Genomic DNA, 72,089 nt, shown 5'->3' on the forward strand with positions numbered 1-72,089 from the left:
CAAGTTGGTTATTGGTGTCAATAAATTCTAACACTACATTATCATTTTGCACATGATCTCTTAAAAAATGATGTCTAATGTCTATATGCCTACTCCTAGAGTGTTGAATAGAATTCTTAAACAAGTTTATTACACTAGTGTTGTCTCACTTAATTGGAATGTGACTATGCACTTGGGCATAATCCTTAAGTTATTATTTTATCCAAAGAACTTGAGTGCAATAATAACCCGATGCCACATAATCCACTTCAGTAGTGACAAGGCAATTGAGACTTGCTTTTTACTAAATCAAAATATTGAACATTTACCTAGGACATAGCAAGTTCCAAAAGTACTCTTTCTATCTAAGATACTACCTATATAATCAACATTAGAGAAACTAATTATATCAAAAGATGTATCCTTAGGATACCAAAGACCTATATGCAATGTGTCATCCAAATATTTCAAGATTCTCTTAACGACATGCAAATGTGATTCCCTAGGGCTAGATTGGAAACATGCACACAAATAAACACTATACATAATATTGAGTCCAGAAGTCATAAGATAGAGTAAAGATTCAATCATACAACTATAGTTCTTTTCATCGAGTGGCTTACTCTTTTTATCCTTGTCCAATTTTGTTGATGTGTTCATTAGTGTCTTGGTTTTCTTACATCCTTCCATTCTAAACTTCTTAAGAAGCTCTTAATATACTTGGATTGTACGTCATCCTTGCATTGTTTAATTTGCAATCCTAGGAAGAACTTAAGCTCTCCCATCATGCTGATCAAATTCCCTAGTCATGCACTTGAAGAATTCATCACACAAAGATTCATTAGTAGCACCAAATACTATAGCATTAATATAAATTTAAATAATTAATGTATCATGCTTGTGAGTTTTCATAAAAGAGTTGTTCAACCTTCCCTTTTGAAAAGCTATTTTGTAAAACAAAAATACTAAGCCCTTCATACCAAGCACTAAACCATATAGGGCCTTAGTCAATTTAAAAATATGGTTTAGAAATTCATGATATTCAAAACTGGGAGGTCATTCAACATACACCTCTTTTTTAATAAAGCCATTCAAGAATATACTTTTAACATCCATTTAAAAAGTTTTGAAGTTTATATGGCATGCATAGGCTAGTAAAATTCTAATTGCTTCTAATCTTACTATGGGTGCAAACTTTTCATGATAGTCAATGCCTTCCTCTTGGTTATAGCCTTTGGCAACCAATCAAGTTTTGTTCCTAATGATGGAATCTTGCTTATCTAACTTGTTCTCATACACCCATTTGCAAAAAATAATTAGATGATCTTTGGGTCCAGGGACAAGTTTCTAAACTTTGTTTCTTTCAAATTGGTTGAGTTTCTCTTATATAGAAATTACCCAATACTCATTATTAAGATCCTCAGTAATGGTCCCTAGCTCAATTTGAGAAAGAAAAATAAGATGATTATCTATTTAAATTGAGAACCTAGTACTTACTCCCTTTGAAGGATCACCTATGATCAACTCCTTGGGTACCCTCCACTCCTTTAAAAGTTCTTGAATTGCTTCTTCTTGAGGTGGTCGAGAAGGCTCACTATCTTGAGGTTAGTTTTAAGAAGTACCTTCAACTTGATTTTCTACTTCATTGAGGTCAAGCTTCTCAAAATCACCTACAAATGATCAAAAGAACTTGTCCTAAGATCAAGTGTACTAGATTCATCAAATACAACATTAATAGACTCCTCAATAACTATGGATTTCTTATTAAATACTTTATAAGTTTTTGCTAGAGGAGGAATAACCAAGAAAGATACCTTCAGCTATTTTGAATGAGAATTTTCCAAGATTATCCTTAGTATTTAGAATATAGCATTTCCATCTAAATACTCTAAGATATGAGATTTTGAGCTTTCTTCCATTTCATAGCTCATAGGAAGTTTTATTTAAAATTGGTCTTTGAAAACTTTATTGATTATATAACAAGAAATATTAACAGCTTTCACCTAAAAGTATGTAGGTAAATCATACTTATTGAGCATAGTTCTAGCCATCTCAACAAGAGTTCTATTTTATCTCTCTGCACACCATCTTGTTAGGATGTTCTAGGGGATGAAAAATCATCTGAAATTCTATTTTCATCACAATAAGATTCAAATAAACATTTTTAGATTCTTTTCCATGATCACTTTTTATTTTGGAAATACAAAAACTTATTTTATTTTAAACTTTCTTATAAAACTTTGAAATGCTTCAAAAGCATCATTCTTATAAGCTAAGAAACAATATCATTCTTATAAGCTAAGAAACTAATCCAAGTAAATATAGAGTACTCATCCACAAACACAAAATGCATAATATTTTCCTCATAAACTAGCAACTCTATTAGGACCAAACAAATCCATGTGAATTAATTGAAGGGGTCTAGACGTACTCACAATATTTTTGGCTTTGAAGAATACTTTGTGTTGCTTCCCCATTTGGCAAAGTCCATATGTCTTATCCTTTGTAAACTTCACATTTGGAAAACTCAGCTACTAACTCATCCTTCTTGAGACTATGAAGAAGCTCCATGCTTGCATGTCCAAGCCTCATATGCCACAACCATGACTCTTCACTAAGAAACATAAGACACTTAAAGGATTCATTAGCAATCTTGTGTTAGTTAATTATGTAGGTATTGCCAAACCTTTCTCCTCTAAGAATTTTCTAGTCATTCCTTAAGAAGGTGACTTGGCAACCTTTAGAATCAAATGTGACTTTGTTATCTTTGTTACATAATTGACTTATACTTAGGAGGTTATGCTTCAAATCATCAACTAAATATATATTATTAATGAGAGGAGAGTCTATTTTTACTAATGGAGCCAATGACTACTATCTTACCTTTGGCATTATTTTTAAAAGTTATCTTTCCTCCATCAATTTTCTTTAAGTATGAAAAGAAGTTGGCATTTCCGGTCATATGGCTTGAACATTTACTATCCAAATGCCAATCATCCTCTTTCAAACTTGACTTGAAACATACGTACAAAAATAAAATTAAGTGTCTTTTCTTTTAGGTACCCAAATCATTTTGGGTCCTTAAGGGTTAGTCGTGGTAGTCTCTTATAATTGGATATGTGTCTTTCTAACATAGCAAAATATATTAATGTACCCAAACTTCATACAATAGTGGCATTGAATATTAGGCTTAAACTTTCTTTTGTTTATATGCCTCTTTGCTTGAGGTTTAGGTCTCATCACACTTTTTGCCTAATCATGCATATAAGAACATGTTTTAGATAAGTGATGAGAAGCATGTTTTTTATACATGAATGCATGATTGGTTCCTTTAGGCTTAGCCTTTGGAACATGTGGAACTATTTCCTTTCTCTTAGGAATAAGAGTTTTGATGTGTGTCTTGGCCTTCTTTTCAACACCCTCAATTGAAGAAGTTTGTAATGTTGGGGCCTTTACAAATTTAGATATGGGAGGAGATGAGGTATATGATGATGTACAATTAAATCCTAATCCATATTTGACCAAAGGAGGCCTTTGAGACATAATTAATGTATCCAAGGCTTCCTTCCCTTTTGAAATTTTGAAATAGAGCCTCTCAATTCCTCAACCTCTAATTTCAAAGACTCATTTTCTTATAAAAATTCCAACACTTTTTTGGTTGACATTCAAATCGAGGATATTGTACTAAGCAGTTGGGTTTCAGATAGTGATGAGCAGCTAATTGGTAACAGTTGCATCATGGAAATGTGGAAATAAGGGGAGAAGAAGTCGATTATGGCTATCGACATTTGGTACAACACTATGGATGAATATGAGGTCCAAGACAGCAGTGCTAAAGACATATGGGTAGATAGTGACTCTGATAAAGAGACTGGGCCAGAAACTAAAAGTAGTGACAAGGGGGCACAAGAGTTGAAGCAAGTAAATAAAGGTTCAAAAGAATAGGATAAAAATTTATTAGAAGAATTAAAGAAGAATAAGAAGACCGATATTTGGGAACTGCTGATGCACAATATGTGAGGGACCGACTTTTTTCTATGGGTTTCCACTGCTAGTCCGGAGTCTACTCTTTGTACTAGGTCCATTTCAAAATGAGCCATTTAGTTGAGGGCCCTAAGGGATTATAAAATGGTCTTAAGACCATTTTGGAGAATAAGTCGCTAATCGATGAGATCAGGACAGTTTGGGAGTAAGGATGACGGCTTTGCCTAAGTGGTGAAGCCTAGCCTCCACTAGAGCAGACAAACCTTTGCATATCCTAATAAAATTGTCTTAGCCTAAGTTTATCCTATATTTATTTTATTCACCGACTTTTTTTTATCTTATTAGCATGTGAGGTAAGAAAGACAATAACTAACCTAAGCATGGGGTATTTTGGTACCTTGACTAATCCTAGACGGGAGGCACATTGGTAGCTTTACTAGTCCTAATGAGGAGGTACTTTGGTGCCTTAGGTTTTATCTTTTACATGTCTTGGTGCCCACATTATTTGCATTTTTTTTAACCCTAATCTAAGTGTCGGATTCATTTTAGCCTTAGTTACTCTGCTTTAGGGGTTAGAATTAAACCATGATAGAAGCATAATAAAATGAAACAAATAAATGAGTAATTTAATTAAAAATGGACAAGAATGAAATAAGGTAGGAATAAAAGCAACATAATAAAATAAATTAAAATATCTTCTGTTTCATCACAATGGCTGACTTCGCACGAGTACAGGTTGAGCTTATGCAAGGTTAGTCCTCTCAAGACACAGAAAGGGCTCACCATGTCATTTTGAAGCTAACCCACTTGCTAAGAAAGAGAGAGAGTGAAATAGCACGAGCACAGGGTAAGCCCGTTGCGAGATCATACTATGACCTCTAACCATAATCAACACACAAAGTCGTTTAACCCCAAGCGTCTCTATTTTGTTTCAAATGGGGAGTTAGAATTAAACCATGATAGAAGCACAATAAAGTGAAATAATTAAATGAGTAATTTAATTAAAAATGGACAGGAATGAAATAAGGCAGCAATAAAAGCAACATAATAAAATAAATTAAAATATCTTCTGTCTCATCACAAAGGCTGACTTCGCATGAGTACAGGTTGAGCTTGCACGAGGTTAGTCCTCTCAGGACAAAGGAAGGGCTCATAACGTCATTTTGAAGCTAACCCATTTGCTAAGAAAGAAAGAGAGTGAATTAGCGCGAGCACAGGGTAAGCCCGCACGAGATCAGACCATGAGCTCTCGCCACAATCAACATGAAGTCGTTTAACCCTATGAATCTCTATTTGGATTCAAATGGTTATTAGAATCGCGTAAGTAGAGGGTGACCTCATGTGCGCTTAGAGCTCAGTCCTTGGAACACACTAAACATGACTCCAAGGGCTAAACGGTGTTGGTGTAAGGCCTTGGGCTTCCTAGCCTCGCAGCGCAAAAGGTGACCTCATGCAAGCTTAATGGTTCAAGTTCCTATGGCCATTAAATGATATCGTTTTAGTCAAAATGCATAAGCATATAAATGAAATGGCAAGTAATCTGTGGATGAAAGAGGTTGACCTCGCGCGAGTACAAGTTAAACTCACACGAGCTCAACCTACCTAGGAGATGGCAAAACTCTAGAAGTAAAAGAAATTTGATTTAAATAAGATTATAATATATATAAAAAAGGGTGCATGAATAGAAATTAAATAATGATAATGTGTGGAGGTGGAATAAACAGACAATGAAAAATAAACGCATTAAATGAAATAAATAAAAATAAGAATTTAAATACAATGGATGTGAAAAATATATAAAAACAGTTAAGAGTAATTTTTTTGCCCTCAAGTGGCTACCTTTATTTTTTTAGAATAAATTGATCTTCTAAAAATTCAAAAAGAAAATACAACAATGTTGTACGAAGGAAATTACCCAAAAAATTATTTTTTTATGTTTCTTCAAGGAAATCTTCTATTTTCAATAATAAACTTTTTTAAACCACTAAAAACCTCTTTTTCCTAAAGCTTTTAATTTTTTGACACATGATATGCATTGTTTTACACATGTTTATATGCTCAATTACTTCCATTTTTGTATATAATTATCTTGTTTTATGCCAGAATCACCTTTGTTTTGGTTTCTTTCATGTTTCAGGCAATCATCAATGGACATTATCAGTATTTGAGGGAGATACGTCCGAATATGGACTGGAATCCATAAAAATTGAGCAAAGGCTAGCATTTCAAGGTTGAGCACGGCCTTGACTCTAGCCGTGCTAAGCCATTGACATTTGACCCTCAAAAGTGACCTTTCAGCATGGTTTCCGAGGTGACCACGGCCTCCATCATGGCCTGTGGTGGCTCACCACTGGTGAGGGCACGGTTAGGGAGAAGAGGCTGATTTTTTGGGACTCAGAGGTTCAAGATGCCTTGAGCACTACCGGCCGACTAGCACAACTCAGCACTACTGCCGTCTTGACCAAAGACAGTGTGAGCACTGACCAGGCTGACCAACATAGGCTTGAGCATAGCCATATTGAAACATTTATATAGGCAAAATTGAGTTCTTTTGAAGGGGGTTCGATTTTCTAACTTGATTTCACATATACATGCATAAGCCATCTTTTCCTAGACTTTAATACTCGACTTTGGAAGTTTATTTCATCTATGGAAGGAAGGATTACATTGGTTTTAACATCCAATTGAAGATCAAGAGGAGATTTGGAGGCATTCAATAGGCAATTTAGGGTTCATCAATCAGATTTGGGGATTTTGAGCTGTTCATCCAATTCGAAGGAAAATAGTGTATCTATTTCATTTTCTTTATTCTTTCATTGTTATTGAATTCCTAATTGTTTTAGACATGAACATGTGTAGCTAGATCGATTAAACCTATTAGGATTTTCTTACTATGTTGGCTTAGTACAAAATTGTTGGATTGTTTGAGTTCCTTTTTGTATTCTTCTTGCTTTCAATATTAATAAGATATCGCATTATTTATGAGACGTTGTGAATTGTGTTCCTTAGATTGCTTTATGTAATTGAGAAATTCATTAAGTAATTGGAATTTTGAATAGCAAGAACTGGTTAATGATCACTTAGAGATAAGGGTAATTGGCTAGCCGGATTAAGAATTAACAGAGCTTAATATAGGCGGATTAAAGCTTAATGCTAACTTAATAATCAATCGCTAGGAAAAGATTCCAACTTTAGGTTCTTAGGTTTCGGAATTCGGTTATCTCGAGGGGGAGACCGAATTCAGTTAAGAATTTGTCCACAGGTAGTATAATTGGATTCATCAATTTATTATCTTTTGTTTGATTGCCAACTAGTTTAGGTTCCCTTTGAGTTTGCATTTCTTGTCTTGATTGTTTCGTTCATTTATTCATTCTTGCATCTCATTTAGAACTCAGTTTTTAGTTATTAGCAAATTTAGAATTCATCCATCATATATTTTAGGTTAGATAACAAAGAACAAAGTAGTAACTCTAGGTTTTCGCTTTCCCGAGAATACGACCTTGATACTCGCCATTAGTGCTAAACTGCATCGATAGGTTCACTGCCTTAGATTGTAGCTACACAAATAGCATATCAAGTTTTTGGCGCCGTTGCCGGGGAATGTTTGAAAACTAGAGTGAAATTTGCTATTTGTTACTTTAGCCTTATTTATTTATTTATTTTTCTTTTGTACATATTTATTTAGTTTAAGTTTATAATTCAAGTAGTAAATGATAAAGGGGTTCAATGCTAAATTCAAACTCTTTGTATGACGCGTTGGGGAATGGAATCAGGGACCAAAAGAGTGCTAAAAATTGGGATACCCATGCAGCCTTAGAAGCTCGAGCGGAATCGTTTTGCAGGGCAAGCGATCAACTCTCCACTCCTATCCTTTCATCTCAAGTTTTTTATGAAATTTGGTAAGTCGACATCTAAATCTAAAAATGGGTGCTGATAGCTACCCTCAGTTGTCAAGATTTATAAGCACATATATATTTAAATAAATCGAAAAAAATCATAAATATCAAGGATGCTACAAAAATGATATAATGTCGAGTTGTAGAAGCCACGCTTCGTAAGCCCTAGCTAGTGCGTAATTTTTAAGTTTGATTTAGGGGCCATATGCCCATTGAATTTTAGGGATCACACCCATCTGAATTGAAGGACCACGCCTATTTGACTGAAGAACCATGCCTACTTAAAGGACTATGCCTACTTGATTAAAGGACCACACTTGTTTGATTAAAGGATCACACTTTCTTAATTAAAGGACTACACCTTCTTTATTGAAGGACTACACCCATTTTGATTAAGGACTACACCTATTTTAATTGAAGGACTATTCCTATTTGATTGAAGGAATATGCCTGGTTGATTTAGGGACCATGCTTGTTTGATTTGGGGACTACGTCCATTTGATTTAGGGACTATGTCTGTTTGATTTAGGGATTATGTCCATCTGATTTAGGAACCACGCCCGTCTGATTTAGGGACCACATTCCTCTGATTTAGGGAGCACATCTGTCTAATTTAGGGATCACACCCGTTTGATTTAGGGACTATGCTTATCTGATTATGGATCACGTATGTTTTTTGAAAACTATAGATAATGGGCTCTTCCGTCGATGATTGTCTGTAGTTTTGGTTGTCTTCTGCTTTGGGACGAAAAATAATGATTTTCCTACTTCGAGTGTTGAATTGTTATGTGCTTTACTCTCTTGGATAATTGATGATCTTCCACTTCGAAAGGTAAACTTAATAATCTCTATTTCAGAAAGTAAACTTGTGTGTAGATCGAGCATTTTCTTTTGTTCACTTTCTTATTACAAGTTAGTGGCAAATATACAAGTATATAGAATTCACATCAGGCAAAATTAATGAAGGTGCGTGATATACATGTTATATATGGTATATAATACATTTCTAAAAATCATCCTTTAGTTTGGATAGAGGCATTCCGATGCTCATCGATAAAAGATTGACGCTTTGATAAGTAGGTTGTCTACTCTTTGTTCATAGAGAATGGAGCCAAATGGTTAGTAGAACATGATGAAGACAATGATACATATAAGAAATCTGAAAGTCATGGTGATGACATGAAGTGCAGATCTAGAGATAATTCAAGCATGTGAGGACTAAATAATTTTGCTTAGGGGCTGTATTGATACTTGTATATGATAATTGGCTTTGCTACAATTTCATGCAGATAGCAAGCAAATCTCTTTTCTTTTCTTACTTTTATGCATTAACTTTTGGCTAAGCTGCCCTTTTAGGTTTTCAGCTTAGTAGGCTAATATCTTAACTTTTACCTAAGCTGCCTTTTCGAGTTTTTAACTTAGCAGACTCTATTTTTGTCTAAGCCACACTTTTGGATTTTCAACTTGGTATCTTCTTTTCTTTATACTTTTCCTTGTTTTCTCTTTTTGCAGATTTGGTTAATGGAGTACTTACAATCTTTTGTGTCAATGCTTGAAGATGATCTACTGATTCTCAAGACTTTCCCTGAGATAATATTTTTTGAATGAAAGCTAAAAGATTCTAGCTCTGCTACTTCATTGTGTATGATGTCAAGATTGATGGAGACTTGAATGTTATAACTTCATAGGTTTTTCCCATAAGAAACAAACAAAAGCTAAAGAAAAAAAATGATCCTACTTCTATTTAGATCTCATAGATTCCGCTTCTTATTTTGTTTTTCTTTTTAGTAGTGCGTAAGCAATAAAAACTAATGTGCAAGTTTTACAAAAATTATAATCAAATTTTATTCATTTAATAAGAGTACAAACGGAGACATTTTCTATTTCATATAATACTACTCTTGTTATCAACTAGTTCATTCGGATTTTCTAGTCGAATATTTTTTTCTCTCTTCTCACTTTATTTCCTTAACTTTTTCTTGGCTAGCCTCTTCAGGCTCACAAGTCAACATGATTTGTCTTTCTATTTATCTATTTTTTCTTTATTTTTAAATATAATATCTGACATAGTCCAGATTGACTTGTAAACTTATTGCCCCGAAATTTGAACTCCTTTCAGTATATTATCAAGGTTTTTTATTGATAAATACCAAATAAATCATTAAAATTATTTAATATTCGAATTTATATCAATAATAGATTTTTCATTAATTTTAGCGTTTTAAATCAAAAAAATAATGCAAAATAATATCGAATTTCAAGTTTAGGATTAACCGGGACTATGCAAAGCCAATCGACTCTACATAGAGTCGATAGGCTGTATAAAGGCGATTGCTCAAGGGCTAAAAGGTTCTAAATATTTTTTTATGTTTTAGTCCTTGTACTTCTAAAATCTACAATTTCACTCTTAAAACTTAAATTTTCTGCCAATTTAGTCTAAATTGATTTCAGAAAAATAATTTTGGTTTAATTACTCACAACCTTAATTGGGATTCACCCGTCTTCAACTTCTCAAGACTCGAGAAAAGTAGTAACTTTCATAATCGGGTTTCTCGTAATTCCTTAGATATCTAAATTCGAAAAATGGGTGCTGACACCAAGCTTAATAAAATGGACTAGAATTAGGTGGACCTAACCTACTTTATTGTCTATGTGTAAAAAATTATTATGTTGCATCTACAGAAAATAAATTATTAACTAATAAAATAAAAAATAGAAATATACAAATAAGGAAGTTAGTTTCTAAATCCATATTTGAATGTGCTAGTCTCTGTAACTAGTTAGCATGTTCTTAATTAGGTTGAAAAACCTTATTGTGTCATAGTCATTAGGACATTTAAGTGCGTTAAAACTATCACCCACACACACATAGCATATACAATCTTTAACTTAAAGATATTATCATTAGATCATTAATAATAATGTCAAAGTAATTAACATAATTTAAGGGCAAAACCCATCTTTTCCATCTTTGGGTCATTGTACTTCTTTGCTTTATTTTACTTAGTCCTAATGATCGATTGCATTTTAATAAATTCTTATATTTTTATTTTTTTTTTCATTTTTAAGTTCTGCCAAGGAGCTTGCTTATAGACATTGTTAAACATGACAGTAAAATAATTAATTTTAGTTCTTTAACTCCTAAAAGATTTATTTTGTTTTGAGATATTTCTGAATTTTTTTAAATCCTTACATAGTTTGTTAATTTTGTACTTTTTTACTTTATTTTACTTAGTACTAATGATCAATTGTATTTTAATAAATCCTTATACTTTAGTTTTGTCATTTTTAAGTCCTTCTAATAAGGATATGCTTACATCCATTGTTAAACATGATAGTAAAATACTTAATTTTAGTTCATTAGGTCCCTAAAGATTTATTTTGTTTTGAGATATCCCTAAACTTATTATTATTTTTTATTTTTTAAATCCTTACATAAACATCTGTTAATTTTCAAAGCTTCTTTCCGATAGAAAATCTTAAGAATAAATAGTGAACTAGAAAAATAATGTGAAATGAGTCGAGAAATGATAGTAATATAAAAATATTGAAGTTGAGAAACTAAAAAGCAATTTAGCAACTTAATAGAAAATTATTATAAATTAATTTTTCCTGCAGGTGCAGTGCATCTTTGTATGATATATGCAATTCAAAAGATACCTCCTAAACTGATATGCAACAATTTATTTCAAAAGTCTTCAGCATATTTTTTCTGGGTGATATACGTTAGTTTAATAAATTGCTGAGATTTATATTTATTAAGATAAATTAGTTTGCAAAACAAAAATAATGTAACACTATTGATTAGATATTATTAGATTTGGAATGTCACAAATTTTTTAAGTTGCATTGAGATAAAATTAATTTAAAAATAAAAATTATTTAAGGAATAATCTCGTATGACAGTTTATGAAAATTATTTTCCACATCAAATAAAAGAATTAGATAAATAATAAGAATGAGATAAGTCTATGACAATTCTCTTATATAAACTTAAATTCTTTTATATTCAATCTAATGGTATATAACGAATCAAGATAATATTTGAATGCAGAAAATATAACAAAATATTATATCAACTTTTAGGGACCTAATGAATCAAAACTAAAAGTTCAAAGATTCTTTAAGATAATAAAAAATTTCTAGGACTCAATGAACTAAAATTGAAAAGTTTATTATTTCTTATAGTCAATTGCATTAATGACATTTATATGCATGCCCCTAATAAAAACACTTAAAAATTGTAAAAGTAAGAAATACAAAAATTTATTAAAGCGAAATCGATTATTAGGAACTAACTAAAATAAAATAAAAAAATATAATGATCCCTAGATAGATTTTGTCTAATTTAAATACAAAAATATTATAAAATTTAAATAATAATTTAGCTTTTCTTATACTTTAGAAATTCTTTAAAATAAATTATCACCCTTCCATTCAGTTTTACTTATAATAATGGATAGTATTTTAGAGATATAATAAAATATAATATTAAAATTAATAGATTTAATTTTATAATATTTTAAAATAAAAAATATTTCATATAAAAAATGTTTGTTATATTTTTTAATTAAAATAAAATGAAGTCATTATAATATATACTTTCATTAAAATTATATATTTTATAATATAAGGAAATTCTAATTAATAGTAAACTAATTTATTCATTATTAGCTATAAAAATTATTAATATACATTTTACAATTTATAAATAGATTCGACTATAATAAATAAATTTATTATTCTAATATTAAAAATATTTATAATCTTAAATTTAAAAAACATATATTATTTTACTTTTTAAGAGATAATAATAATTATATTCACGTAGAACTAGATATAGATTATGGTCGCAGCGGCCATGCGTCCCACGCACCTGATACTTTCCGCAATCGATCAAAATTACGAAAGAACCTTTGCCCGAGCGTTGGCACGCGCGAGGCGTGTAGGAGTTGCTAGCGATTGAGGAACGGAAAACGCAAACGCTATGTTTGGTGTACGAAATAGAAGAGAACGGAAATTAATTTTCTCCAGTTCCTTTCCTTTCTAGACAAAGGAAATGGATTTTTCTTTTCTTTGTTTCATTTTCTCCCGGCTTCCCTCCAACCAAACAAAGCTGAAGTAAGAGTCAGATTTGAGAGAAATAGGAAACCTAAACAGAGGAAATTGTGAAAATTGGGGTTCTGGTTTCATTGTCCACTCGCTCACATCCGCCGCGTGTGCTTTCTTTACACTCTCTCGGATCGAAAACAAGTTTTTATACTTAAATCTTTTCTTCTCTTCTCCTTCTTCACTGGTACAAAACTGTCCCCCTCTACTTCTCTATCTAATTACTTTTCGTCTTTAATTTCTTAATTTTTTTTTTTGGTTGATATTGCATAATATATGCCTAACTTGAATTTGTGTGATGGTTTTGATGTGACTGCTAATGAGAATCATAACTGAATTTGACACCATCCACTTGAAAAGAAAATATATGTTAAATCATGAGAGTAGTAGCTCTATTGTTTGTAAATATATAAGTTACATTTTAAATGCAATTTTTGTGATGTTAAAGATGTCCAATTCTTAAACTTTCTGAGACTCAATTTTGGGTTAAGCCAATCAGTATATAGCACTGGAGAAGATTATGGAATTTGAGTGTGATATTAGGCATAGACCATGTTTTGATTCATCTATTCAAAAAGTTAGTTCATTTTCAGACCAAATTAAAAGAAAGTTAGTTCTTCTGATTCCTTTTGGTTTCTTTTATGAAGATTATTGCATTTTGTATGAATTGGAAGAAAGAAGTTTCTTAGAATTGGACTCCCAAATAATGATTGGCTTGCTTAAGTGAATGACAAATTTTACTAATCATGTCAAACTCTTTGCGCAGGCGGCGTACAGAGGAATACGATATATAACTGCATTTCACTTGTCCCTACCAAATCACTTGATGCAGGAGATAGCATTGAAACTGCCTATATGTAAATAGAAAAGCGATTTTCATAGAATTGGTAAGACGGTTGTAATGCTTTAGTTTCAATCACTAGGAATTTATGAATGCAGTTCAAATAGACATAAGTTTTTTAATCTCCCGAATGTTGATTGGTCATTTTTTACATATGTGAAAATATATGTGTCCTCTCTATACAGCTATACAGAAGATAATATGAACTAATATGTTTTCCTGTAATGTGTCATGGTGTGTATATTTTGTTTTAGCAAGGTCATCATTTTCTCAACCCAACATCACAAGTTTACTACTTGTTTGGTTGTCTTTCTTTAAAACCTAGGACAGTTGGGAGTTGGATGTTTCATGGAGATTGTCAAGGAAGCATTATCTTTATGACCTCTGGATTTTTCTTCAATCAAGGTCGAATTTGGAACTCGAGCAATAGAACTTAAAAATCAGTTATTTGATTCTACATTGTATGAATATTTAGGATTCTAGATTTATTGTTCTAGTATAAAGGTTTCCTCCTGGAGGGTTTCCAATCATCTCAAATTTTGGAGGCTGATAAATAAAGGCCATGTGCGAGTTTTGCTTTTTCTGGGGCATAGGAATGTTCAGGTGGTTAAATATGTAAGAGGTCATAGGTTGATGATGCTTCTTGAAGCTTTTGTGCATTATTTAGTGTCTGTTTTAGTTTCTCATTTTTCCAATTTCCTAGTCGAAAACTGAAAACCTTGAATCATGCTCATTTGTCCAATCCAATACTTCATTTTGTATGTTTCTTTAAGATTTATTATTAAATGCATCCTCCTTATGTTTAAGAAACACTTTTACACGGAAAAGATGAATTTTTTAAATTTATCCTTTATAATCTAAACACACATTACAATCTAAGACTTACCATTTGAAAATTACTATTATAGAACTATTGAGTCTAACATCTCAAGGTTAAAATAAAACATATATTGTTTATTTCTTGAAAATGTATAAAACATGCAAGTAGTATTTAGTTGCATTGATCTTGAATTTTTGTCTGAAAATAATTTTAACTAGTCTAATATTGTATTTTTGAAGATTTGTTAAGATATATGTATGTTATAGTAATAAAAAGATATAAATTAGTTTTATAAAGAAAATTGGCACTGCTGTAAAATAAAACCCATCATCAAGGTAATGATTTTGAAGCAGAAATCCAACTGTTCTATATCATATGCAAATTATTTTAACACATACATCTATATACAAGACATTGCATGGAAACTAAACATAGAAAATTAATGCTGTGATTTTAACCAATCACTAAGGCACCAAAAGTTTGGAATTGTGTTTTCTATTGAAAGAAAGACTCTAGGTTACAAAGAATAAAAGGAAAAATTATCTGAACTAGTTTTCTAGAGGGATTTACAGATTTGAAGATATTGAAAAATTGAAGTTTAATTTTAGAAAACTTGGAAAATTTTGCTACTAAAGACCGAACTCAATTTCTTGTTTGATTCCTTTTTTTTTTTCTTCTTTTGGAAACAGTCCTCAATGCATTCTACTAATATTGGTTGCACAGGATTTCCACTTGTCATTTTTCCTTTGTATTTGCTTTGATAAAGTACCTGATAATGTTTCTCCTCCCTTTGTCACTTTCTGGACATAAGAAATGGTTCTTGCATTCACTTGCAGCACTTAAGATGCATGCCTAGGGTTAGTCTATTTTGGTGTCTCATGTGACAAGTATAAGATCCATCTATATAAATGTGTGTGTGTGCGTGTCTACAACTTATTTATAGGACAGAGTCTCTTTGTTTGAGCTAATAGACTAAATAAATTACTTGGTTAACTTTCTTGGTTTTCTTCCTTTGATGTGCTATAATAATCTTCATATATAAATTAAAATTTAATATATTTCATAAAATGTCTTTTTCTCTGGTGCACTTACATTATGTGCCTTGTGCCTAGGCATCAGTAGCCCTCGGTGTCAACATTTTTAGCAAACTAGAGGTGGTAGTAAGGTTGTGATATATAATGATTAAGCACAACTCAAAATCATTTCTAAGGAATTTTAGATCCTTTGGATAAAACTGAAGCATTTCAATTGTGATGTCTAATTGTTTTTGGAAATGCATTAGGAGGGCTCTTTCTAAAGATTATTATGAATCAATAAGCAGGTTCTTAATTCCAGTATTGTTAGTTGCTCTTTTTTTCCACATGAAAGTATCTCCACATAAATACTTTTGGCATTGGATAATTGCTAATGTAAATGCTCTGGTAGAGGATCTCAGTTGGGAGTAACTGTTGTCATTTTTCAATGTGTTATGAAGATTAGGGTGATTGTCAATAAGTAATTAGACTGACAGGGTACTAGGACAAAGAGATCAAACCCTCCTACAAGCTTAGAGATAGGGTCTCCCATATCATCTAGGATTGAATCATTAAGTTTTTGTCCCAATAGTTCTTATTTGGGGAAGACAAAGATCACTCTACTAGATGCTTTATGACTCACTATCTAGAGTATAAAGTTGTTTGAGAATTTTTGCAAGGCTTCATTCATAAATTGCAGGTGTTACAATTGAAGAGAGATGCAGAAATCTTTATGAATGTAATTAAAGCAAGCAACAGAATCTGGACCAAAAGTTGCACTCTTCATCTGTTAGTAATTATAGGCTGAAAATATTCATAGGGAAGCTTCTTCAAGCCCATTCTCTTTTCAAGCTCCATTCATTTCTTATTTTTTCCCAAGTGGAAGAGAAGTAGGCATTGATTGGAAAAACACACATATATATGCAGGTCTAAGTGGTTTGTTTTTGGCAGCAAGTCCCTGTTGGATCATGTTTGCACTGTGCTTCCTGCAGTCCTTTGTATTTTTATGCCTTTTATGTTGACTTTGATAAGATTATGTGATTAAATATTCACCAATTTTTTATCTGCCTAAATTTTCTCTTCTCTTTTCTATTAGCATTAATGTTTAGGGGCACACAGTTAACGATTGAGTTAATGCAGTAAGAGTTCACACAAAAAAAATAAAGGGATAGAAATCTGGAAAAACTCTTGAGTGATGTGAATACTCTCTTGACTTTTTGATGCAAAAGTTTGTAGAGTCAACGCCTTTTATTTGACATAATATTAGAATAGAAATGGTGACATTTAAATTGTTGTGAACTGTTTCAATATCATCATATATAATATATATATATACACATATATATTCTTACCAATTTGGTATATGGACTTGACACTCTATACCGTAGAACATGCCTTTTGTTATATGGGTATCCAACTTTGTATCATAGTTTAACTTCTTGTTGAATTTGATAGTTCTGGCACTATATTTCTCATATTAGGATTAAGATTATGTAAAGTTGCTAGAACATCTTACTAGAATTGGAGTTCCAAAGCTGGTATTATCTATCCTAGGATGACTAAAATAAGAATATGACTTGATAATTGCCTTCTCTATAGGATGCGCTACTTGCCTTCTCTCTAGCTTTAATATTATTGTAATATTAACATAAATATATATGTGATGTTTCCCATATAAATCTTTAGGGCCTTAATAATTCAGCTTGAATCGCAAGGACAAGGTAGTTTTGTCTGTCAAACTATGCTTTTCATCCTCCTTGAGGATGCAGTTGTAATCTAAATGAAAACAATCTTTTGAGCCTTAAAAGCTCTTGACAACTTAGAAATTTATGGGTTTGGTTTCTTTCTTTTCTTTTTTCTTTTTCTTTTTGGGTCAAATCTTCAAGTAATCTCTCTCTCTCTCTCTCTCGCATTGTTCTTCTTCCTCTTTACCATTTTGACTTGCTTTCCTGCTGGCATTTAGATAGATTCAACTTAATCATCTTAAATTAATTAGGATATAGATTATTTCAATATCTTTTGATTAGGCCATTTCTCCCGGTTACCTTTACATTGTTCTTATTTGGTGAATCATTATTTGGTACTATTGCCCTTATAGGAGCGCAAAACTTTCAGTGAGCATTGCGAAGGTTGTTTCGCGGATGCTTGATGTTGTTCTATAGGAGTTTGTTCAAAGCTAAAGATGAATTTTAAAAGAAATAAAATGAATAATATCACTAGCTTTAACTCAGCTTAAAGCTCATTATGAGTTTATTGCTGAAATCTGACTATTTTAATAAGTCTTGTTTTAGGACAGGTGAATACATTTTTCTCCTTCTAGTCGTAGATTATTTTTGATGGAGAAAGTAATTGATTCTTTATTACTTGTGCTATTTTACTTGGTATTATCATCAGGACTACAAAGTCTTTGGTGGAATCTATTACATCATTATTCAATTCCAGATTCATCTAATTGTAGTTCCTAATGTGTGAGGAGGCCAATGCATGGATGCATTTATCATCATATATACGTTTGAATTTTGGGCAATTGATATTGGCTGCTTATGATAGAGTTCATTGCTTTTTTAATTATAAAGAACAGTGAGAGTCATGCTTTTCTGTGTTATGCTAGAGTTTGTTGACTTCAGGCCACCTCGTTTCTGATTTGCCCATTATGTTCTCATTTTTATGTTGAATGCTTTTCGATATATATGCTCTTATTTACTTGGATATGTTTGTGTCTCTGCACACACTGCTAAGTTACAAAACTATAGAATGAGCGTTCGCCACTTTCTACTGTGTGACTTAAACAAGGACATGAATAAGAAAAGGAGTAGTGGAAACAATCTTGGAAAGTGCAAGGATAAAGAATGAGTGGTGGCCAATCAGAATGGTAGGCTGGTCAATGCATGGAGGATAGATAATGTGTATGGAATTTTCACCTTTGCTGCTATATGTCTGGAGTGCAAGCTTTTTCTTGACTACATGTTTTTGTCACCATCAGTCTATTTAACACTTAGTTACTTTTAAGTGTGTCTAAATGAAGTTTTCTCTTACCAGTTTTCTCAGGCTTTCTTATAGTGGCGTTCAGTAAAAGGTAAAATTATCACAATGGACATTGATCTTAGGTTGCCTTCTGGTGAACATGATAAAGATAATGAAGAACCAAATGGCATTGACAACATGCTGAATGAAGACAAGCTCCATAATGGAGATATAGGGACTGGAAATATTGTTGATGTTGCTGAAGAGGTTCATACCATGGATGGTGGGGGCATGAGTTCACCAATGGCAGAATTCAAAGAAGAAACAAATCTTGAACCACTTTCTGGTATGGAATTTGAATCACATGGGGCAGCATATTCATTTTATCAAGAATATGCTCGATCTATGGGATTCAACACAGCAATACAAAACAGCCGCCGTTCAAAAACATCAAGGGAATTCATTGATGCGAAGTTTGCTTGTTCTAGGTACGGAACCAAGCGAGAGTATGACAAGTCCTTTAACCGGCCACGTGCCAGACAAAATAAGCAAGACCCTGAAAATGGAACTGGTCGCCGATCATGTTCAAAGACAGACTGCAAAGCAAGCATGCATGTTAAGAGAAGGCCAGATGGAAAGTGGGTTATTCATAGTTTTGTGAAGGAGCACAATCATGAGCTCTTACCTGCCCAAGCTGTGAGTGAACAAACGAGAAAGATGTATGCTGCAATGGCTAGACAGTTTGCTGAATATAAAAATGTTGTTGGCCTCAAGAATGATTCAAAAAATCCATTTGAGAAAGGTCGAAATTTGGCACTAGAAGCTGCAGATGCCAAAATTTTGCTTGAGTTTTTCATACATATGCAGACTTTAAATTCCAACTTCTTTTATGCAATAGAGCTGGGTGAAGATCAACGTCTGAAGAATTTGTTTTGGGTGGATGCCAAAAGTAGGCACGACTATGTTAATTTCTATGATGTTGTCTCTTTCGATGCTACCTATATTAGGAACAAGTATAAGATGCCTCTTGCACTTTTTGTTGGAGTGAACCAACACTATCAATTCATGTTGCTTGGATGTGCCCTGCTATCAGATGAAAGTGCAACAACTTATTCTTGGCTAATGCAGACTTGGCTGAGAGCAATGGGCGGGCAACCCCCCAAAGTTATAGTTACAGAACAAGATAAAATACTAAAATCTGTTATTCCGGAGGTCTTTCCAAATGCTCATCATCATTTCTTTCTGTGGAGCATCTTCGGGAAGGTTTCTGAAAATTTGAGCCAAGTGATTAAACAGCATGAGAATTTTATGGCAAAATTTGAAAAATGTATCTTTAGATCATGGACAGATGATGAGTTTATGAAAAGATGGTTGAAAATTCTTGATAGATTTGATCTCAGAGAGAATGAATTGATGCAATCACTGTATGAAGATCGTGATCTCTGGGTACCAGTCTACATGAGGGATGCTATTTTGGCTGGGATGTCAACTACTTTGCGATCTGAGAGTCTAAACTCCTATTTTGATAAGTATGTCCATAAGAAGACCACTGTGCAAGAGTTTGTGAAACAGTATGAAGCAATTCTACAAGACAGGTATGAAGAGGAAGCAAAAGCAGACTCTGATACGTGGAACAAACAACCTACATTAAAATCTCCCTCGCCTTTGGAAAAGAATGTTTCAGGGGTGTACACACATGCAGTATTCAAGAAATTTCAAGTTGAGGTCTTAGGTGTAGTTGCTTGCCACCCTAAAATGGAAAGCCAAGATGAGACTAGTGATAGTTTTAGAGTTCAAGACTTGGAAAAGCAGCAGGATTTCACTGTTGTGTGGAATCAAATAAGGTCAGAAGTTACTTGTATATGCCGATTATATGAGTACAAGGGTTATCTCTGTAGACATGCTCTCGTTGTTCTTCAGATGTGTCAACAGTCTGCTATTCCAACGCAGTATGTTCTGAAAAGGTGGACGAAAGATGTGAAGAACAGACATTTTTTGGGGGAAGAATCTGAGCAGGTACAATCTAGGGTGCAAAGGTACAATGACTTGTCTCAACGGGCACTGAAACTGAGCGAAGAGGGATCATTGTCTGAAGAGAGTTACAATATTGCATTTCGTGCTCTTGAAGAAGCTTTTGGAAATTGTATCAGTGCAAATAATTCTAGCAAGACTCTTGCAGAGGCTGGTACTCATGGTTTGCTCTGCATTGAAGAGGATAATCAGAGTAGGAGTATGAACAAGACAAATAAGAAAAAAAACCCGACAAAGAAAAGAAAGGTCGGTAGTGGTTGCATGCTTATCCAAAATCTTACCTACATCTGATTTATCTGTGATGACTAATATCTTTGACTGCAGGTGAATGCTGAGCAGGAGGCTACAGCAGTTGGGGCAGAAGACAGCTTGCAACAAATGGTTTGTGTAATTTATAGATTGTTAAGCTACCCAAAAAGAATTGACACTTGCATACATTATATTGATGCAGGAAATTAATTTGTTGCTCTGTTGAAACATGACTTTTTTATTGGTTGTGATGACCTTGTGAAAAAAAGTTATACTAATGCAGAATGATTTTAGAACTACTAATTCTGTATGGGGGAATGCATTTTATCCATTTTGATTAACTAACTGTTGTTTTCTGACAATTGGGATTCTGCTCTGTAGGATAAATTAAGCTCAAGAGCAGTAACCCTAGACAGCTATTATGGAGCACAACAAAGTGTGCCAGGGATGGTATGATGTGCTGTGCATTTAGGTTAGTTGTCTGTTGACAATGCCAAGTGATTTTGCCTAATGATTTTGAGTTTTGTCTTTGCAGGTGCAACTGAACTTAATGGCACCAACACGAGATAATTACTATGGGAATCAACAAGCAATCCAGGGGCTGGTATGTCATACAAATGTTGACATTAACGATTTTTTGCTAATTCAGTGATGAAGAATCAGATGGTTGCTAGTTATGAAAATCGGGTTTCATATTTATAGGGACAGTTGAACTCGATAGCACCAAGCCATGATGGTTACTACAATGCCCAACAAAGCATGCATGGACTGGTATTGTATCTGCTGATAGTGTTCAATAATTTTCTTGGTAAACGTGGGGTTCAAATGATAATATATTTATCCTTGCAGGGGCAAATGGATTTCTTCCGTACACCAACTGGCTTTGCTTACGGCGTTCGTGTAAGTTGGCTACATGTGGTTTTCTGATAGTTGGGAAAAACGAACTAAATTTTAGTTGCAGAAGGTTCTTATGGTTGGTTTTTCTTCTTTACAGCAGGATGACCCCAATGTGAGAACAGCACAGCTGCATGATAATGCATCCAGACATGCATGAAGAGAACCTTTCTCATCACGAAGGTAGGTCATATTTTTAAAATCTTTGGTTGATTCTTATAGGCTAAGGTGCCTGACGAGAGTGTTTTGCATTCTTTGTAGGTGGGGAGGAAAGAACATTTTATTTTTGTTGTGTTAGCAGAGAATTACAGGAGCTGGAATATCTGTAAAGAATGAAATGTATCATGCATTGTCGATGACAGGATTAGATGATGAAAAATCCTCCTTAGTGTCTGTAATATAAAATAGCATAGGACATTTTCACCAGTTGAAACAGATCAAGTGGGGATGAAATTGAAATCCCTTTTGTAAAGCTTGTTGTTGTACCAGAGAGATTGTCTTAGATGAACTGGGTCAGTTGATTTTAGTAAAAAGCTTGTTAATTCTAACTGGAGCTTGACAGGATCGTGTAGATAGTTTCCTGAAATTGTCTCTATAATAGAATAACGTGAATTTCATTAAGAACGTTGCCATGAGGGTTGCAGGGGGGGACTATGCACGAGTGCAATTCAAACACCAAGCTACTTCCGATATTAATAGTGTGTTTGAGATTACTATTGGTTGTTGAAAAGGCACATCCGGCATTTTTTATTTAATATGTTGATTTTTTAAAATTTCATTTTATAAATTGCTTTACTTTCAAATTTTTTTTTTTTAAATTATGAATTTACTCGCTTTTTTCACAAAAGTAATTTTGCAAATTCTTAAAGAATAAATAAATTAAATAAAGTCGGAAAAAACCATATTCTCGACCTGCCAAACAATGATTAAAAAAAAGAGCTTAATGTTGTCCGGATATTTCTGATGGCTGGATGTCACCAGGTCTGATGTTATGTGTACGGGTTTTGAAATGGTTCAAACCGCAAGGTTACAATTTTGATATTGAGAAAGAGTCAATGACGAGACCTCAAAATACTCCTGTCAACTTCCACTGATCCAGGATTGCCAGAGAACACATGGCCAGACACATATAACCTCTTGAGCCCCCTGTACTTATGCTAAATGCACAATTTGGAAGCTTCATGTTTTATTTTGTTCATTTGGATACAATACATTTTTTCTCAATTAAAAAAGAAAAGGAAAAACCAGCCTCTCGGTAATAATAATATGGTATAGTTTATAAGAGGAAGAGAACCATAAGGTTGCTTCTAGTTTCATTATTTTAATATTAGGAGACATGGTTTTATTTAATGCCAATGAAATATCATGTGCTTTTAATTGCTTTAACTGTTAGTAGGTAAAACATATTATTAAATTTCTGAACTTTTCAGTTTTATTCTATTGAATTCTTGATTTTTATTTTATTTTATTGAATCATTATATTTTTATTTTTTATTTTATTAATGATTTCTTATAAATTTTTTTATTCTATTGAACCCTTGTATTTGAATAATAACTATTAAGTCCTAAAAAAATAAAAATAAAAGTATAAGAGTTCAATAAAACAAAATAGAAACTAAAGAGCTTAATAAAATATCGAAAAGTTCAAAGATTTAAAAGTACATTTTACTTTCTTACTAACATTATTGTAAGAATATGTCTATTATGACCTCTAAATGTTGTTAGCTCATCTCACACCATATTTGTTAACATAAAAATATATAAATATTGAAACGGCATGAGTTAAATCATAGCTTCTAATGTGAAAATATGGGAAAAATAAAGTAATTTATTGTACCTTTTTCTACATAGAATAAAATTGCTGAGTGGATATTCCTTTACAATTAATTCACTGCATTAAATAATTTGAAATGCATTAAATTTTAACTATTTATTTATTTTAATATTTTAGTTTTTGATTTAATCTAATAAATATTTAAATTTTATTTTTATAACTTTTATAATTATTTTTGTTTTTAATTTAACTTAATAAATGTCAAAATATGCTTTTTAATAACAATTAAATACCTACGTGAACATATTGAATGTCTTATATTTAAAAGTGTTTAAATGTGAAAAGCAAAAATATTTATCCAATTATAATAAAATTTAATATATTAATAATTAAATGGTGATGTATTTATTAATTTCTAAAGAATTATGAAATACCTTATGGCAATGAAGAGGGAGTGAATTGGTTATTTACAAAACCTAATTTCAATTAAAAAATTTTCCTTTAAAAACTTAAGTATTAAAACCAATATTAGAAGAAGTAATTAACCAAAGCAATTAACTAATTCGATATGAGAATGCAAGCAATAAAATTAACACAAGTAAATATAAAAGAGCTTAGAGAAAAGAATATCAAACTCAAGAGTTATAGTGATTCGACCAACTCCTTGAATACATCCATTCCTCAAGTTTTATTTAAACTTTTTATAGGATAATTATATCAATCGTCACTTACTTTATACTAAATTTTATTTTGGTTATATAATTTTTATTTATTTAATTGAAGTCATTTAATTTTAAGTTGGGTAACAAATTGGTCACTTGTCTAAAATCTGGTAGTTTATTTATCGAAAATAAATAAAATCTTTCAATCTTCTAAATCTACAACATAGAATCTCTAATGCTATAAAATAAATTTTTTAATTTTGAAGCTTTGAAGCAAAGTATTGAATTTCAATTTTTAAAAATCAATCTCAATGGACTAGCGTCATAGACAATTAGGAGAAAATGCTCTCATATACCTTAAGCTACATATTCGTTATTTTACAATTACCATTCATATTTAATTAATTTGATAGTTAGACACTCATTAATATGAAGTCTTTGCACCAAATAGTAACTAATTGCACATTCTCAAATAGATATATAATTAACATAAATGAAATGATAGCTTAAATACAAACAAGTGTAAAAATATTACTAATTTAATAGTTGAACACTTCTATTTTTTATTTTTTTACTTTCTTTCTCTTTATTATTATTATTATTATTATTATTATTATTATTATATTTTTTACTTTGGAAATAATATCTTATTATAAATTAATAAAAAAGTAATCAATATTGATTAATTAAGCTAAAAAAAGAAAATATTATTGTAAAATAATAAATAAGAAAAGGAATAAGAGATGAGAAGACAAGGAAAAAATATTTAGCAGCTAAGATTTATTATAAAAGCCTAGAGGATTTTTAAAGCCTAAAGTTGTGTTTAAATTTAGATTAAGTTAATAGTTTAGTTAAATGGTTTAATAACTAGGACAATGACTTGTCAATTTCTTAAAACACGTGTTAATCCAACACTGAAAGCTTTAGACATGTTATTATTCTAGCGAATTAAATTACTAGATTTTTAGATAAGTGACTAATCTATTACCCAACTTAAAATTAAATGACTGTAATGAAACAAAAAAAGATATATGACCAAATTGAAACTTAGTGTAAAGTTAAGTGATCGTTGTTATAATTATTCCAGATTTTCACTATCAATAATCCTTTTACGAGTGCATGATCAAACTCAAGTATTTCCAAGCTTACACTCAAACTTTCTATAAGTGTTTCAATGGCTAACACTATCCAAGTATTTTTTTTTATGGCTAACACTCTAACCCAAGTATTTTTTCAAGGCTCATACTCTAATCTAAGTATTTTTCAAAGGCCCACATTCCAATCCAATCATAGATTCTTAATATTAGTTACAAGAGTAGTTAATTCCTTATCCAAATACTCAACCTGACTTTTTTGAGCTTTGAGTACTCAATCACTCAACTACCCAAAGATTCAAGCCCTCTCTTGAATCTTAAATATAAAATGAATTTTATGAAGAAATAGAGATTGTTGAGAGATATAACAAATAAGAGGCTCAAGTAAATGCTCTTGCTTGACCTATAACTATTTGAAATGAAGTTTAAATAGTTTTAGGTGAAATAGAGATGTTACACCCTAATTAATACAAATAGCCTTTGGAGGTATGAAATTAGCAATTCAAATTAATTTAATTAAAGAACTCAAAAGATAGATAAACTTTCTTTTTGCTTTTCAACTTGAGAATGTTAACATTTAGACTCCCTTAAGAGATGCACTTTAATTTACGCTCATGCTGTTTCAAACTTGGCTCATGTCCTCCCTTTTTTTAAGCATGATGCAAGAACCTCCTTGAAGTATCTCTATAAAAAATCTATAAGTTTGGTACCCTTTAACTTATTGAGTCTCTGAGGGTTAGCATTCATAAGATAATAAATAATTCTCCATGATGATACCAATAGTCGAATAAATTTAGCATGTATCAAATCAAAGGATTAAGTACATAATCTAAATGGTTATCACACATCAAATTATGCAAAATCTTAAGGTACGCCCATCAACATATAACATATATGTACAATAAATATATTTAACATATGCATATTTAATAAATAATCTCTTACAAACACATCAAACATATAAAATTTATGTATAAGAAAATATATTTAACATATGCATATTCAATAAATAATCTCTCACAAACATATGAAACATATAAAATCAAGACTAAGTTTTAGAAATATCACTTTTGCCTTGATTTTTTTGATTTTATATTGTTGATGTCCATATTGAAGGAGGATTTCTACTTTGCCAATCTATTTTGAGAGACTTCATCTGTTCTTCATTTTTTTTCTCTTATTTTAGATCTTTGTTGATGGCAATCTCCTCATAGGCTCTTCCATCTTTAACCTCCAAATGGAGATGGCCTTCCTACTCCTTTGAGTTTCCATTGCTCACCATTTTCATTCCAATACCTTGGAATTTAATGCCAATTTGTACCTTCCCTTCAAGTCTTTTTTCTTTTTTTGTATCTTGCATTCAATAATAAGAAAATAGTTTTCTAGGTACCCATCTTTCTTTGGGTCCTTGATTATTAGTCTTGGTAACCCAAAACATTTTAATTTTGGATTAGTTCCACTTGAAAGTACCAATCACAAGCAAAATGCCCATTTCTATTACATAATGAGCAATCTCTAATAAATGGTCTAGCATGAAATGAATAAATATATCTTCTAGTTTTTTCAATTAAATGCTTTATGTCCATATGCATTGCAAGAGTAACAATATCTTTGGGTGGTGGTTCCGGGCGGGCACCCAAGTGTCTTTAGCGACTACGGTACTACAAGACTTTCCAACCTAATCGAGAACATGCTAACTAGTCACAGAGACTAGTGTGGAGATGAGAGTCGCCACCCAGGTAATCAGGGCGCTTTTACTAATGAGTGACGTTTCTCAATTCCATAAGAAAGCTTACATCACACATTCAGAGATGGATCCGGAAGCCAACTTCCTCATTTGTGTATATTTGTCTTTAATTTTATTGTTTAATGGGCTATTCCCTGTAAATGCAATAATTATATATATTACAAATCAAACACTACAGCATGTGAGGTCCACCTAAATCTAGCATATTTTATTAAAGCCTAGCCCATACTCAAAGTTATTAGCCTAACTTACTAGTTAATTATATACAAGGCCCATATAGTCTAGCCCAATTATAAATTATGCTTTGATTTCCAGTCCAATTCAGTGACCTTAAATCTTATATGATCCAATTTAACCTAACTAGAACATAATATAACCCATTAAGTCTATGTTGATTTTAAGCCCCAATTACCATCTAATTAACCTAATAGACTACAATTTCCATGCCAGGTCCAATTTTAAAGTCTATGTCTATATGTCAATTTTAATTAAACAATCATGCAACAAATTTTTAGCATCTATCACTGATAAGGAAAAAAGATCAAGAGCAGAAAGTAAATTTAGCTATTACAAACCGCCTACAACTAAAAATTTGGACAGAAAACCCTAAAACTAAGTTACAGTACATGAAGTTGCCAAAAATACATCAAAAACTCAAAAATCAGCCTAAAATTTATGCATTGCCGGTCGACTCAAAGTGAAGAGCCAATTGGCTCAACATAAAGCCGAATCCTTGTTTTATGTAAGATGTTCTTTGATTTTGGTTGGCCTTTTACAGTTTTCTTCAATTTTTCGCGCCCAGAACTGATTTTCACATGCGTAGAGGGTAAAAATTCAGTTAGAATATGTACAATCAACAAAAGAATGAAAATATAATCTAATTATATATATTATTAACTAATCAAATTTGAAACCCCAATCAAATCAGATTCAAAACCATAAATATTCTTATTATCAGATTCAAAATCCAATAAAATCAGCATCTAATATAAAGAAATTCTAGTTTAATCATGTGAATCATGTGGAATAAATATTTAAAAAGCATTTCTAATATGTGTCTATAAACAGAAATATGTATAAGAAGCAATTGGAGAAAAAATGTTGATAATGTGGATGTAGAGGAACCCTCAGGTTGTCACTCTTGCACCTGTAAAAGGATCAATAATAGCGAAAATATCAAGTGAAGCTTGAGGAGTAGATGTAGGAAAGAAGTTGGCAGAACCACCATAAACTCTTGAGTTTGATTTTCTCTTCCCTAAGCTCTTCTATACTTACTTTTATTTATCTGCTTGCTTGCATTCTCATATCAGATTGTTAATTGCTTTCACTAATATTGGTTTTAATACTCAAAATTTTAAAAGTAAAAGTTTAGTTGAAATTGATTTTTATAAACAATCAATTCACCCCTCTCTCTTGGTTTCCAAAAGGTATTTCAATTGGTATTAGAGTCAGTACTCTTGAAAAAAAAAAATTAATCGTCTAAGAGTTTATTTATGGCAACCTCAAATGGGTTTATTTCAAAAGAAAATTTTTCATTAAACAAACCTCCATTTTTTGTGGTAGTGATTTCGATTTTAGAAACAAAGTATGAAAAATTTTCTCATGAGTGATGATATTGATTTATGGGATATTATTGAAAATGGTGCTTAGATCATTGATAAGCATCATACTACACATGTTTTCATGCCCGATTGTTCACATTTTTATGCATGATTATCCCGTTTTATGCTAGAATCACCTGTCTTTTGTTTTCCTTTTCGTTTCAGGTCATTTTCGAAGGACACCATCAGTAATCGAGGGAAATACGTGTGATTACGGAGCAAAATCCATCAAATTGGGCGAGAACAAGCACCCCGAGGGTTGAGCACGGCCTGGACTCCGGTCGTGCTGAATTATCAAGAGGCTATCCCCAATTGTGCCATTTCAAACACGACCAGTAGCCACCACGGCCTCCAAGACGGCCTGTGGTGGATCGGCACTGGGCACATGCGAAGGAGTCAAGACTGCAGCACGACTGTGGTGGCTCAAAGACACAGACTTCAGATTCATCACCGACTCGTACGAATCAACTATATAGGCGATTTTGAATTCTAATTGAAGGGGACGATTTTTGGACTCAATTCCAAGACACACACTTAATCAAATATTTCCTATACCTCAATTGTAGATCCTGGAGAGATCAATTTTCATCAATTGAAGGGGGATTCCACTTATTCCAACATCGAATTGAAGATCAAGACAAACTTTGGGAGCATTCAAGAGGCAACTAGGGTTTGAGATTTTGAATTTGCAAATTTAGGGTTTCTCATTCGACTTGAAAGAGAAGGGTGTACATACCTTTAATTTGTTTTTCCTTATTTTGTTCTTTAATTGCTTTGACTATGAACATGAGCGGCTAGATCTTTTGAATCCATTAGGGTTCACCTTTGTTGATGGATTATGCTTAATTGTTAGTTTTTATAATTGTCATTCTTGCAATCTTCTTGCTATTCAGTGAATAAAAGTTTGATGCGGTTAATTTGAGACGTTGGATTAATTGTTTATTAGGTTGTTTCTTGACATTGAGAAATGCTTGTTACAACTGGATTTTGAATAGTAAGAACCGGTAGTTAACACTTAGAGATGAGGTTGATTTACTCACGGATTAAGAACTAACAACTCTTAATAGTCTTAAATCATACTTAATGCTAATTTGTAGTAATCCCGATAGGAAGAGATTCCATTAGGTTAGTGCAGTTTAGGAATCCGGTAAGCTCGAGAGAGGAACCGGGATTCAATTCAGGGATTTAGGCACGGGTAAGCAAGATCGGCAATCCATAAAATTCATCTTTAGAATTCCATCACTTAGGCTCCCTTTTGGATTTATTTCTCTCTTTACAATTGTCTTTTAATTGTCCATTGTTGTCTTTCATTTACTTAATTGCACTCATAACCATTAAATTTGGTATGTTAGAACTTTCACACCCTATTTCGGACTAGATAACATAGCAAGCGAGTAGTAACTCTAGGTTCACCCGATCTCCGTGGATACGACCTTGATACTCACTAGTGCTAGGCTGCATCGGTGGGTTCACCGCCTTAGGTGTAGGTTGCATAAAGAGCCCATCAAGTTTTGGCGCTGCTTGGGAGTCAGAACGAACTAGAGTGAATTGTTTTGTGTTAATTTAGTCATTATTTATTTTATTCATTTATTCTTTAATTTTATTATTATTTATTATTATATTATTTTTGTTGATCGGTGGTTGTGTGGACTTTCGGTTTCGGTGTAGTTTATGACTAGGAGCTCAAACTCGAATCTTATAGAGCCTCTATCGATCCAGGCGATCCTCGACTCTTAAGGAAGAGGTTGCAATTAGAAGAGGAGGAGATTGGGGTTGAGGTACCTGTGGATAGACTAGACACGATGGAAAACCATGACCCCCAGATGAGGATCGAGGACGATGTACGAGTTTGCTCGACCATCTTTGGATGGGACGAAAACTAGTATAGTCGACCCGCCGAGCGGCCAACAATTTTGAGATAAAGGCCAATGTTATCCGGATGATCCAACAAAGCGTGCAGTTTGGAGGATTGCCCGGTGAGGATCCCAATGCACATATCTCCAACTTTTGGAGATTTGTGACACATTCAAAATAAATTGAACAACCGATGATGCCATTCGGTACCGAGATTGTTTCCATTTTCCTTGAGGGACAGAGCAAAGAGATGGTTGCAATCTCTTCCACAATGATCACTACACCGGAAGGCGTTAGCCAAAAAATTTTTATATAAGTATTTTCCTCCCGCTAAAACCGCTAAACTTAGAAATGACATATCTTCTTTTGTGCGGTTTGATGATGAAAGCATGTCGATGCATGGGAGAGATTTAAAGATCTTTTGAGATGCCGCCCACATCACGGATTGCCGGTGTGGATGCAGTTCGGACCTTCTACAATGGGTTGAACCTCGCAACGAGGGAAGATGGTGGATGCTGCAGCAGGTGGGGCGCTAAACAGTAAGACACCCGAGCAAGCTCAGAACTTGATAGAGGAAATGGCCATGAACAACTATCAGTGGCAATCCTCTAGGAGCCGACCAGGAAGACAAGGAGTGGTCAACCAAGTGGACTCTACAGCCTTGGCGAGCTCAAGTGGAGCTTCTAGCCAAGAAGATCGACCAACCCAGATAAGTGGTTCACGCAATGAACGTTGGTCATGAAGTTTTTTGTGGCCCGCATTACGGAATACGGAGATATGTTTGCTTCATCTTCTATTAGTTTTCCATCTAATTCTACTATATCTTCTGATGTTGAACAAGTTGATTATATGGGGAATGCCCCAAGACAGCAGAATAACCCCTACAGCAATACATACAACCCTGGATGGCGCAATCACCCCAATTTCAGTTAGAGGAACAATAATGCCCAGGGTCCGCTAGGTTTCCAAAGACTTCATCAACAGCCACAGCAATAACCAGCTGGGCCTGCATAAGCTCCTCCTCCCCAAGAAAAGAAGTCAAATTTAGAGGAGCTCATGATGAAGTTTGTGACATCTACAGAAACAAGATTCCAGCAGACTGATAGTGCACTTAGGAATCAGCAGGCCTCGATTCAGAACTTGGAGACTCAAATTGGCCAAATTTCTAAGATGCTTTCAAAGAGACCTTCAGGATCGCTCCCTAGCACTACAGAGTCAAACCCGAGGGAGCATTGCAAAGCTATCACCATGCCTGGTGTAAGAATTTGACCGGTTCTTCGCCTTTACCGATAAGGTTAATACAATCGCGTGTCGAGCCGGCCTAAGGAAGGACCAGACCTTGAGATGGTAGAGAATGAGAGAAAGAAAGAAGACAGGCAAAAGAGCCCTGTGCGGGAGCATCAGCCCCCGGTACCATATCCTGCAAGGTTGAGACAGGATATGGTGGACAAGCAATACAGTAAGTTTCTTGACTTATTTAAGCAGCTGAAAATTAACTTACCTTTTGTTGAGGCAATTTCACAGATGCCGAAATATGCCAAGTTCTTAAAGGAGATTTTGAGCAACAAGAGGAAGTTGGAGGATCTTGGTCAGGTGGTGCTTAATGAGGAGTGTTCAGCTATTCTCCAGAACAAACTGCCACTCAAGCGACGAGATCCAGGGAGTTTTACTATCCCTTGTATGATTGGTGATTTATCAATTAGTGGTGCATTGGTACGATTTAGGAGCCGGTATTAACTTAATGCCCACTAGTTTATTTGCCAAATTAGGGTTGCATGAGCCAAAGCCTACTAGGATGAGTGTTCAATTAGCAGATATGACTGTTAAAATTCCTAGAGGTATTGTTGAAGATGTACTTGTAAAGGTAGATAAATTTATCTTTCCTGTAGATTTTGTGGTAATGGATATGGAGGGTGATAGCACTGTGCCTCTTATCTTGGGTAGGCCTTTCCTAGCTACATCGAGGGCTGTTATCGATGTAAGCGATGGAAAGCTTAAGCTTAGAGTTAATGATGAGACCATTACCTTTGACCTGGCCACTTCCATGAGACAGTCACTGGACTATGATAATACTGTATGTTCTATTGATGTGATTGATGATGTGGTTGAGTCCCATTTACAAGAAATTTTATGTTCTGACCCTTTGCAAGTAGCATTAGGCCGAGGGATGAGGAGGAGTTGTCCAACGAGCAAGTGTTGGAGCAACTCATTTTATTGGCTTCCGAGCCGAGCTTGTCAACTGATCCCTATCTTTTCTTGGCGATCCGGGGTACGGAAAGTAAAGACTTCATTCGAGGACCCACCGGTTTAGAACTGAAGGAGTTAATGAGCCACTTGGTTTATGCCTTCCTGGATGAAGAGAAGCGCTTACCGAATCATAGCAACCCGATCTAACTCCGAAGAACAAGCCATGTCATTGGAAGTTCTAAGGAAGTACAAGAAGGCCTTTGCTTTCAATATAGCCGATATCCCGGGCATAAATCCAAGTTTCGCTCTCATAAGATTTCATTGGGGACATTTTAGGGCTGGTCGCTTCACCTCAAAGACGACTCAATCCGAACATGAAAGAAGTGGTAAAGAAGGAGGTAATTAAACTTCTTGATGCATGTTTGATATATCCCATTTCTGACAGTTCGTGGGTTAGTCCTGTGCAGGTTGTACCCAAGAAAGGAGGCATCACAGTGGTAAGGAATGAGAAGGATGAGCCGATCCCGACTCGGACGAGAATAAAGCCCGAGTTTGCATTGATTACCGTAGGCTTAATGATGCAACTCGGAAGGACCACTTTCCTCTTCCTTTCATTGATCAGATGATTGAACGTTTAGCAAGTCACATGTTTTATTGTTTTCTTGATGGCTTTTCAGGTTACTTTCAGATTCCTATTGCACCTGAGGACCAAGAGAAGACTACCTTCACCTGCCCTTATGGGACGTTTGCTTATAGACGGATGCCATTCGGACTGTGCAATGCACCAGCTACATTTCAGCAGTGCATGATGGCTATTTTTGAGGACATGATTGAGGAGTCTATGGAGGTATTTATGGATGACTTCTCTATTTTTGGTAATTCTTTCTCTCTTTGTTTGGCAAACCTTGAGCGCATGTTAGCTAGATGTATTGAGACTAACTTGGTACTAAACTGGGAAAAATGTCATTTCATGGTGAGAGAGGGGATTGTTTTAGGGCATAAGATCTCTCAGGCTGGGATGGAGGTGGATAGAGCTAAGGTAGAAGTAATATCTAAGCTACCTCCTCCTAGTTCGGTTAAGGCTGTTAGGAGTTTTTTAGGCCATGCAGGGTTTTATAGGAGATTTATTAGAGATTTTTCTAATATTGCTAGGCCTCTCACTCAATTGTTAGTTAAGGATGTACCTTTTATTTTTGATAATGCATGCGTGGCAGCTTTTGAGTTACTTAAGAAACTTAACTGTACCCCAATCATGGTTTCTCCTGATTGGGGGCTGCCTTTGAACTGATGTGCGATGCTAGTGATTATGCAGTTGGAGCTGTGCTTGGACAGAGGATTGAAAAGAAGTTTCAACCCATTTACTACGCTAGCAAGACCTTGACAGGAGCCCAAGAACACTACACCACCACAGAGAAGGAGTTATTGGCGGTTGTTTACGCCTTCGACAAGTTTAGATCATACCTCGTTCTCTCCAAAACCATTGTCTTCACGGACCACTCGGCATTGAGGTACTTATTCCTGAAAAATGATGCAAAACCGAGATTGATTCGGTGGATTCTTTTGTTACAGGAATTTGACGTCGAGATCAAGGATAAGAAGGGCGCGAGAATCCGGGCGGTGGACCATTTATCGAGATTGGAAAATCCTCACTTAGATGCACTTGATGAGACGACCATAGATGATCGATTTCCAGAAGAACATTTGTATGTCACTCAAGTATACACTGATACTCCCTGGTTTTCTGATTATGCTAACTATTTGGTTGCTAGGGTTCTACCAAAGGGTATGACGACGTGTCAAACGAAGAAATTCTTATTTGATTTGAAATACTATATTTGGGAAGATCCCTTTTGTTTAAAGTATGTGCGGATCGGGTGATTCGTTGTGTATATGGCGAGGAGACTCTCCAAATATTGAAGCAATGCCATGAGGGACCCAACGGAGGTCATCAAGCAGCAAACCATACTGCGAGGGAAGGTGCTAGAGGCGGGATTCTATTGGCCTACGCTCTTCCAAGATGCACGAAAATTTGTTAAGGTTTGTGACCCTTGCCGGTAGCGGTGTAATATCTTTTCTCGTGATGAGATGCCTCAAACCAAAGGTGTGCAAGTCGTTGAGATTTTTGATGTCCGGGGCATCGACTTCATGGGACCCTTTCCCTCTTCGTATGGTAATAAGTACATTCAGTTCTTTGTGAATATTTCTCGAGTGGCACGAAGCTCAGGCTGTAGCCACTGATGATGCTAGGGTTGTCTGCAGGTTCCTTAAGCGATTGTTTGCTAGGTTTGGCATACCTAGGGTGCTTATTAGTGATAGAGGAACACATTTCTGCAACACCCAATTAGAGAAAGTACTTAAGCGATGCGGAGTTACTCATCGCTTCTCTACTCCCTATCACCCCGGACTAGTGGGCGGTGTTGAGGTAACTAATAGGGGTATTAAACGTATTTTAGAGAGAACCGTTAGTACCAGTAGGAAGGACTGGACTCTTAAGTTAGATGATGCATTATGGGCATTTAGGACTGCTTTTAGGACATCTATAGGTTTTACGCCCTATCGCCTTGTTTATGGAAAGTCATGTCATTTGCCTGTTGAGTTAGAGCATAGGGCACTTTGGGCCCTTAGAACTTGTAACTTTGATATTAATTCTGCAGGTAAGGAGCGACAATGGCAGCTGAGTGAGCTAGATGAGTGGCGCCAGCAGGCATACAAAAACTCCTCAACTTACAAAGCAAGGACTAAGAAATGGCATGATCAAAGGATTCGTGAGCCTAAGGAATTTCAGGTTGGGGATCGAGTGTTGCTTTACAACTCTCGCCTTCGTCTGTTTCCCGGAAAGCTATAGACTCGTTGGTCTGGACCATTTCAGATCGGACAAGTCTTTCCATATGGAGTGGTAGAGTTGCATCATCCAGAGAAGGGGAACTTCAAAGTGAACGGCCATCGGCTAAAGCGATATCATTGTAACTCGTTGGATAGTGAGTAACGAGTTGACCTGGCTTTGTATGCACAGAAAGGGTGATCCGAATGAGTCACACTTAAGACTCTGCAAATAAGCACTTCTGTACATTCGACTTGGATTATACTTTCATGTTTTTAATTAGTTGTGATTGTTTCATTATTTTCATTTGACTTTATTATAGTTGCTTAAAAATAATTAGGTTAATTTTAATTTTTCGGACTTATAGAATCGAAGAGGACAAACTCTTCCGTTTGACTATATCTACTTGTTTAATGATCTAATTACATGCATATGTGTTAATTATAGGTATGGGGGCAAGGCGACTCGAGTCGGCAAAAGGCAAACCCAGAAACACTCCGTTACTACATACTTTCGGGGCCATCACGGTCAGATCACCAGTGTGTCAGTCTAGCCGATTAGCACTACAGAGTCAAGACCGTGTTGAAGGATAAAGAGTAATTGTTATGGCTTCCGAAGGCAGCACGGGACACAACCCCTAGCCGTGCTGGGAAGCACGGCCGTGCCAATGCCCGTGCCAAGGAGCATCCAAAGAAGGCTAAAGGATCTGCACGGGCTGAGTCCTAGCCGTGCTGATCAGCACGGCCTTACCCTCACCCGTGCTGAAACCGTGCCTATAAGAAGTGGAGGCCTCCGAAAATTTTGGTTCCCTTTTTGTTTTTCTTAGCTCAAAGGTGTTGTTCTTATACCCCTCTCTCACCCTTCTCACTTTCCTAAGCGAACTCAGGTAAGTCCCTTCATTTGTTGCATTATATTTTTTTTTATTATTATGATTCACTTCTATTTTAGACATATACTTTTGTTAGGACATGCTAGAATATTTTGGTGGCTCTATATTGTAACTATATGACCTTGGTTAGGTTAATCTACATTAGTTGTTGTGTTTGTGGTGTAGTTGGTTATGAAATTGATAAGTGTGGGGTTTTAGTGGAAATAAAATGTGCCTACAAAGATGCAAAGCATGAATAATGTTTAGATTTAAATTGCAATTCTTCGGTTCATGATAAATTAGATTGATATATATCGGTTTATTAGTTTATACAAGTTTTGGTTAGTCAAGTATAATCATTATGCTTTGTTGATTCGGTAGATTATTTCTTTCATTAACTTGAATTTTTACAAAAACTAATAATTCGTTGCTTTAGGTGATATGACGGACCGCGATAAATCTCGTAGAAAGCAACGAAGCCGCTACCAAAGAAGCGATCGCGTGGTGAAGGAACGTCTTCCTCCACAAAGACTGTGAACCGGAACTAAAGACCAACACTTCCACCTCCACCACCACAAAGAAATAGTTCGACCTCGGAGAGCACCTATCGTGAATCCATCCACACTGGCCGTCATCCATTGTGGACATTCCCTAATGCAGGATAATGAAAGTAGATTCCAAGTCATGAGATGGAAGCAAGTGATGGCGGGCTGCATGACTTCACATCCCTAGAGAGAGTGGGATTGGCTCGGAGATGTGCACACACCGATCGAGACTCGCCATATGCGAGATTCTTTGACATCATTGAGCCAACCTACCGTGAGCTTACGATCGAGTTCCTCAGCACCTTCTTCCTGCAAAGAACAGATCCTGGCATCGACTGATGCAATTTATTTTAGGCTTGGGGGAAGGGAGTTCTCGATGTCGGTCCCACAATTTGGAATGCATTTGGGATTATGGACTGAACAAGAAATCTCGGGGGAGGAGTATCAGGGTTGTCTCTACATCCACCCAATTTCATATGACGCCATGTGGGATTCATTGGTAATGAGGCCAGAAACATACTACCCAAGCAGGTCTAAGGCATCTAGCCTACCGGACCATCTCCGCTACATTCATACCCTACTAGCTTACACCATTACAGGCCGAGGGGACAGTTTTGGGGCAGTCACACAGACTGATGTCTTTATTCTCTGGGCTATGCAACATCGGAAGAAGCTAGACTTGGGATATTTATTGGCTCGCCAAGTCCGTTCATTTATAGTAGACGCCCAAAAGAAGATGCATTGTTGTTTGATGTGACTAGGTTAGCTAAGAGACTAGATGTATTGGACGACTGTCTGTCGGAGCTTTCAAATATTGGTGACATGACACCACTAGGGATGAGACAAATGATCAACATGCAGATGATCACGGCCACTAGACATCCACATGGTATTGAATATAGGCTCGTGAGCACAATAGTCAGGGAAGCTAGAGAGGCAGCGGCTAGAGGAGCCCAACATCCGTCGGTTGGGATTCCGGATGTTAGGATTCCTAACCCAGCTAGAGTGTTTATGCCTTCATCTGGAGCCTCATCCTCTCATTCGGTAGAGCCATCGAGCGTCCAGATCAGTGCTTTGGCCGACCGTCTAGATCGAGTCTGCGATCTACAGCAGCAGCAGTACACTGAGTTTGTGCGGTTTCAAGAAGAAATGAAGGCACAGTTGGGCAGTTTGAACAGTACACTTCAACAGTTCCTGAGTGGTTTAGAAAGACAGGCCACCCAGACAGACTTCATAGTAGTGCAGATTCAAAAGATGCAAGAGGCTGGAGCACAAAATCAACGGCTCATTGATGATATGGAGTTCGATTTGGCGACATGCTTCACAGACCCTGATCCACCACCGCAACCACCGTCAGCAAACTTCCCTGCCCCCCAACTTCCAGTAGATCCAACCAGTGAGGATACACCGTCAGCAGACTCTTAGCGGAAAGAAAAATTTGTGATATTTTCCTCCATCCTTTTTCTTTATTTTATTTTATTTTTATTTTTATTTTTTTTCTTTCAATTTGTTATCTCCTTTTACTTTCTTGCTTGTAGCTTGTTTACTTTTATGTTATTTCCTTGCACTTGTTTATTTATGTTAAGTAGAACACTATGCCTTTTTAATTAAAAAAAATAAATAAATAATCAGCATGATCTTCCATAACCATAATGTGTGAATCATATGCTTCCTCGGGCCTAATCTCTAACACTGTGATGTTGTTATACTAAAATGTGGGGTAGGGACCTACCGATGTTGTGCCTATCTTGAGTTTTGTTTTAATTAAGTAGTTGATGACTTTTTTTTTCTCCTTTGAATGGATTCCCTTATAGCTTTTATCGAACCTTGTTCGGAAGAAGGCAATGAATAAATCTCTCAATTACAATCCAGCCAGGTAAAACTGGTATTTTTCCTTAATTCTTCCATATTACTTTATCGTAGATATAGAACACTGTTAATATTGCTGCTTATTATTGTGATTGACTGTTTAAACTTTGGGTTGAGAATTCATGCAATTTTAAATCACTCAAATGGTGAGATTTTGAGCCAATTAGTGCATCACTATTATGCTCCCTTTTCTTTCATTAGTGAGCATTTTACTGGAATCTCTGCTTCTAGAACTTGCTTTACGATATCACTGTTGAAATTACATGAATTGTCAATGATCGTGAGATGATTTGGGCACTTAGGATTTACACAATTTGGCCAAAAAGCCTAACCCTATTTTTCCCTTAGTGAACCAATTTTGAGCCTTAGCCATTCCTTTCGTGACAATAATAACAGTGACACTCATCTTATCACTTCTATTCATTTGACCATTCTTTCTACCATTGTTGCTGGAAATTATATAAGTTATGCTGCATTTTACTTTGGATCAATCTGCATTCATATATTTCACTAAGTTGCTAGATTTTTCATAGATGCAATTATTGTATGTGTCAATAACCAACAACTCCTACATAAGCTGTTGTAATATATATACATAGTATATATATTTATATATAAAAAAAAACAAAAAAAAAGTGGAAAGTATTAATTTAGTTCATTTTGAGCATTATCTTATTTTTAGAGCAACTTAGTGTTCATTTTGGTACGACTTGATCCTTCATTACTTTCTTGCATTACTTGCTTAACTTCCAAAGAACTTGTAGCCTACTTTCCATATTTATACGTACCTTACCTTAACCCCATTACAACCTGGCTCAAGACCCTTTGATCATGATTATTGATTATTTCGTCGTAGTGGAGATTGAATCCATAAGCAAGCCTATGGTAAGCACTTTTTCTGTATTTTTGCGTTGAGAGCTTGGCGATCTTTTTTCACCTATATACACTTGTGTGTTTTGAGTGATATCTTGTGAGGCATGATTCTCAATTTCTTAATTTAGATGGTTTATCATTTTAACTTTAGCAACTTTATTAAGTTTGCTCTTTCTCTTAAGGATTTAGTGATTTGGGGATTTTGGGAAAAATCATTACGGAGTTTCAAAATTTATTTTGAGCTAACCTCCTGCAATGCAGTTGATTGAGTTATTTGATATCTTTTGAGGAGTGAGTTGTAAATTGCTTGAGGACAAGCAAAAGTTTAAGCATGGGGTAATTTGATAAGCATCATACTACACATGTTTTCATGCCCGATTGTTCACATTTTTATGCATGATTATCCCGTTTTATGCTAGAATCACCGCTCTTTTGTTTCCCTTTCGTTTGAGGTCATTTCGAAGGACACCATCGAATCGAGGGAAATACGTGTGATTACGGAGCAAAATCCATCAAATTGGGCGAGAACAAGCACCCCGAGGGTTGAGCACGGCCCGGACTCGGCCGTCTTCGAATTATCAAGAGGCTATCCCCAATTGTGCCATTTCGGCCGACTTCCATAGCCACCACGGCCTCTGCTACGGCTTGTGTGGATCAGCACTGGGCACGGTCGGAAGGAGTCGGCACCGGCTTGGCACGGCTGTGGTGGCTCGACAACAGACTCCACAGATTCATCACGACTGGACTCGGCCGTCTTTGAATCATCACACTGACCAATCAACTATATAGGCGATTTTGAATTCTAATTGAAGGGGACGATTTTTGGACTCAATTCCAAGACACACACTTAATCAAATATTTCCTATACCTCAATTGTAGACTGGAGAGATCAATTTTCATCAATTGAAGGGGGATTCCACTTATTCCAACATCGAATTGAAGATCAAGACAAACTTTGGGAGCATTCAAGAGGCAACTAGGGTTTGAGATTTTGAATTTGCAAATTTAGGGTTTCTCATTCAAACTTGAAAGAGAAGGGTGTACATACCTTTAATTTGTTTTTCCTTATTTTGTTCTTTAATTGCTTTGACTATGAACATGAGCGGCCTAGATCTTTTGAATCCATTAGGGTTCACCTTTGTTGATGGATTATGCTTAATTGTTAGTTTTTTATAATTGTCATTCTTGCAATCTTCTTGCTATTCAAGTAATAAAAGTTTGATGTAGTTAATTTGAGACGTTGGATTAATTGTTTATTAGGTTGTTTCTTGACATTTGAGAAATGCTTGTTACAACTGGATTTTGAATAGTAAGGACCGGTAGTTAACACTTAGAGATGAGGTTGATTTACTCACGGATTAAGAACTAACAACTCTTAATAGTCTTAAATCATACTTAATGCTAATTTGTAGTAATCCGATAGGAAGAGATTCCATTAGGTTAGTGCAGTTTAGGAATCCTAGTGTGAGAGAGAGGCAGGATTCAATTCAGGATTTAGGCACGGGTAAGCAAGATCGGCAATCCATAAAATTCATCTTTAGAATTCCATCACTTAGGCTCCCTTTTGGATTTATTTCTCTCTTTACAATTGTCTTTTAATTGTCCATTGTTGTCTTTCATTTACTTAATTGCACTCATAACCATTAGCTGGTATGTTAGAACTTTCACACCCTATTTCAGACTAGATAACATAGCAAGCAGTAGTAACTCTAGGTTAACCCGATCTCCAGGGATACGACCTTGATACTCACTAGTGCTAGGCTGCATCGGTAGGTTCACTGCCTTAGGTGTAGGTTGCATAAAGAGCCCATCAATCATTAAACCCAAAAATCAATGCATGCTCATGATGAACAAATTTTTTGTTAAAGAGCAAAGCGATGAGAATTTTAAAAAAAAAATCTTCGAATGAAAATGCTTTTAAAAGAATTGCATTATATGTTAGTGCTAAAGATATTTAGAATTGTCTTAATTTTATTTACAACATTAACTAATATGTGAAGAGAATGAGGTTGTGAAGGAAATCAAACAACAAGAAGAGAAGAATAAAAATAACTCTCAAGATTGCTCTACGGATGATTGTATGTGCTTAATTTTCCTTGAAGATGATAAAGAGACACTCAAGAAGAGAAAGAAATTTAAATTTCCCACCTTCCACATCTTCAAGATATGACTAAACAAGTAAGTGCTCCATATAAGAAGATGATAAGGTAATATCAAGTCCTCCTAAGTTTATTATCAATGATGATAATGATGATGATGATGATAGTTGTGATGATGATGCGCTCTCATATAGTGAATTACTAGTTGCATTAGAAATTATGCAAAATGCTCTTGAGAAGCTAAAGAACAAAAATAAAAGTTTCAAAACTAAAATTGAATATTAAAAAGTAAAAAATAAAACTTCTGCAAAAGAGAACTTTTCTTTAAATTTAAGACAAATTGCTTTTAAAATGCAAAAGAAAGCTCTTACAATGAAATCACTTGATTTTGGAAATGCCTTGAAAAGCAACGAGATTCTCAAGAATGAGAATAGAACTTTCAAAAAGAAAATAAATATTTGAAAGATAAAATCATTTTCCTAGCTTCCACTAAAGATATTTCGGGAAAGAAAAATGATGGGCTTGTAATGAAGTCCCAAACTATTGATAACAATTTGAAAGAAAATTAAGATGTTAAAAAGAAAAATGAAGTTCTTAGAAATAAGATTATTGATTTCAAATCATCAATTCTAAAATTTACTAAAGGAAAAGTAACTCTTGATGCTTTGCTAGATTCTCAAAGAACATCTTGCATAAGACAAGGATTAGGCTACAATGATGTATCACCTAGCTCACACAAGATTAATTTTATGAAAGCATCTCATTCCTCAAATGATCATGCATCAACTAGCATATAAGTGAATGTTACTAAGCTGTCTCATGCTAAATATGATCATTCTAAGCATATTCATAGTCATACTTACACACATAAGAATAGATTTCAAGTGAGCAGTAAGCATGGCATTGCATAAAATCTCATGGATATTGTCAGCACCCATTTTTCGTATCTAGATATCGAGAGAATTACAAAAAAACCGATGATGAAAGTTACTGCCTTTCTCGAGTCTCAAAGATTGAAAAGGGGCGAATATGAGAGAAGGATGGGAATAATTGGACTTAAAATTTCTTTTCTAAAATCAATTTGGACCCAATTGACAGAAAAATAAACTTTAAGGGGTAAAAAGGCAATTTTCACAAGTTCAGTGACTAAATTATTAAGATTTTCAAAAGTTTTGCTCTTTAGAGCCAATCGGCTCTCCACAGAGTGGATCGATCTGCTAAACATAGACCCGAATCAACTCTATGTAGAGCCAATTGGCTCTACATAATGTTGATTGGCTGTTTTTCAAATCCAACACTATTTTATGTATATTTTCAATCTAAAACACCAAAATTAGTAAAAATATATTTTTAGAAGGTATTTACTATAATTATTGAGATTTTTAAATGATAATACACAAGTTGGTCATTATATTTTTTATCACATTTAAATCCCCTTGAGTCTTAATAGAAATAACTACTTTCCCCTCCGCATTAGTTGAAGAATGAAACTGATAATTTAAAATTACAATTTATTTTTTGTACTTATCAAATATTAAACTCATTCAAAATTAGTTTTACTATCAAAATATAGTAAAATCTTATTTTTAACATAAGTTATTGTTGACCTAAGGTGCAATTGATCTCTATTTTGATTATAACAACCAAGTTAATTATCACTAACACCATGACCGAGTGTCTATGTAACAGAGCATCAAAGGAACCAAGCCTATCCGCAATATTCTTTAGCCTTGACGCAAGTTTTGTAAAAGACCTCAAAAGTGCGGGGCCGCTTTTCATATGGCTAAAAATTTACAATATGTTGAAAAGTCCATCTAACAGCAAGCCAATCTTCTCGTGAAACTTCGTAGTCAAAGTGTCAAAGTTCCAAGAAGTGCGAGGGTGCTTCAGAAGCACAAAGGCACCTCTCTTTAGGCCTTGAGACAAATTCTGGCAGAAGATAGCATGATGAGAAGCGCGAGAGCGCTTCTATGCATGGTCAAGACAAGCGTGAGGGTGCTATTGTGGCATGGGGTCAGTTTTCATAATTAATGCGATGTCAGTAATCGTTGAGACATCAGCCATCCTATCAGTACCACATGGATGGAGTCGCTGGAGCTCGAACGTTTCTTTTCAGAAAGCTCAAGCACACTTCGAAAGTGCGTGGGCGCTTTCCATGTTTTAGGCAATTTTTTCCAAGTCATTAAATCTTGCAATTGAAAAGTTTTGGCTTTATTATAATGTCTCCAAGGAGTTGATATGTGTATAAACACCCCTCTTAAAGACTCTACAACTATGTGTGTGTGAATTAGATATACCAAAACTCTTACAAATTTTATTTCTCAACTTTCTACACTCATTTTCTTTCTTTGTAAAGTGTATTAAATTGAAACTCTTTGTTCAACTAAAACTAAAAGGATTATTGTGTGAGTCTAGGTAATAAAGACATAAGGAATTAGTTGTTGAGTAACCATTCATACTTAAGGATTAAGAGTCTTAGTGAGAGATTGATACACTAAGGGAAGAGGTTTCGTGTGAACCTTAAGAACACCAAGTTGTTGGGTGAACTTGTAAAATCATATCGGTTTGCTTGTGCAAGAGCCTTGTTTACACTTTATTGCATGCTCATTGAGACAACATGGTAAAGTATGATCGTTTGGCCAATGCATTGACTCACATATGTTGATTGCGGTGCACCATATTCCACCATTATATGACTTTTTCTCTCAGTTCGATGCGCCTCATTTATACGATTCACTCAATCCTGCGCATAAAGATATTGACTACATCAAAAACCTTTGCACCACATCGACTTTTTTCTTCTATAGGTCCTTGGTTTTTCTCTTTTCCTGAGCGTTTCACACTAAGCTCTTCAATCTTTAGGGATACGCGATTCTTCCAAGTCCAAGCGTTTTCCCCACAGAATATTTGCCACCAAATCACAAAGGTTGTAATCTTAGTGATTATAGTGAAACACTCAAGTGTGATCTTGAGGAGTGGACGTAGGGAGGTTTATTCCCGAACCATTATAAATCCTTGGTGTTATATTCTCTAACCCTTACTTTCCTTACCTTTACCTTAATCTTTTATGTTTTTACCAAAGTCTTTTATTTCTACAATTTAATGTCACCAATACAATCCCCCTTCTTGGTTCCAAAGGATAACAAGTGGTATCAGAGCAAAGTCACCCTTATCAAGCTTAATTGCGAGTGTAAAGATCACGACAAACAATGAAGGAGCCCAACACCTCAAGCCATTCTTCAACAGATTTGACTATGCTTTTTGGAATTTCTGTATGGAAATTTATTTAGATTCCTATGGCATTGAAGTGTGGGACTATGTGTTGAAGGAATGAAAAGCTCCCACAGAAATAAAGAATGGTGAAGAAAGAATCCTTTATAGAGAAGAATGGGTTGTTGTCCACAAGAAGCACAATCACAAAAACAAGCAAGCCATGGCTATATACTTGTGAGTTGCCTCTCTAGAGAATAGTGTGGGAGAGTACAATATTGTACTACAACTTATAAAATTTGGACTACCTTGGAGAACTACCATGAATGTACGAAATAAGTAAAATCAAGAAAGATCCAAATGTACGTCACTGAGAATGAGATGTTCAAGATGAAGCCTAATCAGTCCGTCACAATATAAAAAATAGACTTCTCACCATCATCAATAACATAAGAAAGTTTGGAAAGCACTATAAGCTAGTGGACATCAACAATAAAATCCTTATGAGCCTTCCTTTGGATAAATATGGTGCTAGAGTGGCTAGCATTGGATAAGCAAATAAAGACATAAGGAAGATTCCTATGGATGTTCTTATAGGTAAGCTTCTAACTCATGAGATGTCTCTTATGAGGGATAAAGTAGATAAAGATTTTGGGAAGAATAAAGCCCTAGCTCTCAAGGCTAGCGCTAGCGCTCAAGATGCAATTGATGTCCCAAGTGATGATGAAGAACAATGGGAAGCTCTAAGTGAGAGTGATGATATGGCACTCATCACCAAGCATGTCAAGAGGATACTTAAGGCCAAAAGAAGAAGAAGCAACAAGCCTTCATTAGCAAAAAATCCTTCTCTAAATCAAGAACAAGTAAGGACAAGAAGGAGGAAGTCACTTGCTACGAATATGGAAAGCAAGGGCATATAAAATCATATGAATAAGGGAGACAAAGAGAAGAAAAAGGATTTGAAGGCTACTTGGAGTGATGCATCTTCGTCCTCCAACAATGAGAGTGAAAGAGAAGAGGAGGCTAATCTTTGTTTCATGGCAAACATGGATGACTCCCAAGAGATATGTTCCACTTCTCATTCATGCAATTTTTCTTCTTCTTATTCATCTTCTCATTCTTTTGGTGATGATTTTTTGGATAATGAGGATGAACTCTTACAAAATATGCTTTCAAAATTAAACTTGTATAAAAATAAATGCTCTTGCTTAAAGGAAGACCTTAAAATTTCAAAGAAGGAAATTGCCTCCTTAAAAATCTCGAATGATGACTTAAGGAAATCATTGGATGATGTTTCAAAAGAAAAATCTTTCAAAGAAAACAACTCTTTGAAAAATGAAGTTGAAGAACTTAGAAACTCAATTTCTAAATTTCACAAAGGGAAAGAGTCTCTTAATACCCTAGTTATGTCTTAAAGATCTCCTCTTGTGAGACATGGACTTGGGTTCAAAGGAGCTTCATCATCCTCATCTCAATCACAATCTCTGTCAAAGCCACTCAACCACAAGCATTTGAAAGAAATCCAAATGGAATTTCAAAGAGCAATACACACACTAGACCTCCCATTCAAAAGAAAGAAAAAGGTACACATGCTCCCAAGGCTAAGCCCAGAAGAACAAGGCACGCATTCATGTATAAAAACATAGATGTTGGTAAACCTTGTTCATACACGTGTAATGGTAATTATATAAGGTCCAAATCTCAATCAAAAGTGGCTAAGAAGACCAATTCAAACTTTACTAAAAATTCTAAGGTCACTTGCCACTATTGCATGAGAATTGGACACATCAATGTGAAATGCAAAATAAGGGAAAATGCATCTTTTTATGAATGAATTTTCCAATGCTAACCCCAAAGGACCTAACCTTGTTTGGGTACCTAAAATCAATTGAATTTGACTCCTTTTTGTACGTGTGTTTTAAATCCACAAGCACAAATCCTTGGCATGTTGATAGTGGATGTTCAAGGCACATAACAGGTGACAAGAGTCTCTTCGTAGATGTCAAGGACTATAAAGACAAAGTAACTTTTGGAAATGATGCCAAGGGTAAGGTAATTGACATCGACTCTATTGGTAAGGATGGTAAATCTTTTATTGATGATGTTTTCCTAGTTGATTATTTGAAACATAATCTATTGAGTGTAAGTCAATTGTGTGATAAGAGGAATGATGAGCATAGTTTTACACATATTTGCTTGCATATTATTGCGTATGTTCCTAGCAATTATTGTGCTTTTATTCCCAGATCACCCGTGTTTTATATTCTTTTGCATTTCAGGAACATTTATAGGACCATCATCGGTGTTTAAGCAATTATAGATCAATACGTGCGGAAACGGACGAGAATTCATCAAGATCGGACAAGAGCCCGAGTTGCACACATTGAGCACGGCCTGAGTCAAGGCCGTGCTGACCATCACAGCCTAGACTCTGGCCGTGACCAACCATCAAAACTTGGTCTTCAAAACAATAGTTTGGGCACGGTTTCCGTAGCCACCACGGCCTCCAGCACGGCCCGTGGTGGTCAGCACGGGGAGCAACACGATCATGGTGAAACCCTAGTTGGTGAGATCCACAGTCTCAGCACGGCATGGACTTCGCACGGCCTTGACCACGGCCGTGCTGAGTTAAATATATAAGAAAAATTCATTTTTCTTAGAGAAAAAAAAGGGGGGGAAAAAGAGTGACATTGAGCCCTAGTGGCTGGTTCGGTTTCTGCACAATACTGAGTGCAAGAGAGAGTTGCAGTGAGTAAGAATCCCAGAATCATAAGATTCCGAGTGCAAAATAGTAGTGGAGCAATTCAAGAGGCAGTTTGGGAGATTAATCAAAGTGTAGATCTAGATTTGGAGCTGTTCATCCAATTCGAGAGAAAAGGGTGTACATGTTTTATTTTCATTATTCTTTCATTGTAATTGATTTCCTAGATTGTTTTAAATATGAACATGTTTAGCTAGACTGATTTAATCCATTGGGATTTCTTTACTATGTTGGCTTGATATTATATTGTTGGATTGTTTGAGTTGGTTTTGTATTCTTCTTGTTTTTAGTATTAATAAGATTATGAATTATTCATGAGACGTTGTGAATTGTGATGTTTAGATTGCTTTATGAGATTGAGAAATCCGTTTGGCAATTGGAATTTTGAATAACAAGAACTGGTTAATAATCGCTTAGAGATAAGGATAATTAACTAGCCGGATTAAGAATTAACAAAGCTTAATAGAGGCGGATTAAAGCTTAATGCTAATTTAAGAATCAATCGTTAGGAAGAGATTCCAACTTTAGGTTATTAGGTTTAGGAATTCGGTTATCTCGAGAGAGAAACCGAATTGATTAAGAATTCACGGGTAGCATAATTAGACTCACCGATCCTTTATCTTTTGTTTGATTGCCAACTAGTTTAGATTCTCTTTGGGTTTATCTTCTTGTCTTGATTATTTCACTTATCAATTACTCCTGCATCTCCCTCGGAACTTAGCTCGTAGTTAATAGTTAGTTTAGAATTTATTCATCATCCATTTTAGGTTAATATAACAAAGAACAAAGGAGTAACTCTGGGCTTTCGCTTTCCCGAGGAATACGACCTTGATACTCGCCATTAGTGCTAGACTGCATCGATAGGTACACTGCCTTAGATTGTAGCTAACACGAGTAGCACCCATCAAGTTTTTGGCGCCGTTGCCGGGGAAAAAAGAGTGTAAGTCAATTGTGTGATAAGAGGAACAAAGTCACTTTTAACTCCAATGGATGCCTTGTCAATTCCCTATTGGATGATAGAGTGATATTCAAAGGAGAGAGAAGTGGCAACAACTACACAATTGATCTACATAAAGTACTAATCAATCTTTCATGTGTCTTATGTCTATTACTGAGGAATCTTGGCTATGGCATAGAAGACTTGGACATGCAAAAATGGAGCTTATACACAAGTTAGCCAAAGAGGAGCTAGAAAAATGGACTTCCTAAAGTGAAGTCCATCAAAGACAAGCCTTGCAAACCATGCCAAATGGGAAAACAACATCTATTATCCTTTAAATCCAAAATCATTGTAAGTACTTCTAGAACACTTTAAATATTATATATGGATTTGTTTTGACTTACTAGAGTAGCTAGTTTGGGTGGAAAGTCATATGCATTTGTGATTGTTGATGATTACTCTAGATTTACTTGGATTAACTTCCTTGCTCTTAAGAATGAAGCTTTCAATGTTTTTAAATCTTTTGTAAAACATGTTCAAAAAGAAAAAGGATATTTGATTTCCTCTATAAGAAGTGATCATGGAAAGGAATTTGAAAATGATCTTTCTGAAAATCTTTGTAAAGAATTTGAAATTTTTTACAAATTTTCATCTCTTAGAACTCTCCAACAAAATAGAGTTATGGAAAGAAAAAAATAGTACATTAGTGAAAATGGCGAGGACAATGCTCAATGAGTATAAACTTCCTTCATACTTTTGGGCCGAAGCCGTTAACACTAATTGTTATTTTGCTAATAGAGTTTTCAAAAGACCTTTGCTAAACAAGACATCTTATGGGCTATAGAAAGAAAGAAAACCTAAGGTCTCATATTTTAGAGTTTTTGGTTGCAAATGCTATATTTTAAATACCAAGGACAACCTTGAAAATTTTAATGCCAAAATCGATATAGGAATTTTCCTAAGGTATTCCACCTCAAGCAAAGCTTATAGAGTCTTTAATAAATGTACTTTAATAGTTAAAGAGTCTATGAATGTTGTTTTTGATAAATCAAACAAGCTTGATCTTGGGAAAGGTGTTTGTGTAAATGATATTGTAAGTGCATTTAAGGAACTCAAAATGAATGTTGATGACCCCTCAAAACTTATAGAGGAAGCTCAAGAAGATTAACACAATTCAAGATGCTACTCAAGATTCCCAAGAGATGGAAACCTCTCAAGACCTTTCAAAAGCTTGAAATTTCAAAAAGGATCATCTCCTACTCAAATCATTGGAGACCTATCAAAAGGTGTAAGTACCCATTCTAAATTAGTAGCTTTAAATAATCTAGCCTTTGTTTCTCAAATTGAGCCAAGGACCATTGATGAGGCTCTAAAAGATGAGAGTTGAGTGATTTCTATGCAAGATAAACTCAACCAAATTGAGAGAAACAAAATATGGGAACTTATTCCTAGACCCAAGGATAACCAAATTATAGGCTGTAAATGGATATTTAGAGACAAGCTAGATGAACAAGGCACTATTACTAGAAACCAAGCTAGATTGGTTGCAAAAGGTTACAACCAAGAGGAAAGCATTGATTATGATGAGACCTTTGCTCTAGTTGCTAGATTTGAAGTTATTAGAATACTTTTAGCATATGCATGTCACATGAATTTTAAGTTATTTCAAATGTTTGTGAAAAGTGCTTTTTTTAAATGGTTTCATTGAGGAGGAAGTCTATGTTGAGTAACCTCTCGGTTTTGAAGATCATAAGTTCCCAAATCATGTTTTCAAACTTTCTAAAGCCTTGTATGGATTGAAGCAACCTCCTAGAGCTTGGCACAAAAGGCTTAGTTCATTTCTAATTAAAAATGAATTTCAAAAGGGCAAGATTGACACTACTCTTTTGTAAAGAAACATAGACATGATACTCTAATTGTTCAAATTTATGTTGATGGCATTGTATTTATTGCTATTAGCGAGTTTCTTTGTGAGGATTTTGCTAAGTGCACGACTAGGGAATTTGAAATGAGCATATGATGGGAAAGCTAAAATTCTTCATTAGTCTTCAAATCAAGTAAAGCAAAGACAAAATATTGATCAACCAATCCAAGTACACAAGAGAACTACTAAAAAAATTTGAGATGGATGGTTAATGAGTGTCACAACTACATTGGACAAGGATGAGAAGGGCAAGAGTGTAAATGAAAAGCTCTATAGAGGTATAATTGGATCACTTTTATACTTAACCGCCTCTAGACCCGATATTATGTATAGTGTTTGCCTTTGTGCTAGATTTCAATATTTTCCAAAAGAATCTTATTTAAATGTCATTAAAAGAATTTTGAAATATTTATGTGGAACCTTGAACTTAGGTCTTTGGTATCCTAGAGAAACTCCTTTTGATATAATAGGTTATTCGGATGCCGATTAATGCCGGTAGTCTATTAGATAGAAAGAGCACCTCTAGAACTTGCCATTTTCTAAGTGAATGCTTAGTGTCTTAGTTTAGCAAGAAACAAGTCTCGGTTGCTCTCTCCACCACGGAAGCTGAATGTGTGGCGACGGGTTATTGTTGTGCTTAAATCCTTTGGATGAGGCAATAATTAAGAGACTATAGGAGAGAGGTTGATCACATTCTTATCAAATGTGACAACAATAGTATTATAAACCTTTCTAAAAACCCTATTCAATACTCTAAAAGTAAGCACATAGATATTAGACACCATTTTTTGAGAGATCATGTTCAAAATGGTAGTGTAGCACTAGAATATGTTGATACAAACAAACAACTAGCTGATATTTTCACCAAACCCCTAAATAAGGAAGAAGGTTTAATTCTTCATTTGTTTATCTTTTATTTTCTTTTCTTCTCATGCATGTCTTCCTTTCATTTGATCAAACATATGGATAGTTTCTTTCTTTATGAATGCAATTTCTGTAACACCCGGAATTTTTTATATATTTATTAATGAGTTTTTATTTAAGTTAATTTTAGCTTTATTTTTATTCGGTTTAATTGGAATGATTTAAATACAAATTTTGAATGTTCATGTTAGATAAATAAATGAGTTATTTTCCATATCCAATTAGTTTGATTTTTAAGGAGTTAATTAAGTAAACTATTTGAGAAATGATTATATTTTGGTTATTCAAATTTTTCCAAGAGCATATTTATATAAGTAAAATTATATATTGAAAATTTATTTTGGAATAAGGATTGAAAGTATAATGTTATTTTTATGGGGTTTTAATGGAAATTTGTGAGCTTGGTATTTTTGTAAATAAATATGTCGGTCAGGGGTATTTATGTAATTATGTATTTTCAATAATTCGGATTTGGCCCAAATTAAATAGTTAGGGGCTTAATTGAAAGGCTAAAAAGAAGTTTGGGGATCAAATTGGAATTCTGCGGGATGAAATTGTAAGTAATTAAGAAAGTTGAGGGACCAAGTTGTAATAAGGAAAAGTTCGGGGGCCTAATGTCGATATTGAAAGGAATGGAAGTCGAGTAAGAAGAAGAGAGATGTCGGGGGAGAGAGAGGAGCGCGCGGAGGAAGGAGCTGCGTCGGGGCCGTCTGTCCGGGCGCTGGTCGGCTGACGTCGTGGCAGGCCACGCAATGGCACCAATGGGCGACAGCAGCGGCCTCCCTCGAGGAGGAGGAAGATGGCTAAGCTTTCCGCCGCTGCCGGCCGATGGTCACCGATCTTGGTCCGATCGACTCCTCGGCTCGGCTTTGTTTTGGCGGTGTCGATAGTGGTGGCCGGAAACGGAAGATCCGGTAGAGAGAGAAAATGGAGGCAGCCGAGGTTTTTGGGTTTTTCCGGCGAGCTCCGGCGAGCTATGGAAGATCGGATGATGTATCCCGACTCTCCTCAGCTCAAGCTTCGAAATGGCACCGGTTTCGTGGCGATCGGGCTTCGTTTGCGAATCGACGGTCGAGATCATCCGCAAATCTCTCCGGATGATCGGGTGTCAGATCGAAAAATCGGAAGCGGGGATCGTCTTCAGTGCGTCGTTGTGAGTTCGATTGTGTGTTCGGATCGTCGATCGGACTCCGTGGCCGGGCGACTTCGGCCGGCGATCGAGCGTCTCGGTAATTATCTTTGGCCCGTTAATTTTGGAATTCTTGGTTTAATTGTGTCTATTGGATTATATTGAGTATTTGATGATTTTTTGAGTCAAAAATAATTGTCTGTCAGTTTGCCTGCCTCGTATTTTGTGTTGTGTGGCGGAGTCGGGAAATAGTGAAGTTTGGGGACCCGACTCCCGTTGTTTAAATTGTTGGATATTTGGAGTGTTTTTCCGAGGTCCTGGACCCGTTTTGCTGAGGGGGTAATGTTCGTGTTGTAAGGGAGGTTCACGGGATTTTCGGTAGAATTCTCCTCGAGTCGAGATTCTTGAGCGGTCAGTCCTAGGAATCTAGACCTAGGATCTATTGTAATTGTTTCATCGTTTTGATAAATTGTTTTCCGTGACTAGATTGTCAGTTCGTTCGGCTCGCTCCTACCGAGGCACCGAAGCAGAGCTAGGAGGTCGCCAAACCTGTGAGTTAAAGTCATTTAATCATTGCACTATTGCTAAGTCTGATTTTAATATGCTATTTTGGAAGTTTATGTTTAACATGGTTACTAATATCTCAACGTAATTAATTTTACTGGATTATTAATTATTGAAGATAATATGAGTATTATTATTGTAATGTTATAATAATTCCAAATATTATCGATTTTCCACAGTCACTGATGTTTTACTCTTAATTGTTAATCATTAATTTGATATGGTTGAATGACTTCATTATACAATGATATTTATTAAATGGATGATTGTGTCTTGGGAAACGTGTAGAACATGCCTTTGATGGGTTACATCGGACTGGCGTCTTGCCCCAGGTAATGATCATGGACATGTAATAAGATTTTCATGGGTTTGCCACGGTCGAGCATGGCTCTCTAGGCCGATTTGTGTAAATTACTTTGGAGGTAAGGTCTCCGGTCGAGCATTGCTCTCGGTATGGCTTATTTGGATACTTAAGTGACGGTGGAGGTAAGGTCCACTGGTCGAGCATTGCTCTTGGGGGCGCCAGTCTTATTGGATTAAGAGAGCCGAATGGCTATTAGATTTCTTATTTGGATACTTAAGTGACGGTGGAGGTAAGGTCCACGGTCGAGCATTGCTCTCAGGCGCCCGATCTTATTGGATTAAGAGAGCCAAAATGGTACGTTAGAATTTGGGGTTAGGGTTCTATTGAGCCACTCGTCCCGTAAAAGTAAAAATATATTTTTATTTATTCATTCATTTATTTATTATGGTATGATTATAATATGGATTGTATTTACGTGCATGGTTGATATATTGATTCGAATGATCAATATTTTATGTGAAGAAAGTAATAGGGTATGATTATAGTATGATTGGTATTTATGTGCATGGTTTGATATACTGATTTGAACAATCTATGTTTTCTGAGAAGAATGCAATAGTCCCCAGATTATTTGATTTTAACTCACTCTCGAGACTGACAGTCTCATTTTTACTGTTTTTCAGATTCGTGACTGTTAGTCCTCTCGCGACTCTTATTCAGTAACCCGACTCCTTCATCATCGGGTGATGTATTTGAATTGGTATGTAAATTGGTAAATCTTAGATTCTCCACAGTAGTAATAGTAGATGTATCAGTTGTAAATTTTCTGAGTTTCAGGTCTCGCCTAGTTTTTCTGGCAGACCGAAGTATTTATGTAGAATGTAGCTGTTAAGATAAATTGTGGCTTTAATAATATTAATTTGAGATGAGATTTGTTTAAATCAGTGAGTGTCAGGCTTACTACAGGTTTCGGTGGCCTTAAGCCTACCTATTCCCTAGTGCCGGTCACGGGCCCACGGGTGGGGTCGTGACAATTTCATTATGTCTTTTGGCTATCTCCTTGCAAGTTTATCTTTCTTGTCCTTTTTTAATTTGTCAAAGGAGAGAAAAATCTACATTGATTAATGTTTGAAGGGGGAGAGTTGGTCAATAATTAACTTAAGTAATAAAAAGGGGCACAAATGCAACTATTAAGGGGGAGTAACAAATTGTGAAATGACTTTAAGTAAATTGTTCCTTTGGCTCTTGAATATTAGTTGTTAGCTAATCAATTGCACTTATACTTGATCAATTTTGATTTTTAATCAATTTGGTAGTCAAAATAAAAAAAAAGGGAGATTGTTGACCTAAGGTGCAATTGATCTCTATTTTGATTCTAACAACCAAATTAATTATCACTAACATCATTACTGAGTGTCTATGTGACAGAGCATCAAAGAAATCAAGCCTATCCTCAATATTCTTTAGCCTTGATGTAAGTCTTATAAAAAGACCTTAAAAGTGCAAGGGCGCTTCCAAGGCACGGGTGTGCTTTTCATATGGCTAAAAATTTACCGTTAAAAAGTCCATATGACAGCAAGCCAATTGTCTCGTGACAATTGGCAGTCAAAGTGTCAAAGCTCCAAGAAGCAAGAGGGCACTTTAGAAGCGTGAGGGTGCCTCTCTTTAGGCCTTGAGACAAATTCTGGCAGAAGATAGTGCGACAAGAAGCGCGAGGGCCTTCTAGGCACGGTCAAGGCAAGCGCGAGAGTATTTCGTAATTAATGCAATATCAGTAACTGTTGAGACTTCAGCCACCCTATCAGTATCACGTGGATGGAGCCATTGGACCCCAACGTCTATTTTCAGAAAGCACAAGCGCACTTGGAAAGCTTTCATAACTTTAGGCAATTTTTGCTAAGTCATCAAATCTTGCAATTAAAGAGTTTCAGCTTTATTATAACATCTCCAAGGAGTTGGTAAGTGTATAAATACCCCTTTTAAAGACTTTATAACTATGTGTGTTAATTAGATAATACCAAAACTCTTACAAATTTATTTCTCAACTTTCTATACTCATTTTTTTTCTTTGTAAAAGTGTATCAAGTTGAAACTCTTTGTTCAACTAAAACTAAAAGGATTATTGTGTGAGCCTAGGTATTAAAAACACAAGAAATTAGTGATTGAGTAACCATTAATACTTAAGAATTAAGGGTCTTAGTGAGAGATTAATACACTAAGGAAAGAGGTTTAGTATGAGCCTTGAAATACCAAGTTGTTTGGTGAACTTGTAAAATCCAAAGATTATAATCTTAGTGATTATAGTGAAGCACTCAAGTCTGATCTTGAGGAGTGAACGTAGGGAGGTTTGTTCCCGAACCACTATAAATCCTTAGTGTTATCTTCTCTAACCCTTACTCTCCTTACCTTTACCTTAAATCTCTTGTGTTTTCACCTAAAGTCCTTTATTTCCATAATTTGAGGTCACCAATTCAACTTTCCTTCTTGGTTCTAAGGGACAACAGTTACTTTTAATTTATAATTAAAAAAATTTATTTAATATTCTTTTACATGTTTTATTTGTTTAGCATAATTTAATTCAAATAAAGTTAAAGGTATTAAAATTCTTATTTTTAAATAATATTATTAAATTACTATATAATTTAATTTTAGTTTTTAAATAAAATTAGAGCAAGTAAAAAAAGATTAATTAATCATTTTAATTGGACACTAAAATTTATATGTGCAGAAAATAAGATTTTATTATAATTTAATGATAAAAATTATTCTGAATGAGTTTGATAATTGATAATAAATTTAATGATCAATTTATGATTTTAAATTACCAATTTAGTTATTCGATTAACACAGAAAAATAGTAGTTAATTTTATTAAAATTCAAAAGAGTTTTTGTTAAGGAATATATTAGCTCATCTAGCTTTGTGCCCATATGGCCTTTTGTAAATGGTTTTATATAACTATTTTGTTCTAAATCTGCTAACGATTAGTTAATAAAGATTTTACTTTTACTTTCCCTTTTCTATTTCTCTCTAGGATTTTCTATGATTTCTTGATTTGTATCATGGTATCAAAGCATGACTCTTCATCTACGGAGGGTATGCATGGTCTAGTAATTTGTATCATGTCTTCTTTTTCTATCACAAAATTTTAACCAATTAGTTTCTCTCGTTCCCTTTTGGTCAAGTTAGCTTGCAAAATTTTTTTGTTTGGAAGCAACAAATTCTTTTTGTGATAAAAGGATATCAATTATAATGTTTTATTTTTTATGAATATAGTGCTCCACCTATGTATACGTCTCCAATTTATCTTGTTTTTGGAAAATCTTTACAAGAATATTCAAAATGCGAATGACAAGATCAATTTCTACTCTCCTAGCTTCTATCATCTATGTTAGAAAGTGTTCTTCTTAGAATGGTTGGTTGCAACTCCTCTTCTTAGGTTTGGAGAAAACTTCAATAATATTCTTTTTCTCAAGCACGAGCAAAGATTCGTCAATTTAAAACTGAATTACAAAAATATTAAGAAAAGTTATATATTGCGAATCTGTATCTTTCTAAGATCAAAATGATTGTTGATGTGCTTGCTTCTGTTGGTTGTGAACTTTCAGAGAGTGAACATATTGATGCAATTCTTAATGGTCTTTCTACAAAGTATGATGCATTTTCTATCTAATTGTCCACTAAATCTGATAGTTACTCTATTGATGAAGTTGGGTCTCTTCTCATAACTTAAGAGGCTAAAATTGAGAAATACAACAAATTATTGGATTCTTCTCCGTTTGCATGTCTCTACAACTTCAAACCCTAACTCTCAGTCCATTTTTAATTGAAGACTTTACAATTCCTCTAATTCCTTTTCTAGTTGTGGTAATATCCAATCAAACCCTAACTATGGCTCAAATCCTAGCTTTGGATAAGGAAACTTTCATTACTCTGGTGGTGGTTTTCCTAGTGGTAAGAATCATGGTTTTTAAGGATGAGGACGGAATTTCTAGAATTTATCTCATGCAAAACCCCAATTTGATCGAATTGGCCATCTAATTGATAAGTGCTATTATCGATTTGACATGAGTTTTACTAGTTCTTCTCAACTTGGATCTTCTTCTCCTTCGACTTACTACAGTCATGCTCCCGCTTCTTCACAATTTCCTAGTTTATTACTGTTGCTAGAAATTCTTGATGAGTCGTGGTATCCATACTCTCGTGCTTCAAGTCATCAGTCTTACAATCCTAGCAATTTAATGTAGAGCAATGTGTATACTGGACAAGAGAAGGTTCATATTGGCAACAGTACAAGTTTGTCTATAACTCGTATAGGCCATTTTACATTTCAATCACCTTTTTGTTCAAGAGTTTTACATTTAAGTCATCTCTTGTATGTTTCATCTATTACTAAAGTTGATGAGTGTTTCTAAATTTGCTCGAGATAATTCTGTCTCTTTTGAGTTTCGTTGACACTTTCTTTATTAAGGACTAAACTACCAAGGCTATTATGTTGAGAGGAGAAGTTAAGAATGGCCCTATACTTTTGACTCCACTTAGTTACAACTTGTTGCTGGTAACAAGAAGGATAATACTACTTTGAATGCACATTATATTCATTTTATTTCTAATACTACTGTGTCGTGTAATACTGTTTGTGATAATCTGTGATCATATTCTGTTGTAAATAATACTGGTGTTAAGCTTGTTTCGGTATTTGGCCCCTAACATAACAGGTTAGGTCATATGTCTCTAATAATACTATAAGAGCAGTAATGTCCAATTGTAATATTCCTCTTTAATCTAATAAAGGTTTTGTGTTCTTCTTGTTATTAAGTGTAATACCCAAAAATTTTCTTTAATAAAGATAATATTAATAATGATTAATAAATGAGTTTTTTATTTAAATTAATTTTATTTTATTTTTATTTGATTTAATTGGAATGAATTAAGTGAAATTTTAATGTTAGACAATTAAAGGAGTTATTTTTCTATACCCAATTAGTTGAATCTTTAAGAAATAAATTAAGAAAATTATTTGAGAAATAAATTATATTTTGGTTATTCAAATTTTCTCCAAATGTATATATATAATATATATAAATAAAATTATATATTGGAAAATTATGGAAGAATTTGTAAAGGATGTTTTTATAAAAGAATTTTTGGAAAAATTGGTATTTTAATTAGCTAGTGGTATTAAATTTTAAGTTGGAAAATAGTTAGCAAATTGATTAATTAAATTAATTGTGCATTAGGACTAAATTAGAAATTTATTTTGGGATGAGGATTAAAAGTATAATTTTATTATTATGGGGGTTTAATGAAAATTTGTATGTTTGATTTTTTTATAAATAAATATGTCGGCAAGGGTATATATGTAATTGTGTATTTTCAATAATTCTAATTTTGGCCCAAATTAAATAGTTAGGAGCTTAATTAAAAGGCTAAAGAAAAGTTCATGGATTAATTGGAAATTTTGCAGGGCGAAATTGTTGTAATTAAAAAAGTTAAGGGACCAAATGGTAAGAAAAAAATTTCAAGGACCTAATGTCAATATTGAAAGAAAGAAAAGAGAAAAGAAATCGGGGAGAGAGAGAGAAGGCCGGGGAAGAAGAAGGAGGAGGCGTGCGGTCAAGTGGTCAGGCCGGTATGTGGACAATAACGATGCGGTGGCGTCAAGGCCTTAAGGCACACAGTGCCGCAATGGCAAGGCAATGTGGAATGCCCAGCGAAGGCGGCAAGAGGACCCATTATTTCCAAGACCTTGTCGGCTAATTCTGGTGGCGATCGACTCCCCTCGGCGAGAGCTTTCCTTTGGCGGCAACGGCGACGCCAATGGTGGCCGGAGCAGCCACATTTTCAGGCTTTTCCGGAAAGCTCCAATGAGCTATGGATGATCAGAGGATGTATCCGGAATCTCCTTAGCTCAAGCTTCGCAATGGCACTAGTTTCGTGGCGATCAGACTTTGTTTGCAAATCGACGACCGAGATCGTTCGTAAATCTCTCCGGATGATCGGGGGTCAGATTGGAAAATCGAAAGCGGGTATCGTCATTAGCACGTCGTTTTGAGTCCGATGGTGTGTTCGGATCGTCGATCGGACTCTGGCGGCTGGAGGCGAGTCGACCGAGCGATCAAGCATCTCGGTAATTTTTCTTTGGCCCATTGATTTTAGAAATTCTTTGGTATAGTTAGGTGTTTATTAAATTGTATTGTGTATTAGAAAATATTTGTGAGTTAAAATAATTGTTTATTGGACTTCCTGCCATAGTCGTGAATTGTGTGCTATGTGGGGGAGTCGGGAAAAATAGTGAAGTCTTGGGGACCCGACTCCCCTTGTATTAAATTGTTGAATATTTGAAGTGTTTTTCTGGCAGGTTCTAGACCCATTTTACGGGGGGTAAACTTCTGTATTTTAAGGGAAGTTCTGCTGGATTTTCGGTAGAATTCTTCCGAGTTTGAGATTCTTAGACAGTCAATCCTAGGAATCTAGACCTAGGGTTAATGGTCAATTGTTTCAGCATCTTTGATAAATTATTTTCCGTGATTAGATAATCCGTCTGTTCGGCTCGCTCCACCCGAGACATCGGAGCAGAGATAGAAGGTCGCCAAAGCTGTGAGTTAAAGTCATATATCGGTTATGCATGTGTCATGCATAAATTTTTGATTTGCTATCGTGATTATTTTATTGCAAGTTTAATTATTAATTTAATTATTATTCATATGTATTATGCTTTTTAATTACTATTCATGTATGTTCTTCCTTTATCATTGATTTTATCATTGCATGATGACTCGGGATAGGACGGCAGTAGAACATAAGAATTTGATGAGTGTTTCGGTATAAATCCGAGAGTGATGGAAAAGGGTCAATAGGTAAATTTAAAAAGAAAAGATTAGGACTTGCCCTGGTCAAGCATCGCTCTTTGGGCTTAGTAGAGTGTGGTTGCCGGAGTAAAGGTCCCTGGTCGAGCATTGCTCTCTGGGCGCCGGCTTATTTGGAAACCTAAGAGACCAGACTAGAGGTAAGGTCCCTGGTCGAGCTTCGCTTTCTGGGCGCCAGTCTTATTGGAATAAGAGAGCCGAAAGGCTAAGGTGATAGCGAACATTAAGTGACTGGACTGGAGTTAAGGACCCTGGTCGAGCTTCGCTCTCTGGGCACCAATTCTGTTGGAATGAGATTAGTCGAGATATTAGAGTTGAGGTTAGTCGAGATGCCAGTATTGAGATTGATCATGATGTTAGTGTTGGGCATAGTGTTCTACTGAAGTACTCCGTCCCGTTGTGTGTGAAAATTATTTTATTCAAGCATGACATGACACGTTTATTTTTGCATGACTTAGTATTTATTTCAAATTAAATAAATGTATTATTGAGGTGTTTGCAACTGTTTTAAGATATATGATTTTAGCTCACTCTCGAGACTGACAGTCTCAATTTTACTATTTTTTTTTAGATCCGTGACTGTTAATCTTCCTGTGACTCTTATCTAGTAACCCAACTCCTTCATGATCGGGTGATGTAATTTATTTGGTATGTTAACTTGTAAAATCTTAGATTCTCCGCAGTAGAATTAATAGACTTATCTGTTGTTATTCTTTGTAGTTTCGGGTCTCGCCTAATTCTTCTGGCAGACTGAATTAATTGTGTAAAATTTAATGGTTACGATAAATTGTGGCATTAATAATATTAAATGAGATGATATTTATTTAGGTCAGTGAGTGTCAGGCTTACTGCGGGATTCGGTGGCCTTATGCCTACCCATTCCCTAGAACCGGTCACGGGCCCACAGATGGAGTCATGACATTAAGGCTCTTATCGAAATGTAGCTGGATAGTAAAATTAAGGCTATACAAACAGATTGGGGTGGAGAGTTTAGGTTCTTTACAAGTACTTTAGAAGCTAATAGTATTGTGCATAGGGTTTCTTGCCCTCACTCTCAGCAACAAAACAGTATAGCTGAAAAAAAATATAAAACCATAGTAGAACATGGCATTTCTTTGCTATCATACTCTCATGTTCCTACTTTTTGGAATGAATATTTTAGAATAGTAGTTAATCTCTTAGGCTGCCCTTACCATCTCTTTCTAGTTTGTCTCCTTTTGAAGTGCTTTTTTATACTAAGCATGATTACTCTATTTTAAAGGTGTTTGGGTATGTCTTTTATTTAAATCTCAGACCTTATGATGCTCATAAACTCCAACCTAGAACTGCTCAGTGCACCTTTCTAGATTACAGCCTTAATCATACTGGTTATAAATGTTTGTCTCCTTTTAGTCGTATGTATCTTTTGAGAGATGTTCTTTTTGATGAAATAATCCTTTTTTAAACTTGTCTTTTCTCCTACTTCTCTTTATGTTCCTGCTCTCTTACCCTCTGCTTCTCCTTCCCTCATCCTTATTTCTTCTTCTTCAGTAGTACGACCTATTGATGTTATAAATCCTTCTATTTCTATTTTTCATCATGAATGTCCTTCTCATATATGTGGTGCTACTAATATTGTTGTTTTATTTTATGATAATAATGCAGGTACTTCTACTAGTCCTCAGTCTTCTCCTTCTAGTCCTCTCAATCATCATCCTATGGTAATTAGAGCTAGGGCTGGTATTACAAACCCAAGGTCTATACAGTAGAACTTAAAAAACCTACTTCTATTGCAATGGCATTAAATAGACCTGAATGGAAGGCTGCTATAGTCTCTGAGTTTGAAGCCTTGCTAAAAAATAAGAATTGGTCCTTGGTTCCTCTTCTCGCCTCAAGAAAAGCAATTGGCTGTAAGTGGGTTTACAAGGTTAAGGAAAACCTAAATGGCTCTATCTTTCGATATAAGGCTAGACTTGTTGTGAAGGAATTTTATCAACAAGCTGGTTTTGACTTCATAAAGACTTTAATTCCTGTGGTCAAACCCACTACTATACGTGTTGTTCTTACTATTGCTCTGTATAATGGTTGGGAGATTCAATAGCTTGATGTCAACAATGCATTTTTAAATGGATTGTTACATGAAAAGGTGTTTATGGTTCAACTTCCAGGCTTTATCGACTCTCAACGTCCTCAGCATGTGTGTAAGTTGCAAAAAGCCTTATATGGGCTCAAACAAGCTCCTTGAGCTTGATTTGAGAAGTTGTATTATGCTCTAATTCAGTTAGGCTTCTTTTCTACTAAAGTAAAGTTGTTATTATATCATCCAAAAATCTCGCTAATTGATCTTTATGATGCTTCCTCTATTGGATTTGGTTAGACAATGTGTGGTTGGTAAACAAGGATTTTCATTCACATCGCCACTAGTCACTACATATATGTTAGTTTATGTAGACGATATCATGGTTACGAGTAGTTGTTTTACATAAATTTCTTTTCTTACTCAGCATCTTAACTCAGCCTTTTTACTGAAAGATCTTGGCTCTATTAACTATTTTCTAGGGATTCAATTATACAAAACTTCTAAGGGTTTTCTTTTATCTCAAACTAAATACATAAAATATCTATTATAAAAGACATATGCTGCATTTTAAGGGTGTTAATTCCCTTATGGTTTGTCTCAAGCTTAGTGCTTATGATGGTGTTCCAGTGAATGTATAGGAGTACAATAGGAGTTCTCCAATATGCTGCTATTACCAGACTATCAATTGCCTATATTGTTAACAAGGTCTATCAGTTTATGAAAATTCCTTATGAGGAATATTGGGTTGCTGTTAAGTGAATTCTTAGGTACCTTCAAGGGATAATTGATCATGGCTTGCATCTGCATAAATCTGCTCAGTTGAGTGTTGTTGGGTATTCTTATGCTGACTGGGCTTCTGATCTAGATGACCGTCAATCCACTTTTAGTTTTTGTGCTTTTCTTAGTTCTAATCTGATTTGCTGAGATTCTAAAAAGCATGCAACAGTCTCTAGGTCAAGTACTAAGGCTGAACATAGGAGTCCAACAAATTTGGTTGCTTTCAACATCCGTTGTCTAAATTAAAGGTTCATCTCTTTCTCAACCTCTTGTTATTTGGTGTGATAATTTGAGTACAGTTTTGCTCTCTGTCAATCCCGTTCTTCGTGCTCGGTTTAAACATATTGAATTCAATCTTTATTTTGTTAGAGAGAAAGTAGCTCAGAGAAAATTGAAGTTCGTCATGTTCCTCTTAAGATTAGTTTGCTGATGTTTTTACTAAGGTCGTTTCCTACTCTGTTTTTGCTACTTTTAATCCAAACTCAGAGTAGAAAAATTATCTACTCTAAATTTGAAGGGGGCAGTTAGAAAATAGATTGACTCATCTAGTTTTATGTCCACCTAGCCTTTTATAAATGGTTTTATATAAATATTTTATTGTAAATCTATTGACGTCTAGTGAATGAAGATTTCACTTTCCTTTTCTATTTCTCTCTCCTTCCTTTCTTTCTCTTAGGGCTTTCTATGATTTGTTGATCTAAATGAATTTTAATGTAATAGAAAATATAGGATTCAATTTATGAATCATACCAAACTTCATGAGGGAAATAGAAATTAACCATTACTAAACAATCATAAGGATGAGCATGGTGAAAAAGGTTTAGCAAGTCAACGCTTCCTTACATTCTGGTTTCTATATGTTATACGCGCAGCAAACCCAAATTAATACAGTAAAAGAAATAAACGCAAAAATAAAAGAGCAAACATAAACATAAAATAACGCGCGGAGAAGAAAGAGGAAAGAAAGCAGAAGGGGAAGCGAGTGAGAAGAGCGAGTGGAATTTACTAAAATCGCAAACCCTAAATTTTTTTTAAAATTTCCCCAAATTTCTCAAACGCGCCCTTTCGCGCACTCGCCTTCCCTTCGATTCCACTGCTTTATTTTGTCGACTCGCCCTGTGTCTTCGCGTGCATTCCTCCTTTTTAAATGAGGTTTCTCTTCTCACTCTCTCTATATATAATCTTTTTGGCTGTTTGGTTTCTGAGAAAATTTTATAAATAAAAAACTTGAAGTAGAAACGGAAATGAAAATGTCTTTAATTATGTCTCATTCTTCTTTTTTAATTTTGGGAGATATAATTAATGTGAGGGCTAGGGATTGTCAAGTTTCATTTAAGGACCTAGGAAGAAAAGGATCTGATCTCAATCAAATGGAGCAATGATTTGGTTTTTGTATTATGAATTTTAACAAAATTTCAGTCATTAACAAATCAATACTTATAATTTTAAGTCACTGGCAGTATTTTTCTAACAATGCTCTTTACAGCTTGTACTTTGTAGTTTAAAACTTCAAATGAACATCAATAAGAGTGAAAACAAAAAATTATGAAAAATTGAATATTTTTGGCATAGTTATTACAAGTATCTCGAGGGATTTATGTTTTGTTTTTCAGAAAAGTATGGAGGTAAAATGCAATTTCCACAATCTCATTTACTATGTTTTAGCAACTAATTGTTTACATTATGTTGTCTAACTAAGAAAGAAAGCTAATCAAATGGAGCCTACGAAAATTTCTCTATAATATTACATGTGGAAAGTCTCACGTTTATAGTTGGATTCTTGAATGAGAATATGAAAAATCTTAAGGGTCGAACAAGGGCTTATCTGGTGTTCAGCTTATTTGCAATACAGAATTCCTTTTGATCTAACCTAAAAAATAGTAAATTGTGTTTGCATAAGGGGATTAGAATGGAAGGATTTGGGTTTCATATAATTTTTCGAAAGTTTTAACTTTTAGTCATTTGGAGAAGTCTTACAATAAATAGCATCTCTTTGGTTAGTTAGATTCATGACTAAGGATGGTAAGTTGTTTGAGGTTGAATTTGAGTATGAGTCTCAATTGCCTATGAATAAGACACAATCTCAAATACACTTTTATATTTAGTTGAATGATATTTGTTTCTATATTTTCACAAGTTCAAATCATTGATTGTGCAAATATTTGTATCTTAAACCTTTATCCTAATGCAAATACTAGGGAACTTGGTCTCTGTTTCCATATACCACTTGTTTAAATTTCGATTTAGTTTAATATGCAATACTAGAGAACTAGATAAAGCTGGTGAAATTTTTGGATTCCGAATTCCTTATTAAACTGCAACATCAAGGAACTGCATATAAGTTTGAGTATGAGTCCCAATTGCCTATGAACAAGGCACAATCTCAAGTACACTTTTATAGTTGAACCATGTTTGTTTCTATATTTTCACAAGTTGAAATCATTGATTGTGCAAATATCTGTATCTTAAACCTATATCCTAATGCAAATACTAGGGAACTTGGTTTCTGTTTTCATATACCACTTGTTCAAATTTCAATATACTTTAATATGCAATACTAAAGAACTAGATAAAGCTGGTGAAATATTTGGATTCCGAATTCCTTATTAAAATGCAAGATCAAGGAACTGCATATGAGTTTGCATAAATCTACTTTTTCACATACAATTTAGTTAGATATGCACGGAAATAAGCTTTGTCCTTCAGTTATTTTCAGTTTTCTTATCAAATGTGTGCTAATAACTTTGTGAAGCATTTCTTTTTGTTTGTAGTTAGTCTTTGATTTGATGCTCCAGTGCCAGTGCCAGTGCTTGTGCTTTTCTTAGGTTTTAGGTAGCAATGCTGACAAATCTTATGGGGTTATTAATTAAATTTATCAGCCAGGATAAGGGCTGTCATTCTGATTTTTCTCATCTATTTTGTGTTTGTATGGGCTATCTCAGCATACAATCATTTTTCTTATGTGTATTACAAATCACTTAAGTTAATAATTGACTGCTTAACCTGGCAATAGTAAGAAAAAAACTGAGAAAGCAATAATGAATAATGAGAGGGAAGTAATGAGCTTGGCAGTAACTTTTGAGTATTTGGTTTATGGGTTAAGTGTTCTCATTTTCTCTCGATTTAATTGTAGTATAAAATTTATCCTTATGTTGTGCTTATCCCTTTTATACATTTCCATTGTCTTTTCAGGTTTCATTATAGCCTATTTGTACAAATAGTGGATTTTCTTCATGGAAGCTGATAATAATGAGAGGAAGGAACCAACATGTGGTTCATGATATGGTCAACCTTCAAGATAATGTGCCTGTTGGAGATACAGTGGGTGAAAACAGGGTTGATGTTGTGGATGAGGCACAAAATGGAGATGGTGTGGTTGCTAATTTTCCCAAAAGGGCTACTGCAATGTTTGGAGAGGAAACGGAATTTGAGCCATGTAATGGAATTGAATTTGAGTCACATGAGGCAGCATACTCCTTTTATCAAGAGTATGCCAAATCTATGGGGTTCACCACTTCTATAAAAAATAGTAGACGTTCAAAGAAATCAAAAGAGTTTATAGATGCCAAATTTGCATGTTCCAGATATGGAGTTACACCAGAATCCGATGCTAGCAATAGTCGGCGATCAAGTGTAAAAAAGACAGATTGCAAAGCAAGTATGCATGTGAAAAGAAGACCAGATGGCAAGTGGATAATTCATGAATTTGTTAAGGAGCATAACCATGAGCTTTTACCAGCCCTAGCATATCATTTTCGGATTCATCGGAATGTAAAATTAGCTGAAAAGAACAATATTGACATCTTGCATGCTGTTAGCGAGCGAACAAGAAAGATGTATGTTGAGATGTCAAGACAGTCTGGTGGGTGTCAAAATGTAGCATTTGTTGAAAATGACATAAATTCTCAGTTTGAGAAAGGACGAAACTTGGCTCTTGACGAAGGAGATGCCCACGTACTACTTGAATATTTCAAGCGCATAAAAAAGGAGAGTCCCAACTTCTTCTATGCATTAGATTTAAATGAAGAGCAGCGTTTGAGAAATTTGTTCTGGGTTGATGCAAAAAGTAGGAAAGATTATATGAGCTTTGATGATGTTGTTTCATTTGATACCTTCTATGTCAAATACCATGAGAAACTGCCATATGCTCCTTTTGTTGGGGTAAATCATCACTGTCAGCCGATATTGCTTGGATGTGCACTTCTTGCAGATGAATCTACATCGACATTTGTTTGGTTACTGAGGATGTGGCTCAGGGCAATGGGTGGGAAGGCTCCTAAAGTTATAGTCACTGATATGGACAAAACCTTAAAGGCAGCAATTGAAGAAGTCTTCCCTAATACCCGGCACTGTTTTTCTCTTTGGCATATACTGGAAAAGATGCAGGAAACTCTTGCTCATGTAATCAAATGGCATGATGATTTTTTGCCAGAATTCAACAAGTGTGTTTTTAAGTCATGGACAGATGAAGAGTTTGATATGAGGTGGTGGACAATGGTCACTCAATTTGAGCTTCAAGATGATGAATGGGTTCAGTCATTATATGATGATCGTAAGAAGTGGGTGCCTACTTACATGGGGAATACATTTCTTGCTGGAGTTTCTGCAACTCAACGTTCTGAAAGTATGAATGCGTTCTTTGATAAATATATACATAGGAAAATAACATTGAAAGAGTTTATGAAACAATACAAAGTCATTTTGCAAAATAGGCATGAGGAGGAGGCCATAGCAGATTTTGATACTTCTCACAAACAGCCTGCCTTAAAATCTCCTTCTCCTTGGGAGAAGCAAATGTCAATCCTTTACACACATGCGATATTCAAGAAATTTCAAACTGAGGTTTTGGGTGTAGTTGGCTGCCATCCCAAAAAGGAAAGTGAAGATGGAACACATGTGACATTTCGAGTTCAAGACTGTGAAAAGAACGAGTACTTTTTGGTGTCATGGGACCAGACAAAGTCAGCGGTGTCTTGTTTATGCCGATTGTTTGAATATAAAGGTTTTCTTTGCAGGCATGCATTGATTGTTCTTCAAATCTGTGGTCTTTCAAGCATCCCAACTAATTATATTTTGAAGAGGTGGACAAAAGATGCAAAGAGCAAGCAGCCAATGGCTGAAGGAACAGAAAGGGTACTTTCTAGGGTGCAACGATATAATGCCTTATGCAAACTAGCCATTGAAATGAGCGAAGAAGGATCATCATGTGAAGCGAGTTACAATATTGCTTTTCGCACACTAGTAGAAGCACTGAAAAATTGTGTGAATGTGAATAATAGTAACAATAGTCTTGCAGAATCTGGTGGCCTATTTTTGGCTCATCGTGAAGCAGAGGAAGAGAGTCAGGGAAATCTTGCTACAAAATCAAGTAAGAAGAAGAATCCGATCAGGAAAAGGAAGGTCGGTTCTAGAATAGAGTTGACAGTAGACATGCTTTTGTTCTAAATTTACTGCTAATATGTTCCATATATATATCACTAAAGAATTGTGCTTCTCTATATCAGGTGCAATCAGATTCGGATCTCATGCTTGTGGAAGCACAAGATAGCTTGCAGCAAATGGTTTGTCCTGTTTGATTATTGCTCTGATGTAAACTTAATATTATAATAGTGTGTGTATTGGATCATCCGTCTAGTAGGCTATATGCAATGCTTCGTTATGTATAGCCTAGTTTATATAATTATATTACGTCTGCATAGTACCTATCTTTTTCTGTTAATAAGCTAGATAGCTGCGATATTAAATTATTGAAAGGATTGTGCATCTACCTGTTGTTGATTTGGATGATAGTACTATTTAATGTATTCTAATACTTGCAGGAAAATCTAGGAACAGACGGGATTACCCTTAATGGTTTTTATGGTGCACAACAGAACGTGCAGGGACTGGTAAAGACAAACCATGCATAGAAGTTTCACAATAAATATTGTTTTAATTAAGCTACAATGCACAGTTAAAGATGAACTCAATTTCGAATGTTGACATTTTCACATTAAATATTGTTTTAGCTGAGATACAATGTATAGTTAAGATGATACAATTTACAGTTAAGATGATTTCAACGTCAGTTGTGAACATTTTTAATTTGGTGCTAATTGCAGGTACAGTTGAACTTAATGGAGCCACCTCATGATGGTTACTATGTCAATCAACAGAGCATGCAAGGGCTGGTAAGTTGTGAATAACTCTGATTTAAGACATGTACCAACAAAAGCAGTATTATGAACATTTTATGATGCCAAATTGCGTTCTTAATATACAGGGGCAATTGAATTCAATAGCTCCAGGCCATGATAGTTTTTTTGGGACCCAGCAAAGCATAAATACCCTGGTATGATATTAATGACAAAAGAAGTTTGCTTAGAATTTATATCCAGATGATGTCTCTGATTTCTACTAATTTATGCAGGGGCAATATGATTTTCGGCCTCCAACTACTTACATTTATAACTTGCAGGTGAGCTCGGGAGTATATGACATGTTTTCTACTGAACTTTATTCTTCATATGATACTTAATGATTTTATCTTTCTTTCTGCTCACAGGATGACTCTCATTTGAGATCTTCACACATGCATGGCAATGCTCCAAGACACGAGTGATGATGAAATATCGTACTTAGTAGGTGGAATAATACCTTTTCCCCTCTTTTTTCCGCACCTGAGATGGTAAATGGAGCTGGATGTTTACCTAGGAAACTAACTTTAGTAAATAGCCAACAGCTGTTCTCAACGAGCTCGAACATATTTGATTGTCATTGCCCGAAATTAAACTGTGCATGCGTGTATAAGACTTCTTATAATTATTCTGGTATTTAGGCTTGGTCTTATCAATCTATCATGCCATGTGGCTCTACTATGTTGCCAAAGCTGCTTAAACCATTGGAGATATAGAGATGGCCATCTTGTTTGATAAAAGCAGACTACATTTGTCTTTTAGGTGAGATGCGAAAGATGACACGAGAATGGAACTTTTCTTGTCATTATATATGCTAGGACTCCAACAATGATCTCTCATGTTGTAGAAGTAATTGTACTATTTGTAACCTCAAAATCCTGTCAAACTCTTCCTCTACTCTCAGTTGTAATGTTCTTTTAGCATGATGGCAACATGAATTTAGTGCACTCCATCATGTTGGTGAATTTTAATTTTTACTTTGAAAATCATTGAACTTTGATTTTGCTATCATCAATGTCCTTGCGACTAGATTTTGAGCAAAATTTTAACACAGAGCTGAGATGACAATTTAATTTTCTATAATTTGAAATAGGCCATGTCATTAAGGAAAAAGGCTTAATTGCCAAAATAATCCTGAATTTTGTACTTATTATCAATTTAAAGAATAGAGTTTAATTTGTCCACTAATTTTATTGTTTTGGTTCAATGTAGCTTTTCTTTCTTTTAAATTTTTTGGACATTTTAGTTCAAATTTTTATATATTTAGTTTAAATTAATTCTATTTTTTACAAAAATGAAAGTGAGTTACACTCTTTAAAAAGGGAATGAATAAAATAAAAATTAAAAAAATATTAATTTCTTATATTAAATTATTTAAATTAAAAATATATATTGATATTTAAATAAAATATAATAAAAAAATAAATGTTGCTATAGTGTTATTATTATTATTATTTTTTTAATTATGACGTTGAAAAGACAGTTATAGTAGTAGTGCCGAGGACAGTGGAGGTTAGGACTATTTTTAATGAGAATAATGGTAGTAATAGCTATTTATTATTTAATTACATTAATTAATATTAAAATTATAAAATAATTTTTAAATAATATTATAATTTTTTAATTTTTTTAAGAGAGAGCGACTAACTCTCTTTTATTTTTCAAAATAGAATTAATTTGAGTAGAATATAAAAAAGTATAGATTAAAAAAATCTATAAATTTTAAAAAGGTCTAAATTAAGTATGTGTGAGAAAGTTAGGGGCCAAATTACACTTTATTTCTCAAATTAACATATAACTTCTAAAATTTAATTACAACACTATATTTTAACATTGATTTCTACAATAAATTTATTACTGTTATGGTGTAAACTCTAACGATAATAAGAAAAAAAAGCTAAGTTGATATCAACTTAAAGTTGTTGACTCATCATTACTAAAATATTATTATTTAAGTATATAAAATTTATTCTATTATTTTAAATTTATTTTTATTTTATGCTTAATAAGTAATAATATTTTAATAATGGGATCAATTTTTTTTTCTTGTCATCAAAATTTATTGCCATAACAGTAAATTTGATTGATAATTTTACTAAAAGTTGAAATTAAAATTGATATTAAAATCGTGTTAAAATTTGAAAAATTTGAAAATTACATGCTAAATTTGATTACAAACATAAAATATGATCTTTTTAGATAATTAAGTTAGAAAAAAATAAAATAAGAACTTGATTTGGTCTACATATATATTAGTTGTTTGTTTGTACATTACGTAATTGTTGCTAGCATTTTGATTATAAATAATTCTAATTTATAAAATTTATATTGTACTATTTTACTTAAGATAAATACCGTCCAAGATAAGAAGAATTTTCTAATTTATTAATTAATATGTTAATTATATTTATATAAATTAATATTAAAAATATAAAATAAAATATTTTTAAAATTAGAAATTATTTAGTCAAATATATATCATATACTATTTTTTAGAATTAAGAAATTTAATTATTTAAAGAATTACATTAGTTAATATATTAATTATATTATAATATATATATATATATATATATATATATATATATATATAAATATACATAAAATTACATATTTGTATTCTTTTTATGTTTAAAAAGTAAATACATACACATCACATTTTTTTTTTACTTTGCTTCA

General features: G+C 34.5%; 2 protein-coding genes and 1 non-coding gene across 5 annotated transcripts; 2 read left to right on the plus strand and 1 right to left on the minus strand.

Moving 5' to 3' along the window:
* The first annotated feature begins 12,762 nt into the window (after positions 1-12,762).
* On the plus strand, positions 12,763-22,328 carry LOC107261411 (protein FAR-RED ELONGATED HYPOCOTYL 3). Of its 2 annotated transcripts, none has more exons than XM_015720421.3 (10): positions 12,763-13,155; positions 13,735-13,855; positions 18,682-20,883; positions 20,962-21,018; positions 21,268-21,336; positions 21,422-21,490; positions 21,589-21,657; positions 21,736-21,786; positions 21,884-21,963; positions 22,042-22,328. In XM_015720421.3, the coding sequence occupies exons 3-9, from the start codon at positions 18,733-18,735 to the stop codon at positions 21,938-21,940; spliced, it is 2,523 nt and encodes an 840-aa protein (XP_015575907.1). In that variant the 5' UTR covers positions 12,763-13,155; positions 13,735-13,855; positions 18,682-18,732; the 3' UTR covers positions 21,941-21,963; positions 22,042-22,328. The 2 variants fall into 2 exon arrangements, with proteins under 2 accessions (XP_015575907.1, XP_015575905.1); XM_015720419.3 differs by having other exon boundaries at positions 12,767-13,155; positions 21,881-21,963.
* An 8,525-nt stretch (positions 22,329-30,853) lies between these two features.
* Positions 30,854-30,959, minus strand: LOC112535169. Its single transcript, XR_003079353.2, has one exon. It is a non-coding gene; the product is annotated as a small nucleolar RNA R71 (small nucleolar RNA).
* A 32,202-nt stretch (positions 30,960-63,161) lies between these two features.
* On the plus strand, positions 63,162-70,421 carry LOC8264920 (protein FAR-RED IMPAIRED RESPONSE 1). Of its 2 annotated transcripts, none has more exons than XM_048380334.1 (8): positions 63,162-63,482; positions 66,427-68,634; positions 68,739-68,795; positions 69,054-69,122; positions 69,336-69,404; positions 69,497-69,565; positions 69,644-69,691; positions 69,779-70,421. In XM_048380334.1, exons 2-8 carry the CDS (start codon positions 66,484-66,486, stop codon positions 69,833-69,835), a joined length of 2,520 nt encoding a protein of 839 aa, XP_048236291.1. In that variant the 5' UTR covers positions 63,162-63,482; positions 66,427-66,483; the 3' UTR covers positions 69,836-70,421. The 2 variants fall into 2 exon arrangements, with proteins under 2 accessions (XP_048236291.1, XP_015575909.2); XM_015720423.3 differs by lacking the exon at positions 63,162-63,482 and adding an exon at positions 63,959-64,386.
* Positions 70,422-72,089: the final 1,668 nt, after the last annotated feature.

The sequence above is a fragment of the Ricinus communis genome, chromosome 10 (genome assembly GCF_019578655.1).
Source record: "Ricinus communis isolate WT05 ecotype wild-type chromosome 10, ASM1957865v1, whole genome shotgun sequence".
In the NCBI taxonomy this organism is placed as follows: domain Eukaryota; kingdom Viridiplantae; phylum Streptophyta; class Magnoliopsida; order Malpighiales; family Euphorbiaceae; genus Ricinus; species Ricinus communis.

Bases quoted from the DNA above. Each gene is read 5' to 3' on its own strand.
- LOC107261411 (XM_015720419.3), top strand. From the start codon at position 18,733: ATGGACATTGATCTTAGGTTGCCTTCTGGTGAACATGATAAAGATAAT. The intron at 20,884-20,961 runs GTCGGTAGTGGT...CTTTGACTGCAG, and splicing joins ACCCGACAAAGAAAAGAAAG to GTGAATGCTGAGCAGGAGGC. The intron at 21,658-21,735 runs GTATTGTATCTG...TTATCCTTGCAG, and splicing joins AACAAAGCATGCATGGACTG to GGGCAAATGGATTTCTTCCG.
- LOC8264920 (XM_048380334.1), top strand. From the start codon at position 66,484: ATGAGAGGAAGGAACCAACATGTGGTTCATGATATGGTCAACCTTCAA. The intron at 68,635-68,738 runs GTCGGTTCTAGA...TCTCTATATCAG, and splicing joins ATCCGATCAGGAAAAGGAAG to GTGCAATCAGATTCGGATCT. The intron at 68,796-69,053 runs GTTTGTCCTGTT...TAATACTTGCAG, and splicing joins AAGATAGCTTGCAGCAAATG to GAAAATCTAGGAACAGACGG.